Below are 72,089 nucleotides of genomic sequence, written 5' to 3'. Positions count from 1 at the left end.
GGATTTAAGACTTTTTCAGCCAATTTTTAAAAATTTTCTCTCCGTAAGAACCATCCCGGTACCTCTAGAAATATTCTAAAAAAAGAATTTGCGAAATCGGTCCAGCGGTTCTCGAGTTATGCGCTTAGCAACACATTTTGCGATGCATTTTTATATTATAGATATATAATACTAGCTGACCCGGCGAACTTTGTACCGCCTAACAGTCAATGAATGTGGTGTTACAGATAAGCATAACTTTATGATTTTTTGAAAGCAATACAATGAATACATATAATATTTATAGCGGCCCGGTACGTGCTTCGCTACGTATAAAGTGAAATATTAAATCAAACTCATTTATAAAAAAATATATATATATTTAATTATTTGCTAGCTATCAATATTTTTTGTTTTTCCATTTTGAGCATGAATAAACAAACGGATGGGGGTACCGACTCTGGAACAGGCAACATAAAGTTGGACATGTGAAAAACATGATTCCTCCAAATTCACACCACAAACGTTAAGTGTTTGCCCTTGAGCTTTGTTGATGGACATCGCAAATGATAAACGCACAGAATATTGTAATCGTTTGAATTCAAATGGCATATCAGTTGGAATCATAGGGATACGCGGTATTAAACAAACTTCTCCTTTTGATTTACCAGTTAAGATCGTAGCTTCAATCAAATTTGGCAATAAATTTTTCACTGCCAATCTGGTGCCATTACACAGTTTTGGTGGATTAATATTTCGCAATGATATAATCAAAGAACCCACTTTCAGATTCAATTAATGCGGTGGCATACCAGCCGGTTCTAATGAATTTAAAAATTCAGTTGGATAATTCATTGCCTCATCTTGATTCATAGCACTGTCAATTGATTTATATGTCGTGACTACGCCTGGGAGTTTTGCTTGAATTTGAAAATTTATGGCATTGATATGAATGTTCTTCGGTGCTAAAAGGGCGCGCTCTCTCAACCAATCATGGTTTCTGTAATTCTGAAGAATATTTGGAAAAACATATTCAATCAATTCATCTATCGATTTCGTAATTGTACAAAAATTGTTCGGTACAGTGATCAATCCGTTGCTTCTGTCGATTTGTATTTTGCCATCACCAATTTGTAACAATTGTTTTGAAAACTCATGGGCAGCTGGATCATTTTGTAGGTGAATACGCATATTACGCATATTAAGTTCAGTGTCAATTTTTGTACATATCTCCAAAGAACTGATGACTTCAAACAGGAATTAATTTCATCAGCAGGAGTTGACCGAGGAATGACAGGCAATGTTTGTCGAAAATCCCCTGATAGTAATATCAAAGCACCACCAAAAAGCTGTTGGTTACCACGTAAATCTTGCATTGTTCGATTAAATGCTTCTAGTAATTTTTTATTCGCCATTGTACACTCATCCCATAAAATAATTGACATTAATCGCAGAACTTTTGCCATAGCAGAATTTCTCGAAATATTGCAAGTTGGAGTTTCAATCACCTGTACATTCAATGGCAATTTTAATGCAGAGTGTGCTGTCCGACCACCTTCTAATAATGTAGCAGCAATTCCTGAAGATGCAAGTGCCAATGCAATTTTCTGTTCCGATCGAATAGTGGCTAAAATCAGTGATATAACGAACGTTTTACCTGTACCACCAGGTGCATCCAAGAAATATAACCAACCTGCATTATTGGAAATGGCTTGCATGATTTTGTCATAGACATGTTTTTGCTGAATATTCATTTTGGTTATATTCGATTGTACAAATAAACGCAAATCATTAGAATTGAATTCCTGCTCACGTTGCAATTCACGATCAAATAGATCATGCATGTCACGATTTGGTGCGGTCATACCCAATTGTACTAATGTTTTATTTGCAATCCGTAGACACATATCTTCAATTATTATCAAAGCTTCGTTGTACATTTTCTTAAAATAAGTGGAAAATGTGACTTAAGAAATTTCTACAAATGATGAAATGTCAACACACTGAAAATATTATTTACCTGTTCGTGGATCAATCATTGGTGTATTTATATTATAGTCATCGTCACCTTTCCAATGCAATATTGGGTATTGTAATGTGTCGTAACTACGATGAAGTTCGGAAACACGTTGCAATTGGTCATTTCTACGATGAAGTATAATATCACGCGATTGAAACTTATCACCACGAATTACAATTGCAACCTCATCAATTGTCGGTGCATTGAATCGCCTTTCATGCTCTCCAAATGGTGTTCTATCAGCCCATATTACGATTTTGTGATAATCAGAGGGCATACGATCGAGAGCAATTTTGAACAATTGAACTAATGCGTTATGCTGATGGAAAAACCTTTGTAGCTCACAAATAATTTCTCGCCTTGTATTCAAAGCAATTGTACAACGTTGATTCAATTCACGATTTTCATCACCAATAAAATAAATTTGCAATGTTTTTAAAAATAATTCCACCATACATTGAGCGCTTTTCAGCTTTCCAAGTAGGTACGAGTTAAATAAAAAAAATGTAACATATGTGTGGTGAAATTTTTGAAACATTTTTGCCGATATCTCGAGACCCTAGTCACGAAGCGGCATCAAAAATACTCTATACTATAGAAATCATCAACAGCTTCCATTTGCTACCCATATTGTACTAACACATCTTAGGGTTACCCGGGTCCACGTTTTGGCCTATTTCTCGACACCCTGGTATCCGATTCTTAAAATTTCAAAACACAAACCATCTACTGAATAGTCCAAACAAAACCTAAAAATTTGGTTTGGATAGGTGAGCCCGTTCTTGAGTTATAAACTCACAACGAAAAATGGCATTCATTTTTATATATATAGATAGACTAGCTGACCCGGCGAACTTCGCCCCGCCCAATTTTTATTTGAAATAGTTAAAACGCTTTTTGAACTCTGTTCAAGGCCATTTATTTGTATGGAATGTTAATATATTCAGGGAATAACGTCTCTGATCAATTTAAATATTTTTGGCGAAGTTCGTTCTTTGTTTTGTTGTGTAGCGTGTAAACAAATAAAGAAGATGGCTCTCCAACACGCTAACATGACACATACATACCTATGTATGTACATATGAAACTGTAAAATTTTGAACTTAAATGATAAATCGGTTTGAATCATTCGAATTCTCAGAATGAACATTTCCTCACTTTTAGATTTGCTGTGTTGTAGTAAACTATTCACTACAGTGAAATTATTATTTATGAATAAAGACGGAAACCTTAGTATATATCTGGTATAAAAATCCACGGGATTGAGATTTGAACTTGAGGTCAAAATTTTTAAAATTATTGATGAAAATTTTCGTAGAGTTGATAATAAGCAAACATTTTCATAAAATAGTTCATTTTTGATTTTATATTCAAGTTTTTAACAAATAAGTTAATTACAAAATTGTTAGTTGATAACATGTAACATTTAATTTTATAATCTTAGGATAGATAATTCTTAATTTTTAATAGTAGTATTTATGTTTTTGAATTATAAACATTTTAATTTAACTTAGCGCTAATTGGTGCACAATATTTTTGGTATCCTGTCTCGAGCTAACACAAATAGATTTGATGGTTTTCCCACACGTGAGCATGCAACATATAATTGCCCATGGGAAAAACGTGGATTATCCAAATCTAACCCTCAAATGGACATTTATTTATAATTTTACTCCATACTTATGTTGTGCTTAAGATAAAACAGGAAAATAGTGTTTTACAGTTCATACTTAGGTTATGCTTAAGTACTGAAAATGGGAGGCTTAAGCAATGCTTAAATAACAGCTGATTTTTGTTTTGAATTTGCTTTGAATTTTCAACGACATCTTTCGTAGCGTAGGACAAGTGTCCGTTCGTTTGCACTCAATAACAGCTTATACTTTTCCTTCAGTTCCCATAGGTGCTCCGACTCGCTAGTATTGAAATTTGGGGTTCTTTTGTTGTTTTCATCAATTTTATATATATATAAACCCAAACGATTACCCACCTCCCGCCCAACCGACGCGTGGGGCGCAATGCGCAAACGAGCGGAATTTGCCGAGTCATGAAAGGCAAGTGTTTTTAAGCGTCGAGATCTCAAACTGCTCAGCTACAGAAAGAAAAATTTCAACAGCTAAGATTTAAATTTACAAAAACAAAAGGTTAAAAAATGTTTAATGTTACTTATTAAGCGAAGACAAAATAGTTTTTTTAATGCTAAAGATCGAATCAGACAGGTCAAATGTGCTGGAATGAGAATTAAAATCATAACATATTTGACGGAATGGTTCGTTTAACTCAAAATTTGTTCTCGAAGATTTTAAAAGTAATGGTCTAAACTGCCTAGATGAACGAAATGGGACATTGAACTTGATATCAGACAAAATAAAAGAGCTACAAACGGAACCATTCAGAAGTTTTACTAGAAATATTATACCTAGCATTTCCCTACGACTAGTGAGTGTAGGTAGATTTATAAGTTTTAAGCGACTAGTGTACGGAGGAAGATTCAATCTTGAATCCCAGTGTAAGTGACCTAAAGCAAAAAGTAAAAACTGTTTTTGAACGGAGTCTAACTTATCAGAATGGGTATTGTAGCTAGGATTCTATACCACAGAACCATACTCCAATATAGGTCTTACCAATGTTGTAAAAAGAGTTTTAGTAATATACGGATCACTAAATTCTTTAGACCAACGTTTAACAAAGCTTAGAACACCTTTAGCTTTTAAAACAATTGAATTTACATGAGAATTAAAATTTAGTTTAGGGTCCATAGTAACTCCTAAATCAACAAAGCTAGATACTTGCTCTAAACTGAAGTTATTTATTACGTAGGGAGAAGGATCAACAGATCTACGGGAAAAGCACATCGTTTTACATTTTTTAAGATTCAGTGGCATATCATTTATGTGACACCAAGTAACTAAATTATTTAAGTCCGATTGTAACTCAGTTCTATCATTATAAGAAGTATATGATTTAAAAAGTTTTACATCATCCGCATATAATAAAATGTTTGAAAACTTAATTACGGAAGGTATATCATTAATAAACAATAAGAACAGAATCGGACCGTGATGACTACCTTGTGGAACGCCTGAAGGGACCATAATTGAATCGGATAAAGTGTTATTAAATATAACTTGTTGTTTTCTGTTAGTAAGATATGAGGATACCCAATTAAGAAGTCTTGGTTGAAAATCAAGATAATCCAATTTTTGCAATAGAATAGAGTGGTTTGCTCGAATGCTTTACTAAAGTCTGTATAAATAACATCGGTATTCTTATTGTCTCTAAAACCCATTGACACATGGCTTACGAATTCAAGCAAGTTTGTTGCTGTATATTTCCCTTTACAGAATCCATGCTGAGAAAATGAAATCAATGGAGAAATCGAGAATGTAATTTGGTCAGTGATAATAGCTTCAAAAAGTTTGGGTATAGCTGACATTTTTGCTATCCCCTATAGTTCTCAACGGATGATCTAACACCGCTTTTATGCAATGGTATTATAAAAGAGTTTTTCCACAATGACGGAAAAATTCCCTGTTTAAAAGATGAGTTGAAAAGCTTGGTTAAAGGTAGATAAATATATTTTGCACAATTTTTAAGGAAGCATGAGGGAATCATATCGGGGCCATATTTAAACGAACTTTTTAAAGTATCTAGATGGTTTAAGACATCTAATTCAGAAATTATAGGTGCATTAATAACGGTACTCGGACAAGACACATGTTGATATGGCACATTCTGAGGGGAGTTAGAACAATAATTAGACTTAAAGAATTCAGCAAACATATTACAAATAGTATAATTGTCACATGACATGGTTGAATTATATTTCATCGCGGACGGAAAATTGGATATCCTGCGTTTGGAGTTAACGAAACCATAAAAAGATTTTGGATTGCGAATAATGTTATTTTTAACTTTATTTATGTAGTTTTTATAACATTTTTTGTTAACTACCGCAAACTCTCGTCGTAACTTAGAATATTTTAAATATTCACTAAGCATTCCAGTTTTTTATAAAGTTTAAAAGCACGAGCTTTTCTATTTTTTAGTTTACATAGCTCTTTCGAAAACCACAAATTTGAGTTTTTACTTTGGGTAACAAGACATTTCGGAACAAACCTTTCAAATAAATTAAAAAGAGTTTTATTAAAATGTGAAACATTAAATTCAATATTACCACTATAATCGGGCCAAGTCAATTTAGAGAGTTCCAGATTAATCTTTTTAAAGTTAGCTTTCGCAAAGTTGAAACTAAAACAATGGTCCTGTTTATTGAAAACAAGATCGGATTTGATTTCGATATTAATTTCCAAAGCAGGATGATAAAAGTCCTCAGGCAAAACTAAAGGATCAGATCGGACAACAGAAAATATTGAAGTATTATCAACATAGACCAAATCTAAGAATTTACCGAATTTGTTAGGAATCAAACTAATTTGGTTAAGACCCAACTCAGACATTTCTTCCAAAAACTTTTGATATAATTTTCCTCGCAAATTTATGTATTGTCTGTTATAATTTAAATATTTCAAACATATTTTTATGAATGACATTTGTAAAACATATGTTGCCCATAACGTAGCCATATATCATAATAAAATTTTATAGAAATTAAGCATTGACTGTGAAACGCAAACGGCTACTCAGTTTGCAACAATACTTAGCTAAGATTTTATTTAGGCACAACTTAAGTATGGACTGTGAAACCGGGCATTAGCCATACAAAATTCTATACCTAAATGCAACTAAATGAAATTTTTTTTTTGCATTTAGGAAATACATGCAGAAATCAACTCTGCGATTTCCTAAATTCCTTTGAAATCTCCCAAATTCGAGGAAGATTTACTGGAAAAGAGTGGCAGCATTGCTTATTTGTCTGACCATACATATGTACATAACTTTATTTATTTCACGGATTGTAAATAACTATCACTAAATTCTTTAGACCAACGTTTAACAAAGCTTAGAACACCTTTAGCTTTTAAAACAATTGAATTTACATGAGAATTAAAATTTAGTTTAGGGTCCATAGTAACTCCTAAATCAACAAAGCTAGATGCTTGCTCTAAACTGAAGTTATTTATTACGTAGGGAGAAGGATCAACAGATCTACGGGAAAAGCACATCGTTTTACATTTTTTAAGATTCAGTGGCATATCATTTATGTGACACCAAGTAACTAAATTATTTAAGTCCGATTGTAACTCAGTTCTATCATTATAAGAAGTATATGATTTAAAAAGTTTTACATCATCCGCATATAATAAAATGTTTGAAAACTTAATTACGGAAGGTATATCATTAATAAACAATAAGAACAGAATCGGACCGTGATGACTACCTTGTGGAACGCCTGAAGGGACCATAATTGAATCGGATAAAGTGTTATTAAATATAACTTGTTGTTTTCTGTTAGTAAGATATGAGGATACCCAATTAAGAAGTCTTGGTTGAAAACCAAGATAATCCAATTTTTGCAATAGAATAGAGTGGTTTGCTCGAATGCTTTACTAAAGTCTGTATAAATAACATCGGTATTCTTATTGTCTCTAAAACCCATTGACACATGGCTTACGAATTCAAGCAAGTTTGTTGCTGTATATTTCCCTTTACAGAATCCATGCTGAGAAAATGAAATCAATGGAGAAATCGAGAATGTAATTTGGTCAGTGATAATAGCTTCAAAAAGTTTGGGTATAGCTGACATTTTTGCTATCCCCTATAGTTCTCAACGGATGATCTAACACCGCTTTTATGCAATGGTATTATAAAAGAGTTTTTCCACAATGACGGAAAAATTCCCTGTTTAAAAGATGAGTTGAAAAGCTTGGTTAAAGGTAGATAAATATATTTTGCACAATTTTTAAGGAAGCATGAGGGAATCATATCGGGGCCATATTTAAACGAACTTTTTAAAGTATCTAGATGGTTTAAGACATCTAATTCAGAAATTATAGGTGCATTAATAACGGTACTCGGACAAGACACATGTTGATATGGCACATTCGTAGGGGAGTTAGAACAATAATTAGACTTAAAGAATTCAGCAAACATATTACAAATAGTATAATTGTCACATGACATGGTTGAATTATATTTCATCGCGGACGGAAAATTGGATATCCTGCGTTTGGAGTTAACGAAACCATAAAAAGATTTTGGATTGCGAATAATGTTATTTTTAACTTTATTTATGTAGTTTTTATAACATTTTTTGTTAACTACCGCAAACTCTCGTCGTAACTTAGAATATTTTAAATATTCACTAAGCATTCCAGTTTTTTATAAAGTTTAAAAGCACGAGCTTTTCTATTTTTTAGTTTACATAGCTCTTTCGAAAACCACAAATTTGAGTTTTTACTTTGGGTAACAAGACATTTCGGAACAAACCTTTCAAATAAATTAAAAAGAGTTTTATTAAAATGTGAAACATTAAATTCAATATTACCACTATAATCGGGCCAAGTCAATTTAGAGAGTTCCAGATTAATCTTTTTAAAGTTAGCTTTCGCAAAGTTGAAACTAAAACAATGGTCCTGTTTATTGAAAACAAGATCGGATTTGATTTCGATATTAATTTCCAAAGCAGGATGATAAAAGTCCTCAGGCAAAACTAAAGGATCAGATCGGACAACAGAAAATATTGAAGTATTATCAACATAGACCAAATCTAAGAATTTACCGAATTTGTTAGGAATCAAACTAATTTGGTTAAGACCCAACTCAGACATTTCTTCCAAAAACTTTTGATATAATTTTCCTCGCAAATTTATGTATTGTCTGTTATAATTTAAATATTTCAAACATATTTTTATGAATGACATTTGTAAAACATATGTTGCCCATAACGTAGCCATATATCATAATAAAATTTTATAGAAATTAAGCATTGACTGTGAAACGCAAACGGCTACTCAGTTTGCAACAATACTTAGCTAAGATTTTATTTAGGCACAACTTAAGTATGGACTGTGAAACCGGGCATTAGCCATACAAAATTCTATACCTAAATGCAACTAAATGAAATTTTTTTTTTGCATTTAGGAAATACATGCAGAAATCAACTCTGCGATTTCCTAAATTCCTTTGAAATCTCCCAAATTCGAGGAAGATTTACTGGAAAAGAGTGGCAGCATTGCTTATTTGTCTGACCATACATATGTACATAACTTTATTTATTTCACGGATTGTATGTGATTTTTTCTTAAATTTAGAATATTTGAAGTCATAGATTCGTATAACTTTACCACAAATAATATAAACTTCAAACAACGCATTTTCATTTAATGTTTTTAGCAAGTGGCAGCTTTTGTTATGACAGCCTAAATCCATGAAAATTAGAAAGAAATGTAGCGCCATCTACTGTAACATAGCGCACTTAGCGCCACCAACTGGTGGATAGCTCTTTGCTAATAATAAACAAATAATTTGCAATAAATAAATAATGCGACTATAAGGAGAGTTATAAACTATCCTATCTTTCAAGTTGGACCAAACTGCACACAGTGTTAAAAATTTCATTAAAATCGGTTCAGTATATTAGGAGTCCATCGAAAACAAACAACGTGACACGTGATTTTTATATATTAAGATTTATATATATGTATACTAGCTGACCCGGCGAACTTCGCCCCGCCCAATTCTTATTTGATATAGTTAAAACGCTTTTTGAACTCTGTCCAAGGCCATTTATTTGTATGGAATGTTAATATATTCAGGGAATAACGTCTCTGATCAATTTAAATATTTTTGGCGAAGTTCGTTCTTTGTTTTGTTGTGTAGCGTGTAAACAAATAAGGAAGATGGCTTTCCAACACGCTAACATGACACATTCATACCTATGTATGTACATATGAAACTGTAAAATTTTTTAAATTTTTTTTTTGTACTTAAACGATAAATCGGTTTGAATCATTCGAATTCTCAGAATGAACATTTCCTCACTTTTAGATTTGCTGTGTTGTAGTAAACTATTCACTACAGTGAAATTATTATTTATGAATAAAGACGGAAACCTTAGTATATACATATCTGGTATAAAAAACCACGGGATAGAGATTTGAACTTGAGGTCAAAATTTTTAAAATTATTGATGAAAATTTTCGTAGAGTTGATAATAAGCACAAATTTTCATAAAATTTGTTTTAACAAATAAGTTAATTACAAAATTGTTAGTTGATAACATGTAACATTTAATTTTATAATCTTAGGAAAGATAATTCTTAATTTTTAATAGTAGTATTTATTTTTTTGAATTATAAACATTTTAATTTAACTTAGCACTAATTGGTGCACAATATTTTTGGTTAACCTGTCTCGAGCTAACACAAATAGATTTGATGGTTTTTCCACACGTGAGCATGCAACATATAAATGCCCATGGGAAAAACATGGATTATCCAAATCTAACCCACAAATGGAAATTGTTTGGCCTTGAGACTTATTAATGGACATGGCAAAAGCTAAACGAATAGGAAACTGTAGTCTGTGCATTATTGAGGTTCGATTTTTTTTTCAAAATAAGATTTAATAAATAAAATGAAAAGCAAGCTAATAATACTTACTTTTATTTAATTCTGGGGTTGACCATGAGTGAAAGAATGTGTTTTACTCCACACTTAGTGAATGTGAAGCGGCGGCTGCAGGCGATTGTTGGTAGTGTCAGGCGCGTTTTACGGAGTGATTGGGGTCTCGGGCGTCGTGCTGTTCGCTCCATATATCGCGGTTTATTTGTGGCCTGTGCCACTTATGGATCTGCTATATGGTGGAAGTTGGCTACGATGGCTTCGGGTCGTCGAAAACTTCTTTCCATACAGTGTTGCATGATGCTTGCCTGTTTGCCTGTATGTCGCACTGTTTCTACGGATGTGTTGCAGGTTTTATTGGGTGTGCCCCCTCTTGACCTGATTGTTTTACAGCGTGCTGTTTCTTTCAGGTTGAGGAGGGGTTTGAGTGTGTTATTGCTGCGGAATGAATGGATTTCTGACGATGATGTGGAGAGGTTGGGATATCTAGGAAGCAAGAGGCTTCTAGATGACAGGGTTAGGAGGAGGTGGCAAGACCGTTGTGATAATAGTCCTAACGGTCGTGTGACTTATGAGTACATTCGGGATGTTGGGTTTGTTGGGGAAAACCCAGATTTCAGATTCTGTCTGAGTCTGGGTTTCCTACTTACGGGGCATGGGCCTTTGAATGCTTTTTTGCATCAGAGGCACCTCTCTGATGGAATGGAATGTATGTGTGGGGCGCGTGTTGAGGATTGGGTGCATGTTATTGCTGAATGCCCGATGTACTCGGACATTAGGGACCTTGGGGGTATGGGGATTAGTTGGACTGATGGACGGTTAGATTTTAGTGGTGTGATCTCCACTAGTTGGGATGCCGAACGATTAGAATTATTTGGTGTGTTTGCGCGTGAGGTGTTTAAGCGGCGAAGACAATTAGCTGGAAACTAAGTATAGTTTCTTTGTGTGAATGGTGTGTGTATTGTGTGTGTATTGGATGAGAGAATGGGGTCCAACCCCTGGTCACCAGTCCAGAGCAGTATGGAAGCTCAACTGGTAGTAGTTTCAACTACGAGGTCTGACCGGAGACTTAATTCTGGTACCACGGGGAGTAGGAGCCCTTGGAGTTCGCTCCAACCTACTCGTGCGGACTGGCCCCTCGGGGAGTATCGTGGTGGTTGTGGTTTAATACCCGAATGCGGGGAGAGTGATATTTGTCACTCAATGTGGAGTTGCATTGCAACCGGGTGCCGGACCCAAAGTACGGCAGATGTTTTAGATAGGCCTCGAACCTCACCAAGGTGGTTAGTGTGTCCATTCCACACGCCAATTGGTACTGAATAATGCATTGCATTTTTCGGGGCGCTGATCATCGCATTGATTTGATCCGCTGTGCTTTTGAGCACCGTGAGGTAAGGCCGTCGTCGGCAGGTACTCACGTTAATATTGGCTTTAGATGTCCCTATCTATTGATTCGATTGTAGAATTTCAGAGTGTTAAGACGTGTTTTCGTTTCTGTGCGTTTTCTGTGTCTTGAATTTTTTGTGAATTGGTTTTTTTTGTATGGGAGCCCTCAGCATTGGATGTAAGTACATTCATCAGAGTGTTTGTGTATTAGTTTGTGATTTGTGGTAGTTTTTTAGCGTTTTTACATACATATTTACGCATTTGCCCTGCCAGCCAGGCCTAACCACTTTCGCCTCATGTTTCTTTAATTACTAACACCAACGCACACGTTTGGGTTGTTTTGTTTTTTAACCCTAATTCGATGAAAAAATAATTCCTCTAAAATGCTTAGAAATATGTTTCTCAAAAGTCGAATTAATCATACTAGGGTTAATACATTTCGAATTTCCCAAACAGAACAAAACTAGTTATCTCATTTCTTGTTCTTATTAAATGAGTGTGAAAGAGAAAACGTAATTGTCATTGGCGCCAAAAAATATCCCATAAAGGGAAATAAAAAATTATTGAAAAACGCGCGTCATTTGCGTTCATAAAACATAAAGGTAAGTCGAATGATTTTATTGTTATTTTGATTTATATTTATTTAATTATTTTATTAACATTGTAGAGTACATTAGCATCCAGCAATAGTCAGCGGCAACATTTCAACAGCAACATATATTTCAAGAGCAACAAACCAAAAAATTGTAAGTTTTAGTATTTAATTTATTATGTGTATTGTATTAGTGCCCGTTTCGGTTTTGTGTGCCTGCGCAGTGCTAATATTGTATAAAAAGAAATGTCTTTCATGCGGCCTGCGCAGTGCAAAAATTTAAGGAATATATAAGCGGTTTTGTGTGCCTGCGCAGTGCAAAAACAATATTAGAAAGAAATATATTTTTGCTGTATAATTTTTTATTAATTTCGTAATTTTTTTTTCAGATTGCGTCGCGATTTTATCATATTCACCAAATTACAATTATAAAAACTATAATTATTATTATAATATGTTAACTATTTTTATTTAATTAATATATTCTTCATCTATTATCAACCTTCTCTTTTTCAGATATTATAAGAATTTTTATTTAATTAACCTTTTATCATATAATTATTTTTTATTTTCTGATATTATTATTATTTTTCTTTAATTAATTAATTTTCAGGTATTAATAATATTTTTCCCTAATATTTTTTTCAGATATTAATAATCTTTTTCTTTTATTTACCTATTTTCAGATATCATATTTTATTTTACTTTTTATAAATACTATTTTGTACTTTAAGTATATTGAAATTAAATGTAAATATATATGAATAAATAAATAAACATTAATTAAATAATTTTAAAATTAAAAAAATTTTGGTTTGAAATTTTAAGAAAATTTAAATATAGGAATAAAAAATGCAACCCTGCATCAGCTGACGATTAGGGATATTAGAGCAGTTCAGCTATATTTTTATGTGTATAATTTATATGACGCTGCTGAATGAGCGCAACTGAGACGTAAGATAACATGTATACGTACGTGTGGGGGGAAAGTGGTAAAAAAATACACCACCAGCTTTGCTAGCCTATGGAGAACTCACCACTTTTTTGACGTGTTTAGAGGGTTTCAAAAGCTTCGGTTTAACCAGTTTTTGCGGCACTTCTGGCTGGCAGGGTGTATATTCATTTATACGTGTGTGTATATACATATGTGTGTATTTTCATAAAAATATTAAATTTTCAATACATGTTCGGTTGTGTGTATGAATAAAGTTTGTCAGTACGTGTATACTTTTTCTGTAGTTGGCTTTGTATATTTTTACATTACTGCAAGTGTTTGAATATATGTATGATTGTATGTCTATTTTCTCATTTGTAGTTTTGTGTGTGCGTATCATAGCTGGCTTTTGAAAATTTTTACATTGCGGCAGGTGTTTGTTTATGTACGTGTAGTTGAGTGTATTTTTGGAAATTTGAATTTGTTTTTGTGAAGAGAAAACTTGTTTGAGCAAGTGTTTTTTTGTGTGACGTAATTTGTTTTTCGTTTGTTTTTTTTTTGAGCACAGGTTAGAGGATGGGATCATGTGTAGAAGTTCACGCAAGTGAGGAAAGTTTTTGATTGTCACTCACTTGGGAGTGGCCAGAAACGATTCTTCTCCACATGGTTCAAGCAGCTCACGACTTCCGGTTTTAGACCAAGTATCCTCTGGGTAGCCAACAGACATCCGTTTGAAGGCGAGCTAAAGTGAGAAGGCGAAGCCCGCTTATGCGGTTGTGCGTAGGGTTTGGGACCCACCACATAAAAACACCCCCCAATGAAAAATCTACGAAAGCCTCGGATGAGACACCCCCCTTTTGATGACGACCCCTGCAAACGTTTTAAGGATAATGATATAAGGGCATGCACCTGGAATGTCCGGACCCTTAATTGGGAAGGTGCCTCTGCCCAGCTGGTTGATGTCCTCATACGACTTAAGGCTGACATCACCGCCATCCAAGAAGTGCGATGGACGGGACAAGGACGGAAGAAGGTGGGTCCTTGTGACATCTACTACAGCGGCCATATAAAGGAGCGCAAATTTGGTGTTGGATTTGTGGTGGGAGAGAGACTCCGTCGCAGAGTCCTGGCATTCACCCCGGTGGATGAACGTCTAGCCACAATCCGCATCAAAGCGAGGTTCTTCAACATATCGCTGATTTGCGCCCACGCCCCAACGGAAGAGAAGGACGATGTGACCAAAGATGCTTTCTATGAGCGCCTAGAACGAACCTATGAGCGCTGCCCCCGCCACGATGTAAAAGTCGTGCTTGGTGATTTAACGCCAGGGTGGGTAAAGAAGGTGTCTTTGGCACAACAGTCGGAAAATTCAGCCTCCATGACGAAACATCGCCAAACGGCCTGAGACTGATCGACTTCGCTGGGGCCCGAAATATGGTCGTCTGTAGTACCAGATTCCAGCATAAGAAAATACATCAAGCTACTTGGCTGTCTCCTGATCGAAACACGCGGAACCAAATCGATCACGTTGTGATAGACGGAAGACATGTCTCCTGTGTTTTAGACGTGCGTACGCTCCGAGGACCAAATATAGACTCGGACCATTATCTGGTCGCAGCGAAGATACGCACCCGCCTCTGTGCAGCAAAGAACGCCCGTCTACAAACACAAGGAAGGTTCGACGTCGAAAAGCTGCAATCGCAACAGACAGCCACGAAATACTCTACTCGACTTGCACTCCTGCTCTCTGCATCAGCATCTCGGTATAAGGGAACTGTGGAACGGCATCTCAAACTCACTGCGTACCGCTGCAGCCGAAACAATTGGTTTTCGGCAACGACAAAAAACAAGCTGGTACGATGAGGAGTGCCGTCTCGCAGCGGAGAGAAAACAGACTGCCTACCTCGCAACGTTGCAAACGACCACAACACGTGCGGGATGGGATAGATACCGAGAGCTGAAGAGGGAAGCGAGACGCATCTGCAGACAAAAAAAGAAAGAGGCCGAAATGCGTGAGTACGAAGAGCTTGAGAAGCTGGCAGACAGAGGGAATGCTCGAAAATTTTATGAAAAAATGAAGCGACTTAACGAAGGTTTCAAGACCGGAGCATCCTCATGTAGAGACCAAGGTGGTAATCTGGTAACCGATGTCCAGGGCATACTGGGATTATGGAGGGAACACTTCTCCGACCTGCTGAATGGCAGTGAGAGTACAACACCAGGAGATGGCGAACCCGATCCCCAAATCGATGACGATGGAACAGATGTTCCATTACCCGACCATGAAGAAATTCGAATAGCAATTACCCGCTTGAAGAACAACAAAGCAGCGGGGGCCGATAGATTACCGGCAGAACTATTCAAATACGGCGGCGAAGAACTGATAAGGTGCATGCATCAGCTTCTTTGCATTCGCGTCTTGGCTCCCACGTCACTGTTGACAGTCATAACTTCGAGGTCGTAGATAATTTCGTATACCTGGGAACCAGCATCAACAACACGAACAATGTCAGCCTCGAAATCCAGCGCAGAATAACTCTTGCCAACAGGTGCTACTTTGGACTGAGTAGGCAATTGAACAGTAAAGTCCTCTCTCGACGAACCAAAATCAAGCTCTACAAGTCGCTTATCATTCCCGTCCTGCTTTACGGTGCAGAAGCTTGGACGATGTCAACATCAGATGAGACGACACTAGGAGTTTTCGAGAGGAAAATTTTGCGCAAGATTTATGGTCCTCAGAACATTGGCAACGGCGAATACCGCAGACGATGGAACGATGAGCTGTACGAGTTATACGACGACATTGACATAGTTCAGCGAATAAAAAGACAGCGGCTACGCTGGCTAGGTCATGTTGTCCGAATGGACGAAAACACTCCAGCCCTGAAAGTGTTCGATGCAGTACCCGCCGGAGGAAGCCGAGGAAGGGGAAGGCCTCCACTCCGTTGGAGGGACCAGGTGGAGAGCGACCTGGTTACACTTGGGATCTCCAACTGGCGCCGAACTGCGAAGGAGAGAGAGAGGTGGCGCACTATCGTCGATTCGGCTATAACCGGCTAAACGGTTGCAACGCCAATCACATACATACAGGTGTTTTCGAGCATAGGTGTTTTCGAGCACAGGTGTTTTTGAGCGCAAGTGTTTTTGAGCACAGGTGTTTTCGAGCACAGTAGTTTTTGTGTGTAGGCGCGTGTTAGGTAGTGCCTTTTGGGGCTTACGTGGTTTACCCACATTGTTAGTGTGGGTGCTGACTCTCATAGAGTCTCAGTGTTTTCTGTGTTTGTTGTTTTTCTGTTTTTTTGGTTTTTCTACCAGTGAGTGTTGTGTTGAGTGTCTGGTACTGAGTTGCCACTTGTTTCCGGGGGGATTGGGCAGGTTTTGCTCAAAGGGTACCGGTGTCTGTCCGAGTGTTGAAGGTGCTGACTTTTGTTTAGACTGCGTTCGTAGCTGTTAACCTTAGACCTACAGTGCGATTTGGTTCAGCTCCACATCGGTTGGCTTGGAGCCGTTACGGGGACTTTGTTCTGTCCGGCGGTTTATTGGGTGACCAGTTCCAGACCATTGGCTGGAGTTTTGGGTTGTGCCCTTGCGATATCGCAATAATCGACTGCTTAGGTGGTAGCAGCTACTGGGCGATTCTACTTTTATAGTTAGTTCCTTCAGTGCGTTCAGTCGCACGTGTCTTGAGAGCAGCTGTTCCAAGTCTTGTCTGGTTGAGTGGCTTCTGTGCCAGTGTTTTGCCGGCGGATCAGCCTGCCTGGTGAAAGGCCGGAAGTAGAAATGCTTCCCTCACGGAGGAGAAGGGCTAAACACCCTGCTGGGAATGAGGAGAAAGAGCTTGCGTTAGAAGTGGAGACCTCGTCGGCTGATGAGGGTACTGGACCTTCGGTTGGGTCACCGCCGCGTAGGAAGGTAAGGATAGGTTCGCCATCGTTGGTGATGTTAGGGGATATGAGTAGTTGCGGTGATATGGGTGACACCACTGAAGAAGTGGTTGTCCACCCTGTTGTTAGCAAGCGTGGAGGTGTAGCGAGGACTAAGGGGAAGAGCGTGTGAAGGGAACTTCTGCTAAGGAGTGTTCTGTTAGCGCTGTTAAGGAGGGTGGGAAAGAGGATATTTTTGTTGGGGGAGGTGCTGTCAGCTATGTTGCTGCTATGAAGGCGGTAACAGCTGAGCTCAGTGGAGTTGTTTTTGGTGACAAAAACTTTGAGGTTACGACTGCGAAGGGGCTGATGGCGCTTGCCTCGAGGTATGAGGCACTCCTGATGACTGTAGTAACCGAGAATGCCCATCTTCGCGGTCAGGTTGACGCTCTCAGGGGGGGTTGTGGGGGATCTATTCCCCAACCGAAGAGGTCGGTTGTGGGTTTGGCTCCGGCTGAGTCTAAGGAGGTGATTAAGAAGGTCGTGAAGGAGGTGGGACCTTCCCTCGGAGTGCGAGTACACGAGGGGAAGCCGATTAAGGGTGGTGGGGTGGTTATTCGCACCCCCTCTGTTTTAGAGAGGGAAAATGTGGCGAATCCGGAAGTAGGGTCCGCGGGTTGTGGTTCAGGGGGTTCACACCGAAATCTCCCATGATGACTTCATGGAGGAGCTCTTTCGGTTGAACCTTCAGTACATCAGCCCTGAGGCACGAAAGTCAGATGTGCGCATGGTCAGTCGGCCCTGGAAGGTGGCCGCTGATGGTAGCACCAACGTTGTCCTTGAGGGGTCGGAATTTGCTACATAAAGTGGTTCTCCTTCAGGGCTGCTGGCTGCTTCCGGTGTATGGATTTGGACCATAGAGTGGCTGAGTGTAGGGCCAAATCAGATGTTTGTAGGCGGTGCGGTCAAGAAGGACATGGAGCTGCCGGTTGTGGCAATGCACCCCATTGTCGCAACTGTGCATTTAAGGGTAGGCCAGCTGGGCATCTTATGATGTCAGCTATCTGCCCGATATACTGCGGCGTTGTTGAGCGCGCCCTTGCCAGACACTGATGGGAGGGATTTTTCAGCTTAATTGTCAGGGGTCGTATGCCGTTATGTGTGAGTTGGGGGGTTGTATGATTGAGGGGGGCTGTGGCATTGCCTTACTCCAGGAGCCTTACGCCACCAATGGTGTGGTTCGGGGTCTTCCTGGAGGTTTTAGGGTCGTTACGGACCATGGGGTTAATGCTGATTGTAGAATTTCAGAGTGTTCAGACGTGTTTTCGTTTCTGTGCGTTTTCTGTGTCTTGAATTTTTTGTGAATTGGTGTTTTTTGTATGGGAGCCCTCAGCATTGGATATAAGTATTTACATTCATCAGAGTATTTGTGTATTAGTTTGTGATTTGTGGTAGTTTTTTTAGCGTTTTTACATACATATTTACGCATTTGCTCTGCCAGCCAGGCCTAACCACTTTCCCCTCATGTTTCTTTAATTACTAACACCAACGCACACGTTTGGGTTGTTTTGCTTTTTAACCCTAATGCGATGAAAAAATAATTCCTCTAAAATGCTTAGAAATATGTTTCTCAAAAGTCGAATTAATCATACTAGGGTTAATACATTTCGAATTTCCCAAACAGAACAAAACTAGTTATCTCATTTCTTGTTCTTAATAAATGAGTGTGAAAGAGAAAACGTAATTGTCATTGGTGCCAAAAAATATCCCATAAAGGGAAATAAAAAATTATTGAAAAACGCGCGTCATTTGCGTTCATAAAACATAAAGGTAAGTCGAATGATTTTATTGTTATTTTGATTTATATTTATTTAATTATTTTATTAACATTGTAGAGTACATTAGCATCCAGCAATAGTCGGCGGCAACATTTCAACAGCAACATATATTTCAAGAGCAGCAAACCAAAAAATTTAGTATTTAATTTATTATGTGTATTGTATTAGTGCCTGTTTCGGTTTTGTGTGCCTGCGCAGTGCTAATATTGTATAAAAAGAAATGTGTTTCATGCGGCCTGCGCAGTGCAAAAATTTAAGGAATATATAAGCGGTTTTGTGTGCCTGCGCAGTGCTAATATTGTATAAAAAGAAATGTGTTTCCTGCAAAAATTTAAAGTTTTTTGTGGATTATGGTGATTTGAGTTAGGAAAGCTCAGCTCAGATAATATAACTATTTTTACTTAATTAATCTTTTTTTCAGCTTTATTAATCTTTTTTCCAAATGTTATAACTATTTTTATTTAATTTTTTTTTTATGGGTATTTGTCTTTGTTTTAATATAATATGTTAACTATTTTTATTTAATTAATATATTTTTCATCTATTATCAACCTTCTCTTTTTCAGATATTATTATTATTTTTCTTTAATTAATTAATTTTCAGGTATTAATAATAATTTTCCCTAATATTTTTTTCAGATATTAATAATCTTTTTCTTTTATTTACCTATTTTCAGATATCACATTTTATTTTACTTTTTATACTCTCGCAACCTGTTGCACAGAGTATCATAGTTTTGTTCACATAACGGTTGTTTGTGTCACCAAGAAATATAAGAGTTAGATATGGGGTTATATATACATAAATGATCAGGATGACGAGTGGATTTGAAATCCGGATGTCTGTCCGTCCGTCTGTCCGTCTGTCCGTGCAAGCGATAACTTGAGTAAAAATTAAGATATCTTAATGAAACTTGGAACACATGTTCCTTGGCACCCTGAGGAGGTTGCTTTCGAAAATGGCCAAAATCGGTCCACTGCCACGCCCACAAAATGGAGGAAACCGAAAACCTATACAGTGTCATAACTAAGCCATAAATAAAGTTATGAAAATGAAATTTGGAACATAGGATCCCATTAGGGAGGGGCACATTTGGATGTAATTTTTTTGGAAAAGTGGGCGTGACCCCGCCCTCAAATAAGTTTTTTTGTATATAACTCGCAAACCAATAAAGCTATATAAGCCAAACTTTCTGCAGTCGTTTCTTTTAGCCATTTCCTTATACAGTCCAAAAATGAAAGAAATCGGATAATAACCACGCCCACCTCCCATACAAAGGTTAGGTTGAAAATTACGAAAAGTAGGTTAACTCCCTAACGAAAAACGTCAGAAACACCAAATTTTACATAAGAAATAACAGAAGGAAGCTGCACTGAGATTTTTTTACAAAATGGAAAAAGGGCGTGGCGTCGCCCACTTATGGGTCAAAAACCATATCTCAAGAACTATTCGACCGATTTCAATGAAACTTGGTTTGTAACAGTTTCTTTACATCCCAATGATATGTTGTAAAAATAGGCCAAATCACTTCACAACCACGCCTACTTCCTATATACCAGAATTTTAAGATGATCTGAATCGTTTACTTTACAATATATAAAGTAAGCACTAGTAAAGATATCGATGCAGAACTTTGCACAAATACTACCTTTATAGTGTGGTAGCCCCATTCTAAAAATCACCGAAATCGGACCATAGGTTGTTAAGGCCCCATATATCGAACATGAGGACCTCGGTACTTCTAACCTAATATTAGAGTTTCCAACTTTCAATGGACTTTATACAATATATATGGCGAATATGTGGGTCAAATTGTGTATTATATAATATTAATAAAGTTAAATAAATAAATTGCGAGAGTATAAAATGTTCGGTTACACCCGAACTTAGCCCTTCCTTACTTGTTATAAATACTATTTTGTACTTTAAGTATATTGAAATTAAATGTAAATATATATGAATAAATAAATAAACATTAATTAAATGATTTTAAAATTAAAAAATTTTGGGTTGAAATTTTAAGAAAATTTAAATTTAGGAATAAAAAAATCCAACCCTGCATCAGCTGACGTTTAGGGATATTAGAGCAGTTCAGCTATATTTTTGTGTATATAAATTATATGACACAGCATAATGAGCGCAACAGAGATGTAAGATCACATGTATTCGTACGTGTGAGGGGAATAGTGGTTAAAAACTCACAAGCAGCAATGCTGCGCTGTGGCAAACTCACCACATTTTTTACCACTTTTGTGGGTTTAAAAAACTTCAGCTTAACCAGCTTTTTCACCACCTTTGGCTGGCAGGGTGTGTATATATGTGTGTATTTTCATAAAAATATTCAATTTTCAATACATGTTCGGTTGTGTGTATGAATAAAGTTTGTCAGTACGTGTATACTTTTTCTGTAGTTGGCTTTGTATATTTTTACATTACTGCAAGTGTTTGAATATATGTATGATTATATGTCTATTTTCTCATTTGTAGTTTTGTGTGTGCGTATCATAGCTGGCTTTTGAAAATTTTTACATTGCGGCAGGTGTTTGTTTATGTACGTGTAGTTGAGTGTATTTTAGGAAATTTGAATTTGTTTTTGTGAAAAGAAAATTTGTTTGAGCAAGTGTTTTTTTGTGTGACATAATTTGTTTTTCGTTTGTCTTTTTTTGAGCACAGGTGTTTTCGAGCACAGTAGTTTTTGTGTGTAGGCGCGTGTTAGGTAGTGCCTTTTGGGGCTTACGTGGTTTACCCACATTGTTAGCGTGGGTGCTGACTCTCATAGAGTCTCAGTGTTTTCTGTGTTTGTTGTTCTTCTGTTTTTTGGGTTTTCTACCAGTGAGTGTTGTGTTGAGTGTCTGGTACTGAGTTGCCACTTGTTTCCGGGGGGATTGGGCAGGTTTTGCTCGAAGGGTACCGGTGTCTGTCCGAGTGTTGAAGGTGCTGATTTTTGTTTAGACTGTTAACCTTAGACCTACAGTGCGATTTGGTTCAGCTCCACATCGGTTGGCTTGGAGCCGTTACGGGGACTTTGTTCTGTCCGGCGGTTTATTGGGTGACCAGATCCAGACCATTGGCTGGAGTTGTGGGTTGTGCCCTTGCGATATCGCAATAATCGACTGCTTAGGTGGTAGCAGCTACTGGGCGATTCTACTTTTATAGTTAGTTCCTTCAGTGCGTTCAGTCACACGTGTCTTGAGAGCAGCTGTTCCAAGTCTTGTCTGGTTGAGTGGCTTCTGTGCCAGTGTTTTGCCGGCGGATCAGCCTGCCTGGTGAAAGGCCGGAAGTAGAAATGCTTCCCTCACGGAGGAGAAGGGCTAAACACCCTGCTGGGAATGAGGAGAAAGAGCTTGCGTTAGAAGTGGAGACCTCGTCGGCTGATGAGGGTACTGGACCTTCGGTTGGGTCACCGCCGCGTAGGAAGGTAAGGATAGGTTCGCCATCGTTGGTGATGTTAGGGGATATGAGTAGTTGCGGTGATATGGGTGACACCACTGAAGAAGTGGTTGTCCACCCTGTTGTTAGCAAGCGTGGAGGTGTAGCGAGGACTAAGGGGAAGAGCGTGTGAAGGGAACTTCTGCTAAGGAGTGTTCTGTTAGCGCTGTTAAGGAGGGTGGGAAAGAGGATATTTTTGTTGGGGGAGGTGCTGTCAGCTATGTTGCTGCTATGAAGGCGGTAACAGCTGAGCTCAGTGGAGTTGTTTTTGGTGACAAAAACTTTGAGGTTACGACTGCGAAGGGGCTGATGGCGCTTGCCTCGAGGTATGAGGCACTCCTGATGACTGTAGTAACCGAGAATGCCCATCTTCGCGGTCAGGTTGACGCTCTCAGGGGGGGTTGTGGGGGATCTATTCCCCAACCGAAGAGGTCGGTTGTGGGTTTGGCTCCGGCTGAGTCTAAGGAGGTGATTAAGAAGGTCGTGAAGGAGGTGGGACCTTCCCTCGGAGTGCGAGTACACGAGGGGAAGCCGATTAAGGGTGGTGGGGTGGTTATTCGCACCCCCTCTGTTTTAGAGAGGGAAAATGTGGCGAATCCGGAAGTAGGGTCCGCGGGTTGTGGTTCAGGGGGTTCACACCGAAATCTCCCATGATGACTTCATGGAGGAGCTCTTTCGGTTGAACCTTCAGGACATCAGCCCTGAGGCACGAAAGTCAGATGTGCGCATGGTCAGTCGGCCCTGGAAGGTGGCCGCTGATGGTAGCACCAACGTTGTCCTTGAGGGGTCGGAATTTGCTACATAAAGTGGTTCTCCTTCAGGGCTGCTGGCTGCTTCCGGTGTATGGATTTGGACCATAGAGTGGCTGAGTGTAGGGCCAAATCAGATGTTTGTAGGCGGTGCGGTCAAGAAGGACATGGAGCTGCCGGTTGTGGCAATGCACCCCATTGTCGCAACTGTGCATTTAAGGGTAGGCCAGCTGGGCATCTTATGATGTCAGCTATCTGCCCGATATACTGCGGCGTTGTTGAGCGCGCCCTTGCCAGACACTGATGGGAGGGATTTTTCAGCTTAATTGTCAGGGGTCGTATGCCGTTATGTGTGAGTTGGGGGGTTGTATGATTGAGGGGGGCTGTGGCATTGCCTTACTCCAGGAGCCTTACGCCACCAATGGTGTGGTTCGGGGTCTTCCTGGAGGTTTTAGGGTCGTTACGGACCATGGGGTTAATGCTGATTGTAGAATTTCAGAGTGTTCAGACGTGTTTTCGTTTCTGTGCGTTTTCTGTGTCTTGAATTTTTTGTGAATTGGTGTTTTTTGTATGGGAGCCCTCAGCATTGGATGTAAGTACATTCATCAGAGTATTTGTGTATTAGTTTGTGATTTGTGGTAGTTTTTTTAGCGTTTTTACATACATATTTACGCATTTGCTCTGCCAGCCAGGCCTAACCACTTTCCCCTCATGTTTCTTTAATTACTAACACCAACGCACACGTTTGGGTTGTTTTGCTTTTTAACCCTAATGCGATGAAAAAATAATTCCTCTAAAATGCTTAGAAATATGTTTCTCAAAAGTCGAATTAATCATACTAGGGTTAATACATTTCGAATTTCCCAAACAGAACAAAACTAGTTATCTCATTTCTTGTTCTTAATAAATGAGTGTGAAAGAGAAAACGTAATTGTCATTGGTGCCAAAAAATATCCCATAAAGGGAAATAAAAAATTATTGAAAAACGCGCGTCATTTGCGTTCATAAAACATAAAGGTAAGTCGAATGATTTTATTGTTATTTTGATTTATATTTATTTAATTATTTTATTAACATTGTAGAGTACATTAGCATCCAGCAATAGTCAGCGGCAACATTTCAACAGCAACATATATTTCAAGAGCAGCAAACCAAAAAATTTAGTATTTAATTTATTATGTGTATTGTATTAGTGCCTGTTTCGGTTTTGTGTGCCTGCGCAGTGCTAATATTGTATAAAAAGAAATGTGTTTCATGCGGCCTGCGCAGTGCAAAAATTTAAGGAATATATAAGCGGTTTTGTGTGCCTGCGCAGTGCTAATATTGTATAAAAAGAAATGTGTTTCCTGCAAAAATTTAAAGTTTTTTGTGGATTATGGTGATTTGAGTTAGGAAAGCTCAGCTCAGATAATATAACTATTTTTACTTAATTAATCTTTTTTTCAGCTTTATTAATCTTTTTTCCAAATGTTATAACTATTTTTATTTAATTTTTTTTTTATAGATATTTGTCTTTGTTTTAATATAATATGTTAACTATTTTTATTTAATTAATATATTTTTCATCTATTATCAACCTTCTCTTTTTCAGATATTATTATTATTTTTCTTTAATTAATTAATTTTCAGGTATTAATAATAATTTTCCCTAATATTTTTTTCAGATATTAATAATCTTTTTCTTTTATTTACCTATTTTCAGATATCACATTTTATTTTACTTTTTATACTCTCGCAACCTGTTGCACAGAGTATCATAGTTTTGTTCACATAACGGTTGTTTGTGTCACCAAGAAATATAAGAGTTAGATATGGGGTTATATATACATAAATGATCAGGATGACGAGTGGATTTGAAATCCGGATGTCTGTCCGTCCGTCTGTCCGTCTGTCCGTCTGTCCGTGCAAGCGATAACTTGAGTAAAAATTAAGATATCTTAATGAAACTTGGAACACATGTTCCTTGGCACCCTGAGGAGGTTGCTTTCGAAAATGGCCAAAATCGGTCCACTGCCACGCCCACAAAATGGAGGAAACCGAAAACCTATACAGTGTCATAACTAAGCCATAAATAAAGTTATAAAAATGAAATTTGGAACATAGGATCCCATTAGGGAGGGGCACATTTGGATGTAATTTTTTTGGAAAAGTGGGCGTGACCCCGCCCTCAAATAAGTTTTTTTGTATATAACTCGCAAACCAATAAAGCTATATAAGCCAAACTTTCTGCAGTCGTTTCTTTTAGCCATTTCCTTATACAGTCCAAAAATGAAAGAAATCGGATAATAACCACGCCCACCTCCCATACAAAGGTTAGGTTGAAAATTACGAAAAGTAGGTTAACTCCCTAACGAAAAACGTCAGAAACACCAAATTTTACATAAGAAATAACAGAAGGAAGCTGCACTGAGATTTTTTTACAAAATGGAAAAAGGGCGTGGCGTCGCCCACTTATGGGTCAAAAACCATATCTCAAGAACTATTCGACCGATTTCAATGAAACTTGGTTTGTAACAGTTTCTTTACATCCCAATGATATGTTGTAAAAATAGGCCAAATCACTTCACAACCACGCCTACTTCCTATATACCAGAATTTTAAGATGATCTGAATCGTTTACTTTACAATATATAAAGTAAGCACTAGTAAAGATATCGATGCAGAACTTTGCACAAATACTACCTTTATAGTGTGGTAGCCCCATTCTAAAAATCACCGAAATCGGACCATAGGTTGTTAAGGCCCCATATATCGAACATGAGGACCTCGGTACTTCTAACCTAATATTAGAGTTTCCAACTTTCAATGGACTTTATACAATATATATGGCGAATATGTGGGTCAAATTGTGTATTATATAATATTAATAAAGTTAAATAAATAAATTGCGAGAGTATAAAATGTTCGGTTACACCCGAACTTAGCCCTTCCTTACTTGTTATAAATACTATTTTGTACTTTAAGTATATTGAAATTAAATGTAAATATATATGAATAAATAAATAAACATTAATTAAATAATTTTAAAATTAAAAAATTTTGGGTTGAAATTTTAAGAAAATTTAAATTTAGGAATAAAAAAATCCAACCCTGCATCAGCTGACGTTTAGGGATATTAGAGCAGTTCAGCTATATTTTTGTGTATATAAATTATATGACACAGCATAATGAGCGCAACAGAGATGTAAGATCACATGTATTCGTACGTGTGAGGGGAATAGTGGTTAAAAACTCACAAGCAGCTATGCTGCGCTGTGGCAAACTCACCACATGAAAAAATAATTCCTCTAAAATGCTTAGAAATATGTTTCTCAAAAGTCGAATTAATCATACTAGGGTTAATACATTTCGAATTTCCCAAACAGAACAAAACTAGTTATCTCATTTCTTGTTCTTAATAAATGAGTGTGAAAGAGAAAACGTAATTGTCATTGGTGCCAAAAAATATCCCATAAAGGGAAATAAAAAATTATTGAAAAACGCGCGTCATTTGCGTTCATAAAACATAAAGGTAAGTCGAATGATTTTATTGTTATTTTGATTTATATTTATTTAATTATTTTATTAACATTGTAGAGTACATTAGCATCCAGCAATAGTCAGCGGCAACATTTCAACAGCAACATATATTTCAAGAGCAGCAAACCAAAAAATTTAGTATTTAATTTATTATGTGTATTGTATTAGTGCCTGTTTCGGTTTTGTGTGCCTGCGCAGTGCTAATATTGTATAAAAAGAAATGTGTTTCATGCGGCCTGCGCAGTGCAAAAATTTAAGGAATATATAAGCGGTTTTGTGTGCCTGCGCAGTGCTAATATTGTATAAAAAGAAATGTGTTTCCTGCAAAAATTTAAAGTTTTTTGTGGATTATGGTGATTTGAGTTAGGAAAGCTCAGCTCAGATAATATAACTATTTTTACTTAATTAATCTTTTTTTCAGCTTTATTAATCTTTTTTCCAAATGTTATAACTATTTTTATTTAATTTTTTTTTTATAGATATTTGTCTTTGTTTTAATATAATATGTTAACTATTTTTATTTAATTAATATATTTTTCATCTATTATCAACCTTCTCTTTTTCAGATATTATTATTATTTTTCTTTAATTAATTAATTTTCAGGTATTAATAATAATTTTCCCTAATATTTTTTTCAGATATTAATAATCTTTTTCTTTTATTTACCTATTTTCAGATATCACATTTTATTTTACTTTTTATACTCTCGCAACCTGTTGCACAGAGTATCATAGTTTTGTTCACATAACGGTTGTTTGTGTCACCAAGAAATATAAGAGTTAGATATGGGGTTATATATACATAAATGATCAGGATGACGAGTGGATTTGAAATCCGGATGTCTGTCCGTCCGTCTGTCCGTCTGTCCGTCTGTCCGTGCAAGCGATAACTTGAGTAAAAATTAAGATATCTTAATGAAACTTGGAACACATGTTCCTTGGCACCCTGAGGAGGTTGCTTTCGAAAATGGCCAAAATCGGTCCACTGCCACGCCCACAAAATGGAGGAAACCGAAAACCTATACAGTGTCATAACTAAGCCATAAATAAAGTTATGAAAATGAAATTTGGAACATAGGATCCCATTAGGGAGGGGCACATTTGGATGTAATTTTTTTGGAAAAGTGGGCGTGACCCCGCCCTCAAATAAGTTTTTTTGTATATAACTCGCAAACCAATAAAGCTATATAAGCCAAACTTTCTGCAGTCGTTTCTTTTAGCCATTTCCTTATACAGTCCAAAAATGAAAGAAATCGGATAATAACCACGCCCACCTCCCATACAAAGGTTAGGTTGAAAATTACGAAAAGTAGGTTAACTCCCTAACGAAAAACGTCAGAAACACCAAATTTTACATAAGAAATAACAGAAGGAAGCTGCACTGAGATTTTTTTACAAAATGGAAAAAGGGCGTGGCGTCGCCCACTTATGGGTCAAAAACCATATCTCAAGAACTATTCGACCGATTTCAATGAAACTTGGTTTGTAACAGTTTCTTTACATCCCAATGATATGTTGTAAAAATAGGCCAAATCACTTCACAACCACGCCTACTTCCTATATACCAGAATTTTAAGATGATCTGAATCGTTTACTTTACAATATATAAAGTAAGCACTAGTAAAGATATCGATGCAGAACTTTGCACAAATACTACCTTTATAGTGTGGTAGCCCCATTCTAAAAATCACCGAAATCGGACCATAGGTTGTTAAGGCCCCATATATCGAACATGAGGACCTCGGTACTTCTAACCTAATATTAGAGTTTCCAACTTTCAATGGACTTTATACAATATATATGGCGAATATGTGGGTCAAATTGTGTATTATATAATATTAATAAAGTTAAATAAATAAATTGCGAGAGTATAAAATGTTCGGTTACACCCGAACTTAGCCCTTCCTTACTTGTTATAAATACTATTTTGTACTTTAAGTATATTGAAATTAAATGTAAATATATATGAATAAATAAATAAACATTAATTAAATAATTTTAAAATTAAAAAATTTTGGGTTGAAATTTTAAGAAAATTTAAATTTAGGAATAAAAAAATCCAACCCTGCATCAGCTGACGTTTAGGGATATTAGAGCAGTTCAGCTATATTTTTGTGTATATAAATTATATGACACAGCATAATGAGCGCAACAGAGATGTAAGATCACATGTATTCGTACGTGTGAGGGGAATAGTGGTTAAAAACTCACAAGCAGCTATGCTGCGCTGTGGCAAACTCACCACATTTTTTACCACTTTTGTGGGTTTAAAAAACTTCAGCTTAACCAGCTTTTTCACCACCTTTGGCTGGCAGGGTGTGTATATATGTGTGTATTTTCATAAAAATATTCAATTTTCAATACATGTTCGGTTGTGTGTATGAATAAAGTTTGTCAGTACGTGTATACTTTTTCTGTAGTTGGCTTTGTATATTTTTACATTACTGCAAGTGTTTGAATATATGTATGATTATATGTCTATTTTCTCATTTGTAGTTTTGTGTGTGCGTATCATAGCTGGCTTTTGAAAATTTTTACATTGCGGCAGGTGTTTGTTTATGTACGTGTAGTTGAGTGTATTTTAGGAAATTTGAATTTGTTTTTGTGAAAAGAAAATTTGTTTGAGCAAGTGTTTTTTTGTGTGACATAATTTGTTTTTCGTTTGTCTTTTTTTGAGCACAGGTGTTTTCGAGCACAGTAGTTTTTGTGTGTAGGCGCGTGTTAGGTAGTGCCTTTTGGGGCTTACGTGGTTTACCCACATTGTTAGCGTGGGTGCTGACTCTCATAGAGTCTCAGTGTTTTCTGTGTTTGTTGTTCTTCTGTTTTTTGGGTTTTCTACCAGTGAGTGTTGTGTTGAGTGTCTGGTACTGAGTTGCCACTTGTTTCCGGGGGGATTGGGCAGGTTTTGCTCGAAGGGTACCGGTGTCTGTCCGAGTGTTGAAGGTGCTGATTTTTGTTTAGACTGTTAACCTTAGACCTACAGTGCGATTTGGTTCAGCTCCACATCGGTTGGCTTGGAGCCGTTACGGGGACTTTGTTCTGTCCGGCGGTTTATTGGGTGACCAGATCCAGACCATTGGCTGGAGTTGTGGGTTGTGCCCTTGCGATATCGCAATAATCGACTGCTTAGGTGGTAGCAGCTACTGGGCGATTCTACTTTTATAGTTAGTTCCTTCAGTGCGTTCAGTCACACGTGTCTTGAGAGCAGCTGTTCCAAGTCTTGTCTGGTTGAGTGGCTTCTGTGCCAGTGTTTTGCCGGCGGATCAGCCTGTCTGGTGAAAGGCCGGAAGTAGAAATGCTTCCCTTACGGAGGAGAAGGGCTAAACACCCTGCTGGGAATGAGGAGAAAGAGCTTGCGTTAGCAGTGGAGACCTCGTCGGCTGATGAGGGTACTGGACCTTCGGTTGGGTCACCGCCTCGTAGGAAGGTAAGGGTAGGTTCGCCATCGTTGGTGATGTTAGGGGATATGAGTAGTTGCGGTGATATGGGTGACACCACTGAAGAAGTGGTTGTCCACCCTGTTGTTAGCAAGCGTGGAGGTGTAGCGAGGACTAAGGGGAAGAAGCGTGTGAAGGGAACTTCTGCTAAGGAGTGTTCTGTTAGCGCTGTTAAGGAGGGTGGGAAAGAGGATATTTTTGTTGGGGGAGGTGCTGTCAGCTATGTTGCTGCTATGAAGGCGGTAACAGCTGAGCTCAGTGGAGTTGTTTTTGGTGACAAAAACTTTGAGGTTACGACTGCGAAGGGGCTGATGGCGCTTGCCTCGAGGTATGAGGCACTCCTGATGACGGTAGTAACCGAGAATGCCCATCTTCGCGGTCAGGTTGACGCTCTCAGGGGGGTTGTGGGGGATCTATTCCCCAACCGAAGAGGTCGGTTGTAGGTTTGGCTCCGGCTGAGTTGGCTCCGGCTGAGTCTAAGGAGGTGATTAAGAAGGTCGCGAAGGAGGTGGGACCTTCCCTCGGAGTGCGAGTACACGAGGTGAAGCCGATTAAGGGTGGTGGGGTAATTATTCGCACCCCCTCTGTTTTAGAGAGGGAAAAGGTGGCGAATCCGGAAGTAGGGTCCGCGGGTTTTGGTTCAGGGGGTTCACACCGAAATCTCCCATGATGACTTCATGGAGGAGCTCTTTCGGTTGAACCTTCAGGACATCAGCCCTGAGGCACGAAAGTCAGATGTGCGGATGGTCAGTCGGCCCTGGAAGGTGGCCGCTGATGGTAGCACCAACGTTCTCCTTGAGGGGTCGGACAAATTAATGTCCGCCCTCTTGGAGGCGGGAAGGTGCTACATAAAGTGGTTCTCCTTCAGGGCTGCTGGCTGCTTCCGGTGTATGGGTTTTGACCATAAAGTGGCTGAGTGTAGGGCCAAATCAGATATTTGTAGGCGGTGCGGTCAAGAAGGACATGAATCTGCCGGTTGTGGCAGTGCACCCCATTGTCGCAACTGTGCATTTAAGGGTAGGCCAGCTGGGCATCTTATGATGTCAGCTATCTGCCCGATATACTGCGGCGTTGTTGAGCGCGCCCTTGCCAGACACTGATGGGAGGGATTTTTCAGCTTAATTGTCAGGGGTCGTAAGCCGTTATGTGTGAGTTGGGGGGTTGTATGATTGAGGGGGGGTGTGGCATTACCTTACTCCAGGAGCCTTACGCCACCAATGGTGTGGTTCGGGGTCTTCCTGGAGGTTTAAGGGTCTTTACGGACCCTGGGGTTAATGCTGATTGTAGAATTTCAGAGTGTTCAGACGTGTTTTCGTTTCTGTGCGTTTTCTGTGTCTTGAATTTTTTGTGAATTGGTGTTTTTTTTTGTATGGGAGCCCTCAGCATTGGATGTTAGTACATTCATCAGAGTATTTGTGTATTAGTTTGTGATTTGTGGTAGTTTTTTTTAGCGTTTTTACATACATATTTACGCATTTGCCCTGCCAGCCAGGCCTAACCACTTTCCCCTCATGTTTCTTTAATTACTAACATCAACGCACGGTTGTTTTGTTTTTTTAACCCTAATGCGATGCAAAAATAATTCCTCTAAAATGCTTAGAAATATGTTTCTCAAAAGTCGAATTAATCATACTAGGGTTAATACATTTCGAATTTCCCAAACAGAACAAAACTAGTTATCTCATTTCTTGTTCTTATTAAATGAGTGTGAAAGAGAAAACGTAATTGTCATTGGTGCCAAAAAATATCCCATAAAGGGAAATAAAAAATTATTGAAAAACGCGCGTCATTTGCGTTCATAAAACATAAAGGTAAGTCGAATGATTTTATTGTTATTTTGATTTATATTTATTTAATTATTTTATTAACATTGTAGAGTACATTAGCATCCTGCAATAGTCAGCGGCAACATTTCAACAGCAACATATATTTCAAGAGCAGCAAACCAAAAAATTTAGTATTTAATTTATTATGTGTATTGTATTAGTGCCTGTTTCGGTTTTGTGTGCCTGCGCAGTGCTAATATTGTATAAAAAGAAATGTGTTTCATGCGGCCTGCGCAGTGCAAAAATTAAAGGAATATATAAGCGGTTTTGTGTGCCTGCGCAGTGCAAAAACAATATTAAAAGAAATCTAGTGTAAAGAAATATATTTTTGCTGTATACTTTTTTATTAATTTCGTAATTTCTTTTTTCAGATTGCGTCGTGATTTTATCATATTCACCAAATTACAATTATAAAAACTATAATTATTATTATAATATGTTAACTATTTTTATTTAATTAATATATTCTTCATCTATTATCAACCTTCTCTTTTTCAGATATTATAAGATTTTTTATTTAATTAACCTTTTATCATATAATTATTTTTTATTTTCAGATATTATTATTATTTTTCTTTAATTAATTAATTTTCAGGTATTAATAATATTTTTCCCTAATATTTTTTTCAGATATTAATAATCTGTTTCTTTTATTTACCTATTTTCAGATATCATATTTTATTTTACTTTTTATACTCTCGCAACCTGTTGCACAGAGTATCATAGTTTTGTTCACATAACGGTTGTTTGTGTCACCAAGAAATATAAGAGTTAGATATGGGGTTATATATACATAAATGATCAGGATGACGAGTAGATTTGAAATCCGGATGTCTGTCCGTCCGTCTGTCCGTCTGTCCGTCTGTCCGTGCAAGCGATAACTTGAGTAAAAATTAAGATATCTTAATGAAACTTGGAACACATGTTCCTTGGCACCCTGAGGAGGTTGCTTTCGAAAATGGCCAAAATCGGTCCACTGCCACGCCCACAAAATGGAGGAAACCGAAAACCTATACAGTGTCATAACTAAGCCATAAATAAAGTTATGAAAATGAAATTTGGAACATAGGGTCCCATTAGGGAGGGGCACATTTGGATGTAATTTTTTTGGAAAAGTGGGCGTGACCCCGCCCTCAAATAAGTTTTTTTGTATATAACTCGCAAACCAATAAAGCTATATAAGCCAAACTTTCTGCAGTCGTTTCTTTTAGCCATTTCCTTATACAGTCCAAAATCGAAAGAAATCGGATAATAACCACGCCCACCTCCTATACAAAAGTTAGGTTGAAAATTACGAAAAGTGGGTTAACTCCCTAACGAAAAACGCCAGAAACACCAAATTTTACATAAGAAATGGCAGAAGAAAGCTGCACTGAGATTTTTTTACAAAATGGAAAATGGGCGTGGCGTCGCCCACTTATGGGTCAAAAACCGTATCTCAAGAACTATTCGACCGATTTCAATGAAATTCGGTATATAACACTTTCTTGACACCCTGATGACACGGGTGGAATATGGGCGAAATCGGTTCACATCTACGTCTACTTCCCATATAACCCAATTTTGAATTCCATCTGATTCGTTCACTTTATAATGTATTCATAAGGAACCAATGAAGCTAGCGGAATAAAACTTTACACAAATACTGTATTTGAGCTGTGACATCACTTGTGGAAAAATTGTCAAAATCGGACCATGACTTTTCAAAGCCCCTGATATCAAACATGAAGAACTCAGTGCCTAAGGTTAATTTTTCACCGAAAATATAGGTAAATCCCTCAGATATTTTAATGTAATTCATTCCCTCTGAATTTTTTTCTTATAACAGTTTCTCTCTGTACCTGAAATGGTAAAAATCGGGTCATAACTTCCCCCAGATCCTATATACCTAATTATAAGTAATATTGAATTAAGTGATCGTATAGTCTTCGATACATTGTATCTTGGTGGTGAAAACGAGTGAAATCGGTTTAGGAATTACCTCAGTCCCCATATACTATTTATGATGATTTTCGTTATTCTATTGAACTTTATGCCGAATATATGGGTCGAATTGTGTTGTCTTTATAAAATTACATCAATAAATTGCGAGAGTATAAAATGTTCGGTTACACCCGAACTTAGCCCTTCCTTACTTGTTATAAATACTATTTTGTACTTTAAGTATATTGAAATTAAATGTAAATATATATGAACTAGCTGAACCGGGGAAATTTGTACCACCTAACAGTCAATGAATGTGGTGTTACAGATAAGCTTAATTATTATTAACCCAAACGATTACCCTCCTCCCGCCCAACCGACGCGTGGGGCGCAGTCCGCATACGAGCGGAATTTGCCGAGTCTAGAAAGGCAAGAGATTTTTAAGCGTCCGGTTCTCAAACTGCTCAGCTACAGAAAGAAACATTTCAACAGCTGAGATTTAAAAATATATAAAAACAAAAAGTTAAAAATTTCTGAATATTATTTATTAAGAGAAGACAAAATAGTTTTTTTGATGCTAAATATTGAGTCAGATGGATCAAATGTGCTGGAATGCGAATTAAAATCATGACATATTCGGCAGAATGGTTCATTTAACTCAAAATTTGTTCTAGAAGATTTTAGAAATAATGGTCTAAACTGCCTGGATGAACGCAATGGGACATTAAACTTAATATCAGACAAAAGGAATGAACTACAAACTAAACCATTCAGAAGTTTTACTAGAAAAATTATACCTAGCATTTCTCTGCGACTAGTGAGTGTAGGAAGACTTATAAGTTTTAAACGACTAGTATACGGGGGAAGATTCAATCTTGAATCCCAATGTAAGTGGCCTAAAGCAAAAAGTAAAAATTGTTTTTGAACGGACTCAAGCTTATCAGAATGGGATTGATAGCTAGGATTCCATACCACAAAACCATACTCCAATATAGGCCTTACCAATGTTGTAAAAAGAATTTTAGTAATATACGGATCACTAAATTCTTTAGACCAACGTTTAACAAAGCTAAGAGCACCTTTAGCTTTTAAGACAATTGAATTTACATGAGAATTAAAATTTAGTTTAGGGTCCATATTAAAAAAAGCACATCGTTTTACATTTTTTAAGATTCAGTGGCATATCATTTTTGTGACACCAAGTAACTAAATTATTTAAATCCGATTGCAACTCAGTCCTTTCGTTATGAGAAGTATATGATTTAAAAAGTTTTACATCATCCGCATATAATAAAATTTCTGAAAACTTAATTACTGAAGGTATATCATTGATGAACAACAAGAACAGAATCGGGCCGAGATGACTACCCTGTGGAACCCCTGAAGTGACACTAATTGAATCGGATAATGTATTATTAAATAAAACTTGTTGTTTTCTGTTAGTAAGATAAGAGGATACCCATTCAAGAAGTCTTGGTTGAAAACCAAGAAGATTCAGTTTTTGCAAAAGAATTGAGTGGTTTACTCTATCGAATGCTTTACTGAAGTCTGTATATATAACATCAGTATTCTTATTATCCCTAAAACCCATTGACACATGGTTTACAAATTCAAGCAAGTTAGTTACTGTAGATTTCCCTTTACAAAATCCATGCTGAGAGAATGAAATTAAAGGAGAGATTAAGAAAGTTATTTGGTCAGTGACAATAGCTTCATAAAGTTTGGGTATAGCTGACATTTTAGCTATCCCCCTATAGTTCTCAACAGATGATCTAACTCCACTTTTATGCAAAGGTAATATAAAAGAGTTTTTCCACATTGACGGAAAAATACCTTGTTTAAGAGATAGGTTAAAAAGCTTAGTTAAGGGCAGATAGATATATTTTGCGCAATTTTTAAGAAAGCTTGAGGGAATCATATCAGGGCCATATTTAAACGAATTTTTTAACGTAACTAAATAATTTAAGACATCTGTTTCAGAAATAATTGGTGTATTAATTACAGTACTCGGACATAACACTTGATGATATGGCACATTCATAGGGTAGTTTGAACAATAATTGGATTTGAAGAATTCTGCAAACATATTAGAAATAATATAATTGTCACATGACATTGTTGATTTATATTTCATCGCGGACGGAAAATTTGAAATCCTGCGTTTGGAGTTAACGAAACCATAAAACAATTTCGGATTACGAATTGTTAGCTCAGGTGGTGGAGTACGGTGTGCTTCGTTTCGTATTTGTGGTTGGCCGTGGGGAAATAGAGGGCGCAATTGATTCCACACAAAGTAATCCAAAAAAAGAAGATCAAATATTCTTATAATAATTATAATTTTATTAAATTAATTGGAATTACACTTACCACGTCTGGATCGGTTGAGATGTCGCAAAGGAAGCAGTTAAGAAAAAGCAAAAAGGCAAGAGCGCAACTTCAAATATTCGAATTAAGACTTCGAAAAAGCTTCGAAGTAGTGATCGCTCTTCCGACACAGACGTGGCAGTGAAATTAGGCGGGGGCGGCGTCAACATTCCGCCCGCCTTGCAGTATTACTGCAAATGCAGTTTACAATTAATTATTAAATGTAGTTTACAATTAATTAATTATTACTTAAAACTAACATGCGACTGGCTCCTATACTTCCTCTGGCAAGCGATGCATTTCTTGCAGATGGGGTGGCCGACAAGACGAATCGAGTCTGGTTCGGTCCGGGAAATGCCGCTGAGACAAATGGAGCCTTAGACGGTCATTACCATGCCACCAAACTGCGTAGAAATTACCACATTCCAAGGTCGGTGAGACGACTCGAGTCTGACTCGATCCTGGGTAAATGGTAAATGTCAGAGGCGTAGGCAGCCAGTGCATTTTATTGGGCCGTATTATACGACGCCGGATATTACATATCCCAGCGTCGTATTTTGGGCGACGAGTTGTCCCACTGTCGCTGGTTGTAACCCTGGTAGTATGAGCCGGGAGTAGATGTCCGCTCCCAAAATTACCTCGACTGGCGCTGACTTGTAGAAGTCGTTGTCTGCGAGTCTTAGGTTCTGGAAGTGTTGAAGAGTGTGGTCTTCCAGAGACCTTACTGGCGTCGGTGGTAGTTGATGACGTTGTATTTTTGCTGTTACGGAGATTTCTGACTGTCCACCATGGTTGTCTCGAAACATGAAATCGCACACTCGGCTGTCTCCACGGGCTTGTGTGCGGAGTCGCAGTCGTGTAATAGTGGAGGCGAGAATGACAGTGGATGGACTGACCGGGTTAATCATGGCTCGCACAGTGATAAACCTGGTTGCCGGGCGTATCTTGATTAAGGCGGTCGGTGAAAGCGCTATTTTTTGCTGCCAAGGTAGTGTCGCGTGCCTATCCTTGATGATACGGCGTGCGTCTGCTTGACGTCGAGCACCTTGTCCTCGCCTTCTCTTCGGACGGGGTGGCCGGCGGGACGCATTGCGTTCCGCTGGGTCCGGGTAATGTCGCTGAGACGAATCGAGTCTCAGTCGATCGTTACCATGCCGCCAATCCGAATAGAAGTTACCAGCACGCCGAAGTCGGCGAGACGAATCGAGTCTGGCTCGATCCTGGGCGTGTGGTATGCGGGAGAGGCATCGTTGGTCAGAGCTTTCCCTTGGTTGCATGACTGATGCCGTCGGTTGACATGGTTGAATAGGTATCGAATCCGTCGTAGCGATGGTTTCCTCTTCCATTTCCGCTGCCTCGACTTGTTGTGCCCATGTTAACTCTACGACATCCTCGTCTAGTTCTTCGACATCTGAACTAATGCCATGGAGCATTGTATGGTGAGGGCTGCCGCAACGTTTACAGCGTATTACGCTGTCGCACTCATCCTTTGAGTGGTTCGAGGCAAGGCAGTTGCTGCAATAGCGGTGTATTAAGGTTGTCCTCAGCCTATTTTCTGGGGACATCTGGCGAAATTTTGGGCACCAGCGTAGAAGATGATTATCTATGCATAACGGGCAATTGATGGTCGTCATTTTTGATAATTTCTTGAATGAAAAGAAAATTATTAAGGTGTGAATGTATAGAAAAAGTTAACATTGATTGGGTATAATGACATTTTTTGTGATAGGCTTACAAATTAAGCCGCGTTGTGTTTTGATGTCCACAACTCGAACTCGTTGGTCCATCCCTGGATATATTTTGGTGATCCTGCCCAATCTCCATTCATTTGGAGGTAAATTTTTAGCACGAACTACCACTAGGTCGTTTACTTGGAAGTTCTGTTGGGAATGTTTCCATTTCTTTCGTTTCTGTTTCAGTGCAATATGACGAGATGCTCCAAAAGTAGTTTCTGTTGGAACAACTTTGAATGGGAGTGAAACAATGTAACGCGCTTCGCTGTTTCTAATGGTTGTTTTTGAATATAACCTGTCACAATATTGTTCTTCTACAGTGAAAAATGGTTTTTTAGGTATTTCTTCTAGTTCCTGGAATTTGGAAAGCTGATTATCTAACGATACCTCGTTGAAATATGTGACGTAAGTCGGTTTATTCTTTGTTTCTTCGGAGGGAACAGAACCTGTTAAAATCCAGCCGAACACTGTACGTTGGGCAATGAGGGAACCGAAGATCTTTGATTTTACCCCGTTTAATATGATTTTCGGGTAGATATCCCCTCCGATCAATAAGTCAACCTTTTGACTCGTATGGAAATTATTATCCGCTAAGGGGATATTGGGTAACCTTTTAACAATTGAAGGGTTGATTGATCTGGATGGAAGCAGTCCAGTCAGTTTTGGTAGTACCAACGCTTCCGCTTCTAGTTTTAAACCTTTGTTACGGGGCGAGCCAATCGTGATTGGACATACCGTTTGAACTCGTCCCGACACGGTATTATTCAATCCCGAAACTCGTGCGCTGACTTTCCTGCTTGTCAGATTTAAACGTTTTTGCAAACTGCTGGTAATGAAGGTTCCTTCAGATCCCGAATCGATCAGGGCTCTGACAGTGAAGGTGTTGTCGTTGTGACATATAGTCACCATAGCTGTACCTAAGAGCATGCTTTGACTGGTCGGCACATTTGATACTTTGGCCTTAATGGAGGCCATATGAGATTTAGTGGAAATCTCAGTAGGGTCTGTGCTGGCGGGTGACTGAGCTATTTCCTCACTCTGATCCCGGTGAATCATAGTGTGATGTCTCTGTTTGCATTTAGCACAATTGAACATGCTTTTACAATCTTTGACTTCATGTGTGTCCGATAAACAGTTTAAGCAGACGTGAAGTTTTCTGACCGCATTTAACCTTGCGTTAGGCTGCATCTCTATAAATCTTTGACAAGTTTTTAAAATGTGCGCTTGAGATGAGCAAAGTTTACATTTAAGACTGTTTGTCTTGACGTGATGGGAATTTATGGGTTTGGACCCTGTCCTTGATTGCAAGGTTGGTGTCCGACCTTCACCATCAGCCGACTGAACCTTGGGTTGAGTAATCGACTCGCCTTTGAGGTTTGATACCCTCTCTAGCGTTTTAACCCGTTTGGTTAGAAATTTGTCTAACTCAACCCATTTTGGAATCTCTGAATCCGAATCCAGAGATTGTTCCCAAAGCGACAGTGTATAGTCAGGCAATCGGATAGAACACAAATACGTAAATAAGGCATCCCAGCTATCTATATTGATGCCATGTATTTGTAAAGCTGAAATGCAGCTATTTATCTCCCGCTGTAAATTTCTGAGTTCGGCCTCAGATTCAGTTGAAATGTGCGGAAGCTTGAATAATAAATTTAATTGTGTATTGACAAGAACTCGCTTGTTTTCATATCTACACAACAAATTATTCCAAGCCAATGCGAATCCATCATTCGTCAGAGGCGCTTTCGAAACGATAGCTTTCGCCTCACCTCGGGTTTTTTGATTCAGGTGGAATAACTTTTCGACTGGGGATAACCTCGAGTTGTTCCCATAAATTGCGGCAAATAGATCCCTAAATGAGGGCCATTGCAACACATCGCCATGAAATATTTCTGTATCACATGGCGGTAAGTTGAGGGAATACCTCACGGGTTCTGCCGTTTGTTGCAACCGTTCAGGTTGAATTATTGTAGAATTTGAACTTGGGCTTTGGTTGAACCCCGTGAGGTTGTGCATGTGTTCGCCCATCAAGGCCGCACAACACACATATGCGTGGTAACTGTTGGTATATTTAAGTTTTATGTCCTCAATTGTTTTTGTATCGGAAGCATCCACCTTTGGCAAACACAACTTGTATTCCGACTTTACCTCTGCCCACAGAGATTTCAGTTCGGCTTGTTGTACTTCAAGAGAGTAGGCACTTTGGTTGTTTGCAGTTGGAGCAAAAGACTCCTCAAACTCCAGTATAGCGTCTGCAGCTATGATAAAGGCCTTGATGGATTCCATTGTATTTAACCGAAACTGCAAATATGTTGCGCAAAATCGTTTCTAAAACTTTAAAATTTGATTTAAATTTGAAAAAATGTGCAAATATGTTGCAATAAGTTTAAAAGTTACAGCACCAATCTCGGAAAACTGCAAACTGAATTAACGCGTTGTTCAGTTGTGAAACGTTTAAATTTTTCGTAATAAAAAAATAATGAATTCAATAAAAAAAATATTTTTTTTTTTTATATATGTATATACACTATCACAAATTGATTAGTGCAGAAACAATCAACTACGTTTCGTTAAAATTTGTTTGAAAAGTGCTTGCTGGGTAATCGTCCCAATGCACTTGCACGCCTAGTATTCGTATAAGTACACAAACAAAGATTGATGTGTGCTTAGTCACTCTTTATTTAAAGCAAATTACAAAGAGAATTTCACAAGTACTTATTTCAATTCTATCACTTGCACTTTGGCTTATGGGGTTATCTCCGCACTAATGCAATGTCCCTTTTGTTGCTGTCCTTTGGCTCTGCCTGCCTTTGCTGCCGGCCTTCTGTGATGGCTGCTGCGCTGCTTTGCCTTTGATTGCGTCGCTCACTTCAACGCTGTTTGGGCTATGTGCTTTTTGTTCTTTTTTTTGTTTTACTTTTCACTTATCACTCGCGTAACTGCAGCTGCGGTATTGCTGCTTGCCTATATTGCTATTCGAACAATATGAAAAGCAGATTTGAGCGACTAGACTCAAATTAACTACACAAAAGGACCGAGAGAGATTTGTAACGAGAGCGTTACTGCAGCTACTGTATTGCTGCTTGCCTTTATTGCTATTCGAGCAATATATGGAAAGGCAGAGTTGAGCGACTAGACTCAAATTAGCAAGACGAAAACCGAGAGAGATTTGTTGACGCTCCAGACGTTGTTTGTGCGTCCAAGAAAATTAAATTTCGAATAACAGATATTGTTAGAATATATAAAGTGACTTAAATGACGAGTGCAAGGCGAGGTGTATTTATTGTTGTACTTAAACGAAGTACAATACAACCTGCAGTGTGCGAGTTTTTGTTGGTAGAGCGCCAAAAATAAGTTTCGGTCTCTACTTCACACCGCACAATTAGTTTTGTACATACATAAATTATGTACAAATTTACTAATTTATTGCCTTATAGCTTGCAGAGCACAAGTCCAAAATATGTTTGGCTGTAACCTTGCGTGTTACTAATTCAGGCGAATCAATGCACTTTTCACTTTAAAAAATTCAACTTGTTACCTGTTATCCGGCTCGAAGGACCAATGTTAGCTCAGGTGGTGGAGTACGGTGTGCTTCGTTTCGTATTTGTGGTTGGCCGTGGGGAAATAGAGGGCGCAATTGATTCCACACAAAGTAATCCAAAAAAAGAAGATCAAATATTCTTATAATAATTATAATTTTATTAAATTAATTGGAATTACACTTACCACGTCTGGATCGGTTGAGATGTCGCAAAGGAAGCAGTTAAGAAAAAGCAAAAAGGCAAGAGCGCAACTTCAAATATTCGAATTAAGACTTCGAAAAAGCTTCGAAGTAGTGATCGCTCTTCCGACACAGACGTGGCAGTGAAATTAGGCGGGGGCGGCGTCAACACGAATAATATTATTTTTTACTTTGATTATGTAGTTTTTATAACATTTTTTTGTTAAGTTCCTCAAACTGACGACGCAATTTAGAATATTTTAAATAGTCAACAAGAAAGTTTAAAAGCACGAGCTTTTTTATTTTTTAATTTACATAGCTCATTCGAATACCACAAATTTGAACTTTTTCTTTTGATAATAAAACATTTCGGAACAAATCTTTCAAAAATATTATAAATTGTTTCATTAAAATGTGATACATTTAATTCAATATTACCACTATAATCAGGCCAAGTCAATTTAGAAAGTTCACAATTAATCTTTTTGAAGTTAGCTTTCGCAAAGTTGAACCGAGAACAAAGGTCCTGTTTGTTGCATACAAGTAATTCGTCTATGATTTCGATATTAATTTCCAAGGCAGGGTGATAAGAGTCCTCTGGCAAAACTAAAGGATCAGATCGGACCACAGAAACTGTTGAAGAATTATCAACATAGACCAAATCTAAGAATTTACCAAACTTGTTCGGAATTAAGTTAATTTGGTTAAGACCCATCCCAGACATTTCTTCCAAAAACTCATTAAAGCTTAAACGAGTGCAAAAAGGGGTAATGCAATCGTCAACAGATTTCCAAGATACACACGGTAAATTGAAATCGCCTAGAACAATTATGTAATCAGTATTCTTAGCAATTGAAAAAACATTATTTATTAAAGAAGCATGCTGCATATATACAGATAAGTCCGATTGAGGCGGAATATAAGATAAAGTTAGATAAATAGAACATTTATTAATACAAATTCGTATGCACTTAAATTCAATAAAGTCCGCATGAGGAACTTCTACTTCTTCAGATGGAATTGAAGAATGCACAGCAAATAGTACAGTATTACAGTTTGTTTTTGTTGCTTTTGCTCGAATTCGCGCACGAAAGCACCAGGTGGCCAAAATGATTCATCAAGTAGCAATTGAAAATTAACAGCTGAAACGCCAATCTTGAAAGAAGATATGTTTCTTTCGTATTTAAAGTTAAATTTTCTGACATCAATATCAATATCGTTAATTTTTAATTTCGACGAGATGTAAAACTTTATATCTTCGATTGTGGTATCCGAAGCGAATCTCGAAACGAAAATTGATTTTCGTTGAGGTATTACTACCAAATTTTTTGCCACAAACTCAGAGTTAATAGGAGGCGGATCCTGAATAGTTTTCCGCTTAAGGTTATCGTTATTTGTTTTCGGAGGATTAAGCACTTTTGAAGAGGAAGGCTTCTCTCCTTGAGGGCATGGAGATGAGAGATTAATAAGGTCTAATTTCACCGGTGACATACTTTTTACGGACAAAGTGGCAGGTTCTTCATTAGACGGACGTTTACGTTTTGATGAAGGCTTAGCATTATCATCTTGATCATTTAGGCATTTAAATGATTGAAACAACACTTCATAATGCTTAAATTTTTCTGTAAGGTTTTGAAGTTCTCGACCGATTTCTTTAAAATTATTGCGCGCCTGTTTAAAAACTTTAAATAATTCAATATCTGTCGGTCTACACTTTAAGCACGACCAGCGCAGACCCTTTCCATCGAGAATGGAATCTAAGATTCTACCTGTCAATCCAGCACATTTAAGATGGGCAAGCCCGTCACAAAGCCAACAAGAAACAAAACAATCAGAATCGCCTTTAATAGTACAATTCGGAAAATTGCAAGTCATTATGAAAAAAAAAAAAAAAATTTAAATTGAAGGAAAAAACAGAATAGTAAATAATAATAAAATTAAAATATAATATAATAGTAAATAGAAAAACAATAATAGTTATACTGAATTAGCCGAGATCACAACCAATATAATAGTGAGCAGTTTGAGAAGCACTGAGCCACTTAAAAATAACACGCAAACAGCTGTGAGCAAAAGTGAAAGAAAAAAGACGAATCAAAAGAGAAAGAGCAAATTAAAACAAAAACAATATGCAATCGCACAAACAATTGCAAAGTAGGAAATAAAATTGATAATTGATAACAACAACAAATGATTTAAAAGACTCGGCACCAGAATTTAAGAAAATAGTTAAAATACAATTAAAATTTAAATATAACACAAAAGCAAATTAGCACAAATACTTAGCTTTAGATTACACTTATTAAAAGTAAAACTTTCTTCAATTATATTAATAAATTTAAGCACAAATTCAAGAACCGAGGAAAAATTAAACTTCACAGTTTGACGTGTTGCCAGATTAACTTTATGATTTTTTGAAAGCAATACAATGAATACATATAATATTTATAGCGGCCCGGTACGTGCTTCGCTACGTATAAAGTGAAATATTAAATCAAACTCATTTATAAAAAAAATATATATTTAATTATTTGCTAGCTATCCAAAACATTTGGATAAACAATATTTTTTGTTTTTCCATTTTGTGCATGAATAAACAAACGGCTGGGGGTACCGACTCTGGAACAGGCAACATAAAGTTGGACATGTGAAAAACATGATTCCTCCAAATTCACACCACAAACGTTAATTGTTTGCCCTTGAGCTTTGTTGATGGACATCGCAAATGATAAACGCACATGATATTGTAATCGTTTGAATATTGTAATCGTTTGGAATCATAGGGATACGCGGTATTAAACAAACTTCTCCTTTTGATTTACCAGTTAAGATCGTAGCTTCAATCAAATTTGGCAATAAATTTTTCACTGCCAATCTGGTGCCATTACACAGTTTTAGTGGATTAATATTTCGCAATGATATAATCAAAGAACCACTTTCAAATTCAAGTAATGCGGTGGCATACCAGCCGGTTCTAATGAATTTAAAAATTCAGTTGGATAATTCATTGCCTCATCTTGATTCATAGCACTGTCAATTGATTTATATGTCGGGACTACGCCTGGGAGTTTTGCTTGAATTTGAAAATTTATGGCATTGATATGAATGTTCTTCGGTGCTAAAAGGGCGCGCTCTCTCAACCAATCATGCTTCTGTAATTCTGAAGAATATTTGAAAAAACATATTCAATCAATTCATCTATCGATTTCGTAATTGTACAAAAATTGTTCGGAACAGTGATCAATCCGTTGGTTCTGTCGATTTGTATTTTGCCGTCACCAATTTGTAACAATTGTTTTGAAAACTCATGGGCAGCTGGATCATTTTATATGTGAATACGCATATTAATGTTCAGTGTCAATTTTTGTACATATCTTCAAAGAACTGATGACTTCAAACAGGAATTTATTTCATCAGCAGGAGTTGACCGAGGAATGACAGGCAATTTTTGTCGAAAATCCCCTGACAGTAACATCAAAGCACTACCAAAAAGCTGTTGGTTACCACGTAAATCTTGCATTGTTCGATTAAATGCTTCTAGTAATTTTTTATTCGCCATTGTACACTCATCCCATAAAGTAATTGACGTTAACTGCAGAACTTTTGCCATAGCAGAATTTCTTGAAATATTGCAAGTTGGAGTTTCAATTACCTGTACATTCAATGGCAATTTTAATGCAGAGTGTGCTGTCCGACCACCTTCTAATAATTTAGCAGCAATTCCCGAAGATGCAAATGCCAATGCAATTTTCTGTTCCGATCGAATAGTGGCTAAAATCAGTGATATAACGAACGTTTACCTCCAAGAAATATAACCCACCTGCATTATTGGAAATGGCTTGCATGATTGTGTCATAGACATGTTTTTGCTGAATATTCATTTTGGTTATATTCGATTATACAAATAAACGCAAACCTGCTCACGTTGCTATTCACGATCAAACAGATCATGCATGTCACGATTTGCTGCGGTCATACCCAATTGTATTTACTAATGTTTTATTTGAAATTCGTAGACACATATCTTCAATTATTATCAAAGCTTCGTTGTACATTTTCTTAAAATAAGTGGAAAATGTGACTTAAGAAATTTCTACAAATGATGAAATGTCAACACACTGAAAATATTATTTACCTGTTCGTGGATCAATCATTGGTATACTTATATTAGCCATTGTCACCTTTCCAATGCAATATTGGGTATTGTAATGCGTAGTAACTCCGATGACGTTCCGAAACACGTTGCAATTGGTAATTTCTACGATGAAGTATAATATCACGCGATTGAAACTGATCACTACGAATTACAATTGCAACCTCATCAATTGTCGGTGCATTGAATCGCCTTTCATGCTCTCCAAAAGGTGTTCTATCAGCCCTTATTACGATTTTGTGATGATCAGAGGGCATACGATCGAGAGCAATTTTGAACAATTGAACTAATGCGTTATGCTGATGGAAAAACCTTTGTAGCTCACAAATAATTTCTCGCCTTGTATTCAAAGCAATTGTACAACGTTGATTCAATTCACGATTTTCATCACCAATAAAATAAATTTGCAAAAATTGATAATCAGCGTCGGGGTATGGCAATAAAGAACCAGCTGATGATAAATTTGGCCCTGAATCTGCAACATGAATGCAATTTTAGGTATACTTATGTTGTATAATAATTTTTAAATTTTTAACACTATATAGTGATTGGGACAATCCTGTTTAAGTATTTACCTTAAACGTCGGCATAAAATTATCTCTAACAAGTAAGGAAGGGCTAAGTTCGGGTGTAACCGAACATTTTATACTCTCGCAATTTATTGATGTAATTTTATAAAGACAACACAATTCGACCCATATATTCGGCATAAAGTTCAATAGAATAACGAAAATCATCATAAATAGTATATGGGGACTGAGGTAATTCCTAAACCGATTTCACTCGTTTTCACCACCAAGATACAATGTATCGAAGACTATACGATCACTTAATTCAATATTACTTATAATTAGGTATATAGGATCTGGGGGAAGTTATGACCCGATGTTTACCATTTCAGGTACAGAGAGAAACTGTTATAAGAAAAAAATTCAGAGGGAATGAATTACATTAAAATATCTGAGGGATTTACCTATATTTTCGGTGAAAAATTAACCTTAGGCACTGAGTTCTTCATGTTTGATATCAGGGGCCTTGAAAAGTCATGGTCCGATTTTGACAAGTTTTCCACAAGTGATGTCACAGCTCAAATACAGTATTTGTGTAAAGTTTTATTCCGCTAGCTTCATTGGTTCCTTATGAATACATTATAAAGTGAACGAATCAGATGGAATTCAAAATTGGGTTATATGGGAAGTAGACGTAGTTGTGAACCGATTTCGCCCATATTCCACCCGTGTCATCAGGGTGTCAAGAAAGTGTTATATACCGAATTTCATTGAAATCGGTCGAATAGTTCTTGAGATACGGTTTTTGACCCATAAGTGGGCGACGCCACGCCCATTTTCCATTTTGTAAAAAAATCTCAGTGCAGCTTTCTTCTGCCATTTCTTATGTAAAATTTGGTGTTTCTGACGTTTTTCGTTAGGGAGTTAACCCACTTTTCGTAATTTTCAACCTAACTTTTGTATGGGAGGTGGGCGTGGTTATTATCCGATTTCTTTCGATTTTGGACTGTATAAGGAAATGGCTAAAAGAAACGACTGCAGAAAGTTTGGCTTATATAGCTTTATTGGTTTGCGAGTTATATACAAAAAAACTTATTTGAGGGCGGGGTCACGCCCACTTTTCCAAAAAAATTACATCCAAATGTGCCCCTCCCTAATGGGACCCTATGTTCCAAATTTCATTTTCATAACTTTATTTATGGCTTAGTTATGACACTGTATAGGTTTTCGGTTTCCTCCATTTTGTGGGCGTGGCAGTGGACCGATTTTGGCCATTTTCGAAAGCAACCTCCTCAGGGTGCCAAGGAACATGTGTTCCAAGTTTCATTAAGATATCTTAATTTTTACTCAAGTTATCGCTTGCACGGACAGACGGACAGACGGACGGACAGACATCCGGATTTCAAATCTACTCGTCATCCTGATCATTTATGTATATATAACCCCATATCTAACTCTTATATTTCTTGGTGACACAAACAACCGTTATGTGAACAAAACTATGATACTCTGTGCAACAGGTTGCGAGAGTATAATAATGTTAGTAGCACCAAAAGAAGTCATTTGAAATGCCGAATTGTATTGTTGAATATGACTTAAAAAGTGCTTCGAATTTTCAGAAGTCCCAAAAATTAATGAAGACTATGGTTCGGGTGGAGTTTCTAATGGTGGGAATCTTACTTTGCCATTAGCACAACACATGACGGGCGTTTCACCTGGAAATTTAGCCGCATCACAATGTGGACATATTGCGTGCGTTATTCCAATATATCCGTACATACTGTAATTAATCTGACTGTTGTAATTAAAAGCAGCACGCATAATTTCAGGTACAACAGATCTATTTCCTGCATTACGTTCACGCTGCGTTGCATTAGCTTGTGCTCGTTCATCTGGAGTCAGTGATCGCCTTTGTAATGCCGTAGCATTTGCATGACACGTTCGCCGACCTATATTTCTTCGTGTGGGTCGTTGCATTTTTCTTTCAATTAAAAAAGAATAAATTAAATTAAAAAAAAATGCCTACATTACATATGTTTTTTTTCAAATAAGGAAACACATACATTCGTGTAATTCACTTCAACAGTTCAAAACTTACCGTTTTTTGCTCGGAAATTCGCTTTGCGTTATATTTATTTTTTTCACAAATTCACACGAACTTCAATAATTATTAAAAAAAAATATAATAACTAATAATTTTGCACCGCGGTAATTCCGGACACTACTGAACGTATGGGGCCAAAGAAAACGCTCCAGCAATGTTTACACTCCAATGTCATATATTCTCCTAATTTGAATTTTCTTAATGCTAAGAGTCAAAGATCTATATACCTACAAAAAAAAAAATATTCATGTATTTCTCTCTGCAAAATAAATGCACCGTAATATAGTTCGATGTCTTTTTAAAGACTACTTTGTTTGTCGATCTACCTGCTACATACATACCTACATGTTGATATAAATATAATGCAAGTAAGTTTGTAGGTGGAAGTTCATAAATTTGGAAGTTCATTGCTGTTAAGATGGAAGTTCATAAATTTTGAGAGCGAAAGAGCGTAGCTAAGTAGGTAACAAATCGTTTAGTAAATGATTAAACTATTATTGAAGTATGTATGTTAATATGAAAACGTATAATCCGCTGGCTAAGTGGGATGAATCTGACCAAACAAATGGGTTTTTGGTGTGTTAAAAATAATTCCACCATACATTGAGCACTTTTCAGCTTTCCAAGTAGGTACGAGTTAAATAAAAAAAATGTAACATATGTGGGTAAAATTTTTGAAACATTTTGGCCGATATTTCGAAACCCTAGTCACGGAGCGGCATTAAAAATACTCTATACTATAGAAATCAGCTTCCATTTGCTACCCATATTGTACAAACACATCCTAGGGTTACCCGGGTCCAAGTTTTGGCATATTTCTCGAGACCCTGGTATCCGATTCTTAAAATTTCAAAACACAAACCATCTACTGAATAGTCCAAACAAAGCCTAAAAATTTGGTTTGGATAGGTGACCCCGTTCTTCAGTTATAAAGTCACAACGAAAAATGGCCTTCATTTATATATACATATATACTAGCTGACCCGGCGAACTTTGTTCCGCCTTAATGGCAATAAATAAGCAGTTTTTTTTTATTTTATTCGAAAAAATACAAAATAAAATTAAATAACTACATTAATCATCTATATATATAAAAGAAAGTCGTGCTAGTTACACCACTTATAACTCAAGAACGGCAGAACAGATTTGGCTGAAATTTGGTAGGGAGGTAGCTTAGAGCCAGGAGACGGACATAGGATACTTTTTATCCCGTTCGACAGCGTTCCTCTGTGACTTGACATGAAACGTTAGTCACTATAAAACGTGGTATAACAAAAAAGAATCAGACTTGGAATAACAAAACGCAAATGACAGCTATGTAATTGACGTAAAATGACAGCTATGTAATGACGTATGGATGACAATTTGATATTTGTAAGAAATCAATATTAAAACTATTTCTATTAAATAAATAATTAACAAGTGGATTGAAGTGAAGTGAAGTTTAATTAATAATGCCGCGACCAAGACGATCGAATCTTTCCCGACAAAGCCGTAATGCAAGAAGAATACAAAATACTGCAAATGAAAGGACTGAAGAAGAACAAGAAATTGCACGTGAACAGCGCCGCAATAGTATGGCTCGACTTCGTGCTTCTCAATCACGAGAGCAAAGTGAAGCAGCCCGTGAAACAGCTCGGTTGGCAATGCAGAATCGTCGAGCGAACAACAGAATTCAACAAATAGATAATTTGCGACACAGAACAAGATATTTAGCTGATTTGAATCGAGCTGCGTTTCGATACGATTGCAGCAATGATTACAGCTTGCATCCTAGCGTTTGCATTGGGCAAATGGACGTTGTTTGCGAGTATTGTGGTGCATTAAAGTTTTCCGGAGAAACGCCTGGATTATGCTGCGTTAATGGTAAAGTGAAATTGCCAGTGTTGACTCCGCCACATGAGCCATTGTATTCATTGCTTTGCGGCGAAACACAAGAATCACGCTACTTTCTTGCAAATACTCGAAAATACAATAGTTGTTTCCAAATGACGTCATTTGGGGCAGACATTATCGAAGAAGGAGGTTTTAATCCGACATTTAAGGTATTTATTTTTGTACTTACATAGAATGTAGTTAAAGAATAACTTAGTTTATCTATTGGTATGTATTATACTACTCTCCTACAGAAAAAGTGTTTATAACCCAGTTAATACTGTCTGGTTTTTATTTTGTAGATACAAGGACAGATTCACCGTCGAATTGGAACATTACTACCTTTCGAAGATACACAGAATAAATTTTTACAAATATATTTCATGGGCAACATGGAAGAACAACTTGATCGACACCTAGGGATCAATGCAGGAATGAAGCGAGCAATTCTTCAAGACTTGCAGTGTCTGCTTCATGAACATCATGCGTTGGTCAGGTTGTTTAAGAGTGCTTTAGAGCGCATGCCAAATGATGACTATAAAGTTGTCATCAAAGCAGATAAACGACCATCTGGAACACAGGAACGCACATTTAATGCTCCAACAGTAGACGAAGTTGCCATCCTGATTGTTGGTGAACAATTGGAAAAACGCGATATTGTGCTTACACGTCGCGATACTGGGCAACTGCAACAAATATCGGAAACTCATCGATCATATGACGCATTGCAATACCCACTGATGTTTTGGCAAGGAGAAGATGGATATTATTTTAATATTAAAATGATAAATCCATTGAATGGTAAAGTATCAGTATCTTAATAATGGTTAATGTTTGTATTATTTGCCTTTGAAATGGTTAATTATCAAATTTTTAATTTCAGGTGAAGAAACTACAAAGAAAGTTAGCTCAATGAATTATTATGCATATCGTTTGATGATTCGTCAAAATGCTGACAACTATTTGCTGCGATTTCGTCGATTGTTTCAGCAGTATTGCGTTGACATGTATGTAAAAATAGAAACGGAACGTTTAACATTTATTAGGTTGAACCAAGCCAAACTGCGTTCTGAGGAGTACATCCATTTACGTGATGCAGTTAGTACTGAAGGAAATGCAGCTAATATTGGTCGATTAACTATTCTGCCGGCGACGTACATTGGTAGCCCACGTCATATGCATGAATATGCACAAGATGCAATGACATATGTTCGTCATTACGGCCGGCCAGATCTCTTTATTACTTTTACCTGTAATCCAAAATTGATAGAAATTACTCAATTGCTGCTTCCCGGACAAACATCAAATGATAGACACGACATCACAGCACGTATATTCAGGCAAAAAATTCGGTCCCTGATGAACTTTATTGTTAAACAACGCGTCTTTGGAGATACTCGATGCTGGATGTATTCAATCGAATGGCAAAAGCGAGGCCTGCCGCACGCACACATTCTTATTTGGTTAGTGGAAAGAATTCAGCCTGACCAAATAGATGATATCATATGTGCCGAGATTCCTGATCATGAAGTCGATCCAGACCTACATGATGTTGTTACTACTAATATGATTCATGGACCGTGTGGTGCCATCAACCCCCAATCACCTTGCATGGTCGATGGAAAGTGCTCTAAACGATATCCACGGAAATTAACGGCGGAGACTGTCACTGGCAACGATGGGTATCCGCTGTATCGGCGTCGATCACCAGATGACAACGGTCGAACTGTCACAACGAAAGTGAAAAGAATGGATTTCGTTGTCGACAACAGTTGGATTGTTCCATATTCGCCACTTATTTCTAAAACGTTCAAGACACATTGAACGAAAGGCAGTGATATGGCGGTTTTTGGATTGCAATCCTCGAATACCAACGATGAAATTTCACGCTATCAAGTTGGTCGTTATGTGAACTGTAATGAAGCGATTTGGCGTATATTCGCATTTCCCATTCACGAACGTCATCCTACTGTTATACATTTGGCGGTGCATCTAGAGAATGGTCAACGAGTATATTTCACGGCTTCGAATGCTACGCAACGTGCTGAAACACCTCCAGCAACTACATTGACCAGTTTTTTTTGCAATCTGCCAAAGCGATCAGTTTGCACGAACTTTGATTTACTCGGAGATGCCACGTTATTATACTTGGAATGCTTCATCCAAGAATTTTCAAAGACGGAAGCAAGGTGATGCGGTTTCTGGGTATCCAGATGTGCGTTCTACTGATGCTCTTGGTCGTATGTATACAGTTCATCCAAAGAATGATGAATGTTTCTATTTGCGGTTGTTGCTGGTAAATGTGCGTGGGCCAACTTCATTTGAGACACTACGAACTGTTAATGGTGTAATATTCCCAACATATCGTGCTGCATGTGAAGAATTGAACTTATTAGAAAACGATACCCATTGGGATACGACAATCGCTGAAGCCATTATCTCTGCATCTCCAAGTCAGATACGCACATTATTCGCTATCATAATTTCGACATGTTTTCCATCAAACCCATGTAACCTGTGGCACAAATACAAGGATAGTATGTCAGAAGATATGTTACATCAAAGTCGTGTCAGTTCCAGAAATCACGATATTGAGATGAATGAGGAGATACATAATCGTGCTTTACTCTTGATCGAAGATATGTGTTACCTCATGTGCGGTAATTTATTAATCAGGTTAGGAATGCCAGCGCCAAATCGTGAAATGAATGACGCATTTAATCGAGAATTGGAACGGGAACGTGAATATGATCACCAGGAATTAGATTTAGTAGTTCAAAGGAATGTACCCCTGTTGAATTACCAACAAAAGAAAGTTTATGATACTTTAATGAAGGCAATCGCTGATGAAAATGGTGGTTTATATTTCCTAGATGCCCCTGGTGGAACTGGCAAGACATTCCTTATGTCATTAGTTTTAGCAACTGTTCGGGCGAGATCCAACATAGCGGTTGCAGTTGCTTCTTCTGGAATAGCAGCCACATTGTTAGAAGGATGCCGTACGGCTCATTCAGCATTCAAATTATCGTTAAATCTTCAAACTATTGAAGAACCAATGTGTAATATGGCAAAACACTCAGCAATGGCCAAAGTTTTAGCGACATCGAAAATCATCGTCTGGGACGAATGCACAATGGCGCATAAACGTGCATTAGAAGCACTTAACCGAACATTAAAAGATTTACGCAATGACTCGCGATGTTTTGGAGGAGCAATGATTTTACTGTCTGGCGATTTCCGCCAAATACTGCCACTAATTCCAAGATCTACGGCTGCCGACGAAATAAACGCTTGCCTCAAATCGTCAAATCTATGGCGCTATGTGAAGAAACTGCAGCTGACAACAAACATGAGAGTTACATTGCTTAATGATACATCTGCTGAAGATTTCTCGGAGCAATTGCTGACTATCGGTAATGGTCAAGTACCTGTCGATGAATCGAGCGGATTAATATCATTTCCAAATAATTTCTGTAATTTTGTCTCATCAAAAGACGAACTTATCAACAATGTATTTCCAAATATTATTTCTAACTACAAAAATAATGAATGGTTGAGTGAGCGAGCAATTTTAGCGGCTAAGAATAAAGATGTAGATGACCTGAACTACATAATTCAAAATAAGATCATTGGAACAATGCATTCATTCAAATCTATTGACTGCGTCACAAATGAAGATGAAGCCACCAACTATCCAATTGAATTTTTAAACTCTTTGGACGTGCCTGGCTTACCACCGCACAATTTACGCCTAAAGGTTGGCTCCGTAGTAATCATGCTTCGAAACATAAACCAACCAAAACTGTGCAACGGTACGCGTTTGGTGGTTAGTAAATTGATGAACAATGTAATTTACGCTACGATAATGATAGGAAAATTCAAAGGTGAGGAAGTTCTCATTCCGAGGATCCCGATGATCCCAACCGATATGCCGTTTGAATTTAAAAGACTTCAATTTCAATCAACAAATCACAAGGCCAATACTTAAAAGTTTGTGGTTTAAATCTAGAACATTCATGTTTTTCCCATGGTCAATTATACGTGGCATGTTCACGGGTCGGAAGACCATCTGCGTTGTTTGTTTTTGCGCCTGATAATAAAACAAACAAGTAAGGAAGGGCTAAGTTCGGGTGTAACCGAACATTTTATACTCTCGCAATTTATTAATGTAATTTTATAAAGACAACACAATTCGACCCATATATTCGGCATAAAGTTCAATAGAATAACGAAAATCATCATAAATAGTATATGGGGACTGAGGTAATTCCTAAACCGATTTCACTCGTTTTCACCACCAAGATACAATGTATCGAAGACTATACGATCACTTAATTTAATATTACTTATAATTAGGTATATAGGATCTGGGGGAAGTTATGACCCGATTTTTACCATTTCAGGTACAGAGAGAAACTGTTATAAGAAAAAAATTCAGAGGGAATGAATTACATTAAAATATCTGAGGGATTTACCTATATTTTCGGTGAAAAATTAACCTTAGCACTGAGTTCTTCATGTTTGATATCAGGGGCCTTGAAAAGTCATGGTCCGATTTTGACAATTTTTCCACAAGTGATGTCACAGCTCAAATACAGTATTTGTGTAAAGTTTTATTCCGCTAGCTTCATTGGTTCCTTATGAATACATTATAAAGTGAACGAATCAGATGGAATTCAAAATTGGGTTATATGGGAAGTAGACGTAGTTGTGAACCGATTTCGCCCATATTCCACCCGTGTCATCAGGGTGTCAAGAAAGTGTTATATACCGAATTTCATTGAAATCGGTCGAATAGTTCTTGAGATATGGTTTTTGACCCATAAGTGGGCGACGCCACGCCCTTTTTCCATTTTGTAAAAAAATCTCAGTGCAGCTTTCTTCTGCCATTTCTTATGTAAAATTTGGTGTTTCTGACGTTTTTCGTTAGGGAGTTAACCCACTTTTCGTAATTTTCAACCTAACCTTTGTATGGGAGGTGGGCGTGGTTATTATCCGATTTCTTTCATTTTTGGACTGTAAGGAAATGGCTAAAAGAAACGACTGCAGAAAGTTTGGCTTATATAGCTTTATTGGTTTGCGAGTTATATACAAAAAACTTATTTGAGGGCGGGGTCACGCCCACTTTTCCAAAAAAATTACATCCAAATGTGCCCCTCCCTAATGGGATCCTATGTTCCAAATTTCATTTTCATAACTTTATTTATGGCTTAGTTATGACACTGTATAGGTTTTCGGTTTCCTCCATTTTGTGGGCGTGGCAGTGGACCGATTTTGGCCATTTTCGAAAGCAACCTCCTCAGGGTGCCAAGGAACATGTGTTCCAAGTTTCATTAAGATATCTTAATTTTTACTCAAGTTATCGCTTGCACGGACAGACGGACAGACGGACAGACGGACGGACAGACATCCGGATTTCAAATCTACTCGTCATCCTGATCATTTATGTATATATAACCCCATATCTAACTCTTATATTTCTTTGTGACACAAACAACCGTTATGTGAACAAAACTATGATACTCTGTGCAACAGGTTGCGAGAGTATAAAAATGTCGTGTATCACAAGGTGCTTAAGTGAAGAGCAACCTATGTACTAAAATACAGAAATAATAATGAATGATTAATGTAGTTATTTAATTTTATTTTGTATTTTTTCGAATAAAATAAAAAAAAAACTGCTTATTTATTGCCATTAAGGCGGAACAAAGTTCGCCGGGTCAGCTAGTAGAGCTATAAAAATTACACGGCGGGACAACACTATTAGTACGATTTCGGATCTGCACTGTTCATAAGACGCACTCCAATATCCATTAATATTTTGGCAAGGACAGGATGAATATCACCTTAACATCAAACAATGTGATCCAAATACTGGTAAATTTGACAATTAACTATTTAATTTCTTATATATGTATGTATTGCTTTTAATTTCTTATTTAATTTCTTTATTATTCTGTTTAGGTAATACAAGAGATAAAAAAGTAAGTTTAATGAACTACTACGCAAGCCGATTAATGATTAGGAATAATCAGGATAACTATATTCTTCGATATCGTCAGCTATTCCATCAATACATTGTGGATATGTATGCTAAGACCGAAAGCGAACGCTTGCGATTCATTCGATAAAACCAGCAGAAATTACGATCAGAAGAATATATTCACTTACGAGATGCTATTGTCGGAAACATCGATGGAAATTTAAACCCCAATGACATCGGTAATGCTTTCATTTTACCTTCAAGCTACATCGGTAGTCCACGGAACATGCAGGAATACATACAGGATGCGATGACTTACGTACGTAATTACGGTCGTCCAGATTTGTTTATAACTTTTACATGTAATCCGAATTGGGAGGATATACAAACGTTATTATTACCAGGACAACAAGCAATACATCGACATGATATAACTGCGCGTGTGTTCAAACAAAAACTGAAATCCTTAATTGATTTCTTTGTTAAATATTCAGTTTTCGGCAACACACGTTGTTGGCTTTATTCTATTGAGTGACAAAAGCGAGGTTTGCCTCATGCCCACATTTTAGTTTGGCTTAAAGATAAAATCCGTCCAGAAGAAATTGATCAAATAATTTTAGCCGAAATTTCAGACCCATCAATTGATCGAGAATTGTTTGATGTTGTTACCAATCAAATGATCCACGGACCGTGCGGTACTTTTAACATGGCATCGCCATGCATGGAAAATGTAAGAAGCATTTCCCAAAGAATTATACGAATGATACAATCACGGATACTGACGGTTATCCTATGTATCGCCGCAGAAATGTTGCGAATGGTGGCCATACATTCACAATCCGGCAATCAAATAATACAAATCAAGTAGAAATTGGCAATCAGTGGGTGGACCATATTCACCATTACTTTCAAAAACGTTTAAGGCTCATATCAATGTCGAGCTTTGCAGTTCCGTAAAATCAATTAAGTACATATGTAAATATGTCAACAAAGGTAGTGACTTGGCCGTAATTGAATTATAAAACCTAAATAAGAATGATGAAATAACACGATACCAAATGGGTAGATACATCAGCAGCAACGAAGCAATTTGGCATACTCTTAGCTTTCCCATATATGAAAGATACCCTTCAGTCCAGCATTTAGCAGTGCATCTTGAAAACGGTCAGAGTGTATACTTCACTGAAGAAAATGTTCTCCAAAGAGAGGTTGAGGCTCCAAAAACGACACTAACTGAAGTTTTTACATTGTGTCAAAAACTTGGTATTTTAGGCCAATTCGCAAAGACGCTACTATACACTGATGTTCCACGCTATTTTCCATGGAACAAATCAGGTAAAAGATGGGAGCCACGGAAACAAGGAAAACCACATCCTTCTATTACAGGCATATTCAAAGCTAAGACATTGGGACGACTTTACACTGTACATCCAAAACAAAGTGAATGCTTCTATTTACGTTTGTTATTGGTGAATGTTCCCGGACCAACGTCTTTCAAATTTTTGCGAACAGTTAATGCCCGAGTATTTAATACATATCAAGATGCATGTCGCGAACTGCAATTGCTAGAAGACGATAACCATTGGGACGTAACACTTGCCGATGCTGCGTTCACATCAACGCCAAATAACATTCGTCACCTGTTTGCAATTATTTTGACGACGTGTTATCCATCACAAGCAACCACTTTGTGGGAGAAATATAAAAATTGTATGACGGAAGACATATTGCACCGAATTAGACAAACAGAGCAATGCCCAAACATAGATTACACGCCAGTGATGTATAATGAAACGTTAGTGTTGATCGAGGATTTATGTATTTTAATTTCAAATTCACCACTAAATTATTATGGTATGCCATCACCTGATCGTCCGACCACCGACTTAATTAACACCGATTTATAACGAGAAAAACAATATGACCATGGTAGTTTAGCTACAATTATCGCGAACAGTGAGCCATTATTGACAGCTGAACAAAAAATTATTTATAATCAGATTATGCTGACTGTTGCTGCTAAACAAGGCGGCTTTTTCTTCTTGGACGCACCAGGTGGAACCGGTAAGACATTTTTAATATCGTTGATTCTTGCCAAGATACGGTCACAACTGAAAATCGCATTGGCAGTTACATCATCAGGCATTGCGGCTACTATGCTAGATGGTGGGCGAACGGCACATTCAGCATTTAAGTTGCCATTACAAATTCATAGCAACCCAAACGCAATATGTAACATAAAAAAAAAAATAGCGCAATAGCTGCAGTGTTGCAAAGAAGTTCTATCATTATTTGTGATGAGTGCACAATGGCTCACAAATATTCACTCGAGGCATTGCACCGAACTATGCAAGATTTGAACGGCAATAATAAACTTTTTGGAGGTGCTGTCATATTGCTATCTGGTGATTTCCGACAGACGTTGCCGGTCATACCTCGCTCTACTTTCGCCGATGAGATTAACGCATGTTTAAAAAAATCATTTTTATGGAGAAATGTTAAAACACTTCGATTGACTATAAACATGCGCGTACATTTACTTAATGATCCATTAGCACATATATTTTCGGAACAATTGCTAGATATTGGGAACGGTACAATAGAACGGCAACCAAACACGCAATGCATTAAACTGCCAGATAATTTCTGCACTGTTGTTCACACAAAAATTGAATCGATCTGATGTCTTTTAAATCAATCGATACTGTTGTCGATGAAAATGAAAGTGTAAATTTTCCAACTGAATTTTTAAACTCTCAAGATATACCCGGAATGCCACCACATATTCTTCGGTTGAAGATTGGTTCAATTATTATTCTTCTGCGTAATTTGAATCCCCCTCGGTTATGTAACGGTACACGTTTGGTCATCAAAAAGTTAACAGGGAATATTCTTGAAGCAACCATTTTGACTGGAAAGTTTAAAGGAGAAGTGGTCCTGTTGCTCCGTATTCCAATGATACCGTCAGAATCTACGATACCATTAAGAAGACTACAGTTTCCTATTCGTTTAGCTTTTGCCATATCCATTAATAAGTCTCAAGGCCAAACAATGTCCATTTGTGGGTTAGATTTGGATAATCCATGTTTTTCCCATGGGCAATTATATGTTGCATGCTCACGTGTGGGAAAACCATCAAATCTATTTGTGTTAGCTCGAGACAGGTTAACCAAAAATATTGTGCACCAATTAGTGCTAAGTTAAATTAAAATGTTTATAATTCAAAAAAATAAATACTACTATTAAAAATTAAGAATTATCTTTCCTAAGATTATAAAATTAAATGTTACATGTTATCAACTAATAATTTTGTAATTAACTTATTTGTTAAAACAAATTTTATGAAAATTTGTGCTTATTATCAACTCTACGAAAATTTTCATCAATAATTTTAAAAATTTTGACCTCAAGTTCAAATCTCAATCCCGTGGATTTTTATACCACATATGTATATACTAAGGTTTCCGTCTTTATTCATAAATAATAATTTCACTGTAGTGAATAGTTTACTACAACATAGCAAATCTAAAAGTGAGGAAATGTTCATTCTGAGAATTCGATTGATTCAAACCGATTTATCGTTTAAGTTCAAAATTTTACAGTTTCATATGTACATACATAGGTATGTATGTGTCATGTTAGCGTGTTGGAGAGCCATCTTCTTTATTTGTTTACACGCTACGCAACAAAACAAAGAACGAACTTCGCCAAAAATATTTATATTGATCAGAGACGTTATTCCCTGAATATATTAACATTCCATACAAATAAATGGCCTTAAACAGAGTTCAAAAAGCGTTTTAACTATTTCAAATAAAAATTGGGCGGGGCGAAGTTCGCCGGGTCAGCTAGTCTGAATATATAAAAATCACGTGTCACGTTGTTTGTTTTCGATGGACTCCTAAACTACTGAACCGATTTTAATGAAATTTTTAACACTGTGTGCAGGTTGGTCCAACTTGAAAGATAGGATAGTTTATAACTCTCCTTATAGTCGCATTATTTATTTATTGCAAATTATTTCTTTATTATTAGCAAAGAGCTATCCACCAGTTGGTGGCGCTAAGTGCGCTATGTTACAGTAGATGGCGCTATATTTCTTTCTAAATTTTCATGGATTTAGGCTGTCATAACAAAAGCTGCCACTTGCTAAAAACATTAAATGAAAATGCGTTGTTTGAAGTTTATATTATACGAATCTATGACTTCCAATATTCTAAATTTAAGAAAAAATCACATACAATCCGTGAAATAAATAAAGTTATGTACATATGTATGGTCAGACAAATAAGCAATGCTGCCACTCTTTTCCAGTAAATCTTCCTCGAATTTGGGAGATTTCAGAGGAATTTAGGAAATCGCAGAGTTGATTTCTGCATGTATTTCCTAAATGCAAAAAAAAATTTCATTTATTTGCATTTAGGTATAGAATTTTGTATGGCTAATGCCCGGTTTCACAGTACATACTTAAGTTGTGCCTAAATAAAAACTTTGCTAAGTATTGTTGCAAACTGAGTAGTCGTTTGCGTTTCACAGTCAATGCTTAATTTCTATAAAATTTTATTATGATATATGGCATCGTTATGGGCATTTAGGTATAGAATTTTGTATGGCTAATGCCCGGTTTCACAGTCCATACTTAAGTTGTGTCTAAATAAAATCTTAGCTAAGTATTGTTGCAAACTGAGTAGTCGTTTGCGTTTCACAGTCAATGCTTAATTTCTATAAAATTTTATTATGATATATGGCAACGTTATGGGCAACATATGTTTTACAAATATCATTCATAAAAATATGTTTGAAATATTTAAATTACTAGCTGACCCGGCGAACTTTGTTCCGCCTTAATGGCAATAAATAAGCAGTTTTTTTTTATTTTATTCGAAAAAATACAAAATAAAATTAAATAACTACATTAATCATTCATTATTATTTCTGTATTTTAGTACATAGGTTGCTCTTCACTTAAGCACCTTGTGATACACGACATTTTTTGTTTTATTATCAGGCGCAAAAACAAACAACGCAGATGGTCTTCCGACCCGTGAACATGCCACGTATAATTGACCATGGGAAAAACATGAATGTTCTAGATTTAAACCACAAACTTTTAAGGATTGGCCTTGTGATTTGTTGATTGTCACGGCAAATGCAAGAAGTATCGGAAATTGAAGTCTTTTAAATTCAAACGGCATATCGGTTGGGATCATCGGGATCCTCGGAATGAGAACTTCCTCACCTTTGAATTTTCCTATCATTATCGTAGCGTAAATTACATTGTTCATCAATTTACTAACCACCAAACGCGTACCGTTGCACAGTTTTGGTTGGTTTATGTTTCGAAGCATGATTACTACGGAGCCAACGTTTAGGCGTAAATTGTGCGGTGGTAAGCCAGGCACGTCCAAAGAGTTTAAAAATTCAATTGGATAGTTGGTGGCTTCATCTTCATTTGTGACGCAGTCAATAGATTTGAATGAATGCATTGTTCCAATGATCTTATTTTGAATTATGTAGTTCAGGTCATCTACATCTTTATTCTTAGCCGCTAAAATTGCTCGCTCACTCAACCATTCATTATTTTTGTAGTTAGAAATAATATTTGGAAATACATTGTTGATAAGTTCGTCTTTTGATGAGACAAAATTACAGAAATTATTTGGAAATGATATTAATCCGCTCGATTCATCGACAGGTACTTGACCATTACCGATAGTCAGCAATTGCTCCGAGAAATCTTCAGCAGATGTATCATTAAGCAATGTAACTCTCATGTTTGTTGTCAGCTGCAGTTTCTTCACATAGCGCCATAGATTTGACGATTTGAGGCAAGCGTTTATTTCGTCGGCAGCCGTAGATCTTGGAATTACTGGCAGTATTTGGCGGAAATCGCCAGACAGTAAAATCATTGCTCCTCCAAAACATCTCGAGTCATTGCGTAAATCTTTTAATGTTCGGTTAAGTGCTTCTAATGCACGTTTATGCGCCATTGTGCATTCGTCCCAGATGATGATTTTCGATGTCGCTAAAACTTTGGCCATTGCTGAGTGTTTTGCCATATTACACATTGGTTCTTCAATAGTTTGAAGATTTAACGGTAATTTGAATGCTGAATGAGCCGTACGGCATCCTTCTAACAATGTGGCTGCTATTCCAGAAGAAGCAACTGCAACCGCTATGTTGGATCTCGCCCGAACAGTTGCTAAAACTAATGACATGAGGAATGTCTTGCCAGTTCCACCAGGGGCATCTAGGAAATATAAACCACCATTTTCATCAGCGATTGCCTTCATTAAAGTATCATAAACTTTCTTTTGTTGGTAATTCAACAGGGGTACATTCCTTTGAACTACTAAATCTAATTCCTGGTGATCATATTCACGTTCCCGTTCCAATTCTCGATTAAATGCGTCATTCATTTCACGATTTGGCGCTGGCATTCCTAACCTGATTAATAAATTACCGCACATGAGGTAACACATATCTTCGATCAAGAGTAAAGCACGATTATGTATCTCCTCATTCATCTCAATATCGTGATTTCTGGAACTGACACGACTTTGATGTAACATATCTTCTGACATACTATCCTTGTATTTGTGCCACAGGTTACATGGGTTTGATGGAAAACATGTCGAAATTATGATAGCGAATAATGTGCGTATCTGACTTGGAGATGCAGAGATAATGGCTTCAGCGATTGTCGTATCCCAATGGGTATCGTTTTCTAATAAGTTCAATTCTTCACATGCAGCACGATATGTTGGGAATATTACACCATTAACAGTTCGTAGTGTCTCAAATGAAGTTGGTCCACGCACATTTACCAGCAACAACCGCAAATAGAAACATTCATCATTCTTTGGATGAACTGTATACATACGACCAAGAGCATCAGTAGAACGCACATCTGGATACCCAGAAACCGCATCACCTTGCTTCCGTCTTTGAAAATTCTTGGATGAAGCATTCCAAGTATAATAACGTGGCATCTCCGAGTAAATCAAAGTTCGTGCAAACTGATCGCTTTGGCAGATTGCAAAAAAAACTGGTCAATGTAGTTGCTGGAGGTGTTTCAGCACGTTGCGTAGCATTCGAAGCCGTGAAATATACTCGTTGACCATTCTCTAGATGCACCGCCAAATGTATAACAGTAGGATGACGTTCGTGAATGGGAAATGCGAATATACGCCAAATCGCTTCATTACAGTTCACATAACGACCAACTTGATAGCGTGAAATTTCATCGTTGGTATTCGAGGATTGCAATCCAAAAACCGCCATATCACTGCCTTTCGTTCAATGTGTCTTGAACGTTTTAGAAATAAGTGGCGAATATGGAACAATCCAACTGTTGTCGACAACGAAATCCATTCTTTTCACTTTCGTTGTGACAGTTCGACCGTTGTCATCTGGTGATCGACGCCGATACAGCGGATACCCATCGTTGCCAGTGACAGTCTCCGCCGTTAATTTCCGTGGATATCGTTTAGAGCACTTTCCATCGACCATGCAAGGTGATTGGGGGTTGATGGCACCACACGGTCCATGAATCATATTAGTAGTAACAACATCATGTAGGTCTGGATCGACTTCATGATCAGGAATCTCGGCACATATGATATCATCTATTTGGTCAGGCTGAATTCTTTCCACTAACCAAATAAGAATGTGTGCGTGCGGCAGGCCTCGCTTTTGCCATTCGATTGAATACATCCAGCATCGAGTATCTCCAAAGACGCGTTGTTTAACAATAAAGTTCATCAGGGACCGAATTTTTTGCCTGAATATACGTGCTGTGATGTCGTGTCTATCATTTGATGTTTGTCCGGGAAGCAGCAATTGAGTAATTTCTATCAATTTTGGATTACAGGTAAAAGTAATAAAGAGATCTGGCCGGCCGTAATGACGAACATATGTCATTGCATCTTGTGCATATTCATGCATATGACGTGGGCTACCAATGTACGTCGCCGGCAGAATAGTTAATCGACCAATATTAGCTGCATTTCCTTCAGTACTAACTGCACCACGTAAATGGATGTACTCCTCAGAACGCAGTTTGGCTTGGTTCAACCTAATAAATGTTAAACGTTCCGTTTCTATTTTTACATACATGTCAACGCAATACTGCTGAAACAATCGACGAAATCGCAGCAAATAGTTGTCAGCATTTTGACGAATCATCAAACGATATGCATAATAATTCATTGAGCTAACTTTCTTTGTAGTTTCTTCACCTGAAATTAAAAATTTGATAATTAACCATTTCAAAGGCAAATAATACAGACATTAACCATTATTAAGATACTGATACTTTACCATTCAATGGATTTATCATTTTAATATTAAAATAATATCCATCTTCTCCTTGCCAAAACATCAGTGGGTATTGCAATGCGTCATATGATCGATGAGTTTCCGATATTTGTTGCAGTTGCCCAGTATCGCGACGTGTAAGCACAATATCGCGTTTTTCCAATTGTTCACCAACAATCAGGATGGCAACTTCGTCTACTGTTGGAGCATTAAATGTGCGTTCGTGTGTTCCAGATGGTCGTTTATCTGCTTTGATGACAACTTTATAGTCATCATTTGGCATGCGCTCTAAAGCACTCTTAAACAACCTGACCAACGCATGATGTTCATGAAGCAGACACTGCAAGTCTTGAAGAATTGCTCGCTTCATTCCTGCATTGATCCCTAGGCGTCGATCAAGTTGTTCTTCCATGTTGCCCATGAAATATATTTGTAAAAATTTATTTTGTGTATCGTCGAAAGGTAGTAATGTTCCAATTCGATGGTGAATCTGTCCTTGTATCTACAAAATAAAAACCAGACAGTATTAACTGGGTTATAAACACTTTTTCTGTAGGAGAGTAGTATAATACATACCAATAGATAAACTAAGTTATTCTTTAACTACATTCTATGTAAGTACAAAAATAAATACCTTAAATGTCGGATTAAAACCTCCTTCTTCGATAATGTCTGCCCCAAATGACGTCATTTGGAAACAACTATTGTATTTTCGAGTATTTGCAAGAAAGTAGCGTGATTCTTGTGTTTCGCCGCAAAGCAATGAATACAATGGCTCATGTGGCGGAGTCAACACTGGCAATTTCACTTTACCATTAACGCAGCATAATCCAGGCGTTTCTCCGGAAAACTTTAATGCACCACAATACTCGCAAACAACGTCCATTTGCCCAATGCAAACGCTAGGATGCAAGCTGTAATCATTGTTGCAATCGTATCGAAACGCAGCTCGATTCAAATCAGCTAAATATCTTGTTCTGCGTCGCAAATTATCTATTTGTTGACTTCTGTTGTTCGCTCGACGATTCTGCATTGCCAACCGAGCTGTTTCACGGGCTGCTTCACTTTGCTCTCGTGATTGAGAAGCACGAAGTCGAGCCATACTATTGCGGCGCTGTTCACGTGCAATTTCTTGTTCTTCTTCAGTCCTTTCATTTGCAGTATTTTGTATTCTTCTTGCATTACGGCTTTGTCGGGAAAGATTCGATCGTCTTGGTCGCGGCATTATTAATTAAACTTCACTTCACTTCAATCCACTTGTTAATTATTTATTTAATAGAAATAGTTTTAATATTGATTTCTTACAAATATCAAATTGCCATCCATACGTCATTACATAGCTGTCATTTTACGTCAATTACATAGCTGTCATTTGCGTTTTGTTATTCCAAGTCTGATTCTTTTTTGTTATACCACGTTTTATAGTGACTAACGTCTCATGTCAAGTCACAGAGGAACGCTGTCGAACGGGATAAAAAGTATCATATGTCCGTATCCTGGACATATATCAAAAATTGATGAAAACAACAAAAGAACCCCAAATTTCATCACTAGCGAGTCGGAGCACCTATGGGTACTGAAGGAAAAGTATAAGCTGTTATTGAAAGATGTCGCTGAAAATTCAAAGCAAATTCAAAACAAAATTCAGCTGTTATTTAAGCATTGCTTAAGCCTCTCATTTTCAGTGCTTAAGCATAACCTAAGTATGAACTGTAAAACACTATTTTCCTGTTTTATCTTAAGCACAACATAAGTATGGAGTACATTTGGAGTTAAATTTAGAGCAATATGTGCTATTGCAGCAGATGGCGCTACATCAGAATACATTTATTGACACTTATTTGTGATACTAACGTCTGACGTTGTAAGGTAATTAAATAAGTGCGCTGTATTAGGCTAGATGGCGCTATAGAAGCAGATGCTGTTGTATTAAAAGTCCAAACGTTTCTTTTAGCTAAAATTTATTAAATATAAAGTCTTTATTCATAAATAATAATTTCACTGTAGTGAATAGTTTACTACAACAAAGCAAATCTAAAAGTGAGGAAATGTTCATTCTAAGAATTCGAATGATTCAAACCGATTTATCGTTTAAGTTCAAAATTTTACAGTTTCATATGTACATACATAGGTATGTATGTGTCATGTTAGCGTGTTGGAGAGCCATCTTCTTTATTTGTTTACACACTACACAACAAAACAAAGAACGAACTTCGCCAAAAATATTTAAATTGATCAGAGACGTTATTCCCTGAATATATTAACATTCCATACAAATAAATGGCCTTGAACAGAGTTCAAAAAGCGTTTTAACTATTTCAAATAAAAATTGGGCGGGGCGAAGTTCGCCGGGTCAGCTAGTATATATATATATATATATATATACTAGCTGATATATATATATATATATATATATATATATATATATTATATCATCATAAAATGTATAATAACTGTATATAAAATATCATAATATCCAGCTAAGACCAAATATCTTCCATGTTTAGCATAATCTGACTCAGATAGACTATTACCATCATCAAAATCTAGCCCATCTTCACTCTCCCAGAGCACTTGTCATATTTGTCATATTTCATCTTTTTAGAAAGTCCTCGCAGAGGGTTCATCTTCTATTTCTGATACAGATTCTGTCCATTTTTCAGGTACTGGGCGGCAGTTAACAACAGGAATATAAAATATAAATTCTAGCAATTTCACAATTATACTATATTGGATAAAGATTAATATTATTATGTTAATACAACTCTAACAAATAATTTCGACCAAATTAGTTATCACAAAAACGGTACTCACGGACTTTCTTTTAGATCATTAAAAGAGAAATAATTCTTTCATACATAACTTTTGTGTATCTTGAACCGCTTTCGCAGCGCAAGGAACAGAAACCCTCAAAGATAAATAATTTCCCCGTTTTTTACACATTTACCTTTTGGTCGCAGCTATATAGCCTATAGCATTCCTCGATAAATGGACTATCCAACACAAAAAGAATTATTCAATTTGAACCAGTAGTTCCGGAGATTAGCGCGTTCAAACAAACAAACTCTTCAGCTTTATAATATTAGTATCGATAAATAAATAAACATTAATTAAATAATTTTAAAATTAAAACCATTTTGGTTTGAAATTTTAAGAAAATTTAAATATAGGAATAAAAAAATGCAACCCTGCATCAGCTGACGATTAGGGATATTAGAGCAGTTCAGCTATATTTTTATGTGTATAATTTATATGACGCTGCTGAAAGAGCGCAACTGAGACGTATGATCACATGTATACGTACGTGTGGGCGGAAAGTGGTAAAAAAATACACCACCAGCTATGCTAGCCTATGGAAAACTCACCACTTTTTTGACGTGTTTAGAGGGTTTCAAAAGCTTCGGTTTAACCAGTTTTTGCGGCACTTCTGGCTGGCAGGGTGTATATTCATTTATACGTGTGTGTATATATGTGTGTATTTTCATAAAAATATTCAATTTTCAATACATGTTCGGTTCTGTGTATGAATAAAGTTTGTCAGTACGTGTACACTTTTTCTGTAGTTGGCTTTGTATATTTTTACATTACTGCAAGTGTTTGAATATATGTATGATTGTATGTCTATTTTCTCATTTGTAGTTTTGTGTGTGCGTATCATAGCTGGCTTTTGAAAATTTTTACATTGCGGCAGGTGTTTGTTTATGTACGTGTAGTTGAGTGTATTTTTGGGAATTTGAATTTGTTTTTGTGAAGAGAAAATTTGTTTGAGCAAGTGTTTTTTTGTGTGACGTAATTTGTTTTTCGTTTTTTTTTTTTGAACACAGGTGTTTTTGAGCACAGGTGTTTTCGAGCATAGGTGTTTTCGAGCACAGGTGTTTTTGAGCGCAGGTGTTTTTGAGCACAGGTGTTTTCGAGCACAGTAGTTTTTGTGTGTAGGCGTGTGTTAGGTAATGCCTTTTGGGGCTTACGTGGTTTACCCACATTGTTAGCGTGGGTGCTGACTCTCATAGAGTCTCAGTGTTTTCTGTGTTTGTTGTTTTTCTGTTTTTTGGTTTTTCTACCAGTGAGTGTTGTGTTGAGTGTCTGGTACTGAGTTGCCACTTGTTTCCGGGGGGATTGGGCAGGTTTTGCTCAAAGGGTACCGGTGTCTGTCCGAGTGTTGAAGGTGCTGATTTTTGTTTAGACTGCGTTCGTAGCTGTTAACCTTAGACCTACAGTGCGATTTGGTTCAGCTCCACATCGGTTGGCTTGGAGCCGTTCGGGGACTTTGTTCTGTCCGGCGGTTTATTGGGTGACCAGTTCCGTGTCTTGAGAGCAGCTGTTCCAAGTCTTATCTGGTTGAGTGGCTTCTGTGCCAGTGTTTTGCCGGCGGATCAGCCTGCCTGGTGAAAGGCCGGAAGTAGAAATGCTTCCCTCACGGAGGAGAAGGGCTAAACACCCTGCTGGGAATGAGGAGAAAGAGCTTGCGTTAGCAGTGGAGACCTCGTGGTGATGAGGGTACTGGACCTTCGGTTGGGTCTCCGCCGCATAGGAAGGTAAGGATAGGTTCGCCATCGTTGGTGATGTTAGGGGATATGAGTAGTTGCGGTGATATGGGTGACACCACTGAAGAAGTGGTTGTCCACCCTGTTGTTAGCAAGCGTGGAGGTGTAGCAAGGACTAAGGGGAAGAACCTTGTGAAGGGAACTTCTGCTAAGGAGTGTCCTGTTAGCGCTGTTAAGGAGGGTGGGAAAGAGGATATTTTTGTTGGCGGAGGTGCTGTCAGCTATGTTGCTGCTATGAAGGCGGTAACAGCTGAGCTCAGTGGAGTTGTTTTTGGTGACAAAAACTTTGAGGTTACGACTGCGAAGGGGCTGATGGAGCTTGCCTCGAGGTATGAGGCACTCCTGATGACGGTAGTAACCGAGAATGCTCATTTTCGCGGTCAGGTTGACGCTCTCAGGGGGGGGTTGTGGGGGATCTATTCCCCAAACGAAGAGGTCGGTAGTGGGTTTGGCTCCGGCTGAGTTGGCTCCGGCTGAGTCTAAGGAGGTGATTAAGAAGGTCGTGAAGGAGGTGGGAACTTCCCTCGGAGTGCGAGTACACGAGGTGAAGCCGATTAAGGGTGGTGGGGTGGTTATTCGCACCCCCTCTGTTTTAGAGAGGGAAAAGGTGGCGAATCCGGAAGTAGGGTCCGCGGGTTGTGGTTCAGGGGGTTCACACCGAAATCTCCCATGATGACTTCATGGAGGAGCTCTTTCGGTTGAACCTTGAGGGAGGGCTGATGTCCTCCCTGAGGCACGAAAGTCAGATGTGCGGATGGTCAGTCGGCCCTGGAAGGTGGCCGCTGATGGTAGCACCAACGTTGTCATTGAGGGGTCGGACAAATTAATGTCCGCCCTCTTGGAGGCGGGAAGGTGCTACATAAAGTGGTTCTCCTTCAGGGTTCGACCGGATAGCCCAGTTGCTGGCTGCTTCCGGTGTATGGGTTTTGACCATAGAGTGGCTGAGTGTAGGGCCAAATCAGATGTTTGTAGGCGGTGCGGTCAAGAAGGACATGGAGCTGCCGGTTGTGGCAATGCACCCCATTGTCGCAACTGTGCATTTAAGGGTAGGCCAGCTGGGCATCTTATGATGTCAGCTATCTGCCCGATATACTGCGGCGTTGTTGAGCGCGCCCTTGCCAGACACTGATGGGAGGGATTTTTCAGCTTAATTGTCAGGGGTCGTATGCCGTTATGTGTGAGTTGGGGGGTTGTATGATTGAGGGGGGCGTGGCATTACCTTACTCCAGGAGCCTTACGCCACCAATGGTGTGGTTCGGGGTCTTCCTGGAGGTTTAAGGGTCTTTACGGACCCTGGGGTTAATGCTGATTGTAGAATTTCAGAGTGTTCAGACGTGTTTTCGTGTCTGTGCGTTTTCTGTGTCTTGAATTTTTTGCGAATTGGTTTTTTTTTTGTATGGGAGCCCTCAGCATTGGATGTAAGTACATTCATCAGAGTATTTGTGTATTAGTTTGTGATTCGTGGTAGTTTTTTTAGCGTTTTTACATACATATTTACGCATTTGCCCTGCCAGCCAGGCCTAACCACTTTCCCCTCATGTTTCTTTAATTACTAACACCAACGCACACGTTTGGGTTGTTTTGTTTTTTAACCCTAATGCGATGAAAAAATAATTCCTCTAAAATGCTTAGAAATATGTTTCTCAAAAGTCGAATTAATCATACTAGGGTTAATACATTTCGAATTTCCCAAACAGAACAAAACTAGTTATCTCATTTCTTGTTCTTATTAAATGAGTGTGAAAGAGAAAACGTAATTGTCATTGGTGCCAAAAAATATCCCATAAAGGGAAATAAAAAATTATTGAAAAACGCGCGTCATTTGCGTTCATAAAACATAAAGGTAAGTCGAATGATTTTATTGTTATTTTGATTTATATTTATTTAATTATTTTATTAACATTGTAGAGTACATTAGCATCCAGCAATAGTCAGCGGCAACATTTCAACATCAACATATATTTCAAGAGCAGCAAACCAAAAAATTTAGTATTTAATTTATTATGTGTATTGTATTAGTGCCTGTTTCGGTTTTGTGTGACTGCGCAGTGCTAATATTGTATAAAAAGAAATGTGTTTCATGCGGCCTGCGCAGTGCAAAAATTAAAGGAATATATAAGCGGTTTTGTGTGCCTGCGCAGTGCAAAAACAATATTAAAAGAAATCTAGTGTAAAGAAATATATTTTTGCTGTATACTTTTTTATTAATTTCGTAATTTCTTTTTTCAGATTGCGTCGTGATTTTATCATATTCACCAAATTACAATTATAAAAACTATAATTATTATTATAATATGTTAACTATTTTTATTTAATTAATATATTCTTCATCTATTATCAACCTTCTCTTTTTCAGATATTATAAGATTTTTTATTTAATTAACCTTTTATCATATAATTATTTTTTATTTTCAGATATTATTATTATTTTTCTTTAATTAATTAATTTTCAGGTATTAATAATATTTTTCCCTAATATTTTTTTCAGATATTAATAATCTGTTTCTTTTATTTACCTATTTTCAGATATCTTATTTTATTTTACTTTTTATAAATACTATTTTGTACTTTAAGTATATTGAAATTAAATGTAAATATATATGAATAAATAAATAAACATTAATTAAATAATTTTAAAATTAAAAAAATTTTGGTTTGAAATTTTAAGAAAATTTAAATATAGGAATAAAAAAATGCAACCCTGCATCAGCTGACGATTAGGGATATTAGAGCAGTTCAGCTATATTTTTATGTGTATAATTTATA

The 72,089-nt window shown here is 37.4% G+C and overlaps 3 protein-coding genes across 3 annotated transcripts; 1 reads left to right on the top strand and 2 right to left on the bottom strand.

Moving 5' to 3' along the window:
• Positions 1 to 36,335: 36,335 nt before the first annotated feature.
• On the bottom strand, positions 36,336 to 44,749 carry LOC128923458 (uncharacterized). The gene is made up of 2 exons (XM_054235729.1): positions 41,654 to 44,749; positions 36,336 to 38,028 (listed from the first exon to the last, which is right to left on the bottom strand). Exon 2 carries the CDS (start codon positions 38,014 to 38,016, stop codon positions 36,901 to 36,903), a length of 1,116 nt encoding a protein of 371 aa, XP_054091704.1. The 5' UTR covers positions 38,017 to 38,028; positions 41,654 to 44,749; the 3' UTR covers positions 36,336 to 36,900.
• Positions 44,750 to 53,016: 8,267 nt separating this feature from the next.
• Positions 53,017 to 56,465, top strand: LOC128923502 (ATP-dependent DNA helicase pif1-like). Its single transcript, XM_054235760.1, has 2 exons — positions 53,017 to 54,303; positions 56,442 to 56,465. The coding sequence occupies exons 1-2, from the start codon at positions 53,017 to 53,019 to the stop codon at positions 56,463 to 56,465; spliced, it is 1,311 nt and encodes a 436-aa protein (XP_054091735.1).
• A 4,448-nt stretch (positions 56,466 to 60,913) lies between these two features.
• LOC105216974 (ATP-dependent DNA helicase pif1-like) lies at positions 60,914 to 67,092 on the bottom strand. Its single transcript, XM_054235800.1, has 2 exons — positions 65,414 to 67,092; positions 60,914 to 65,281 (listed from the first exon to the last, which is right to left on the bottom strand). The coding sequence occupies exon 2, from the start codon at positions 63,450 to 63,452 to the stop codon at positions 61,422 to 61,424; it is 2,031 nt and encodes a 676-aa protein (XP_054091775.1). The 5' UTR covers positions 63,453 to 65,281; positions 65,414 to 67,092; the 3' UTR covers positions 60,914 to 61,421.
• Positions 67,093 to 72,089: the final 4,997 nt, after the last annotated feature.

Source organism: Zeugodacus cucurbitae, chromosome Y (genome assembly GCF_028554725.1).
Source record: "Zeugodacus cucurbitae isolate PBARC_wt_2022May chromosome Y, idZeuCucr1.2, whole genome shotgun sequence".
NCBI classification, from domain to species: domain Eukaryota; kingdom Metazoa; phylum Arthropoda; class Insecta; order Diptera; family Tephritidae; genus Zeugodacus; species Zeugodacus cucurbitae.
The sequence above is the reverse complement of the archived record's forward strand: the minus strand, read 5'-3'. Positions and strand labels throughout refer to the sequence as shown.

Excerpts from the sequence above, each read along its gene's own strand:
- LOC128923502 (XM_054235760.1), top strand. The coding sequence starts at position 53,017 with ATGTCAGAAGATATGTTACATCAAAGTCGTGTCAGTTCCAGAAATCAC. Across the intron at positions 54,304-56,441 it reads GCAACGGTACGCGTTTGGTG|GTAATACAAGAGATAAAAAA; the intron begins GTTAGTAAATTG and ends TATTCTGTTTAG.
- LOC128923458 (XM_054235729.1), bottom strand. The coding sequence starts at position 38,016 with ATGACGACCATCAATTGCCCGTTATGCATAGATAATCATCTTCTACGC.
- LOC105216974 (XM_054235800.1), bottom strand. The coding sequence starts at position 63,452 with ATGCCACGTTATTATACTTGGAATGCTTCATCCAAGAATTTTCAAAGA.